Below are 72089 nucleotides of genomic sequence, written 5' to 3'. Positions count from 1 at the left end.
TATTAATTATCAAATTAGCAGAGGAAGAAAACTGAATTAATGCTATGTATCTTATATTCATTCTAGCTAAAATCGTGTATATGGATTTATTTTTTCTAGAAACATGCAATGTGAGGTTATGCGTTCCGTTTACGAGTTGTAAGAACGGTAATTGTGTGTGCCAAGGAAATTATCATGGATTCGGTTTCTGGAAGTGTGAACGTAAGTATAACTCTAAATCATTTAAATTCAAATACTCAGCACTTCAACGATAAGCATTGATACAGATCGTTTTCAATTTGTTGAAAGGTATTTGTAACGGCCAGAAGTGTGCTAATCATGCTAAATGTATTGATTTCCAATGTATATGTGAGGCTGGACATTTCGGGGATGGTTACAACTCCTGCAAACGTAAGTACGGCAAATAACATTCAAGGAATAAAGTATGATCTTTAGCTGACGATCAAAGTAGTATGTGATATTTTACTTTTTACCGATTTTCTACTATGAACAAGAAAGAATGAAATATCTACAGTACATATTCAAAATGTTTATAATTGCAGGGTATCGAGATAACGTAAATACTGAAATATATATATAAATAACTACAGTTGAAAACAAGGCTATACATCTATCTTTTGAAATTATTTAGTATTAACGGTGTATTCCTTTCCTTAAAAGAGATTACCTAAAAATAGATATTATTTGAGGTTTTTTTTATTCAATTTGCGTATATATACATTTATATTTATTCTCCAGTATTCTGTGGTGTAGGTGTTTGTAGTGAACACGCTCAGTGTTCAAACGGAACATGTGTCTGTCACACCGGTTATCATGGAAACGGCTACCTCAAGTGTGAACGTGAGTAGTGACGATTTAGTGTAATAACAAAGAGAAATAACTAATATATTTAAATATCGAGCTTACCATATATAAACATGTAAAAATATGAACACACACATCGGATGCAACTTAACAATTGGGTAATAGATAAAGTGTACACAACAAATAAATTGCATTGATCCACACAGCTGTAAGGTCATCTTACATGAGTACACGGGCCATGGCCATTTTTGTGTTATTATTAGTCTACATCAGTTTTAATCAGTATCTCTCACAAAGGAACACACCTTCATTTATCGGTTTTGTTTCGATTATATTTGGTAAATTTTCGACATTTTTAATCTTTAATTGTACAAATTTCCTGCTTGCTGCTGTTGCTAGTGCTGCTGCTGCTGCTGCTGCCGCTGCTGCTAATGATGATGGCGGCACTGGGTATCTGCGGAGGCCGTGAGTGTGCTAAATATGCCGTCTGTGAAACGTTCAAGTGTGTCTGCAGACCAGGCTACTTCGGGGACGGATATACCTACTGCGATCGTAAGAAACAATTCATTGACAAACACAATTAATATACTTCGTTTCTTGTATTACAGGTATGATAGTTTGATAATTAATAATTTAAGGTTAATGTTGCCCTATATCTTTGATCATTTGTGTATTGATACAAAAGATACGTTGTTGCAATTTATGCATTCTAATGACGTAACGCTGTTTACAGCGTCCGCGGGTTATCCGCACCGGCTGGCATGTCGACTGCATTTTGTATTTATCAACACTCGTGTTCGTTGTCTTATGTTTAACTTGATATGATAAAAACAAATATCATCAATTAATGTTTAACCCGACATAGTTTAGCCGATATCGATCGAAATAATGTAAGTTTATTTCCGCACTGATTGTGTTTTTATTATTCTCTATGACGCCTGCCAATGCTTAAAGCATTAAAGTTTTACATGTGAACATAAATCGCCCGAGAGTAATCCGTTATCCAAAATCAACATGTATAAAACATTTACGAATGCTACCGTATTGAAGTATGGTTGTTGAATATTCAGATTTTGTGAAATAAAATAATGGGTCGAAAAATCGCCGTACTGGACATAACTGCCATATCTTTGCGCTGAACACAAGCTCTTACCAAGAACGCAAAAGATTATAATCACTTTTGTACAGTTCTCAAGTATGCTAAAATGAGGTATCCTATTAAATTTCTGAAAAAAATATCGGTAACAGGGTACACTAGGCATGATTTAACAGACTTAATGGTTATCCGTTGAATACAATTCTTCTACATAATCAACATTATAATTGCTGATCTGAATGTATGTTTCAATGTTTAAGAGTGAAAACGTACGTGGTAAACTTTCAACAAATTGAGAAATATTTTCCTCACACCACCGACAGAGATATCCAAGGTCATACCCCATGCTAGATTTTTCTATCTCGTCCGATCTGTCTAGTTCCTTTACGTGACATTTCGCGGAATTTTGACACTACGATGTATTCATCCGCCGTTAACGGCTTGAAATTGACAATCTGCATTATAAATATTCTGTTATGTCGTTATAAAGGTGCAAAAAAAAATAAAAAAAAATACTTATAACTGAACCAGATCGGGTTTTCTCAGTCTCGGGCTAAGATTCTGGAACATCCCAATATCGGCTTACGCCTCGGTTTGGATTATGTTACAGAATTTTAACCCTTGACTGATAACCCGTTATTCCTCAATTGCAGGTAATATATTTTATTAGTGTGTTGTGTGGGAAAGTTTTATCAGTTTATCTGAATTTCAACACATGATGGGAGTGGCAATAAATGATTGTATTAATTAAAAACAACAATGATATTCAATTTCATTATGAAGAAATGTTATATAGAACACTTAATACTTTTGCAGATTCTTTTCGGTAAAGGTAAAACTAAAGTTTCACCCAGGTCTCAAAACATGTGTATGTAGTGCTTAAGGCTGTTAAGTATTGATAAACATTGCCATTTTATTTTGGTAGAAATATCCTCGTTAAAAGGTCAAACTTCATTTCCAAATTGTAAACTATTTTTGTGTGTTTATGTACTAAATTCTTTAGAAATGATTTAAGAATAAATTAATCACTATTTTTTAATGAGTTCCACTACAATACATTGTCCTTTCAAAACATCAATACAATGCCTTTTAAAATAGTTTTGTTTTTAAATTCGTTGAAACTATGATGCATTGACGACAAAAAATCCTACTTTAAAGATTAATTTTTAATAAGACTCTAGGTAAATATTGGAGAACACTCCTGGTGCGCCACAAAATTTAACCGGAGTACTAACGTAGTGCACTGAAGGTCCGGATGAAGCAGTGTACTTAGAGTGGATAACCATTAAACAACAAAAATCTTTACAACGAACTGAAGATAAGGAGCATTTTTATATTCCTTATCCGGGAACTATAAGCTCATCAACCTATTCTAAAATTAGGAATAGTATGGTACCTAAGGGTGGATCATTTTAGATTATTTTTAAAACTGTAACCCAGCCTCACAGCAACTTATAAGGTTTCGGTTATAACTTAATACCTAGGTGTTTGCCTTTTACACCTGCTCGCCCGTGGAAATACCTATAATCTGTGAAATTTTCACACATTGTACAGAAGTACTTGGATGCAGGTTATGTTCAATAATTTTGATAAAAACAACAAATCACCAAAAACAACACGATTACAATATAGATATTTATTTATATAATAAACATCTGATTTTTCAAACACTTGAGTAGTGAAAATTTATTATAATGAAATAATTGAATTGCAATTGTGTGAAATCACTAATTGTCATTCTTGTTTTTTAATTTCGCTAATTTCGTTGGTGATCTTCATCCATGAATTAATTGGTCCAGGTAAAAAACATACAACTTTGACACAGGCAGTACTTTGTTTGAATGGGATATTGTTAGCTGTGAATTCATTTACCCTCAAAATGATTTTTGTCGGGAAACCATGACATTTGGACCCCACGAAAATATCTTATTTCACAGAAAATTTCTTAACTTCATGTCTTACAGTATTTTAGTAAAAATTCATCGTTGGAAATACACTACATAAAACATAATATCCCAACAAACAAGTATACCTTAGATTCTTCACGTAATTGCATCAAGTATCAAAATTAACTGTAGGTTGTTATTTTGAGTACAATTAAATAATAATTGTTACTTTTAAACATGGATGTCTTTTTCAATAACAACTTTTTTGTTTCGAGTTTTGATTTTTCTTTTTTTACATTTACCTATCAATTTCATTTTGTTTATTAAATTTAACAGACTGCTCAACGGTGTACATTCATTAAATCATAATATTTGTCCAATATACCAAATACATATTTAACACGATACTGAATACTAATCTACGGTTAAAGGGGCTGCATACTGTTACCACACGGACTGACGGACGGACTGACGTAATACACCCGAGTTTACACATACAATGGAGTGTACTACAACGTTTTGTCGTCTACACTACCTTGTGCGCTACGTGTGTACTGTAAAGTGCACTAGACACCAATATTTGCTCCCTTTATTTCTGGACCTGGTATAGCAGAGAATCACACGGAGGTAGGGAATACCTAATTATTAAATACTGTGTAGTGTCCATGTATTCCTCTTTTAACGAATGTTGTTAAAATAAGTTTAATAACTTCAAGTTATTTATTTAGTTAATACGAAAAATGAGGAATTAAATAACAAATGACTCAAACATAATCTTAATAATTATTATATGTTAATAGAAGAAAGATAGTATTATTCTTACACAGTCTTCAAAATAAGGCTTCACCCGTCGTTTTAACCTTCCCATTATATTTTGTACAGGGACTCTGTAGGTATCAGGACTAACAACAAAACCGAAAACCAACAAAGGGCACTAGTATGGCAGACAACTTGAACTAGTTGAGAGAACAATAAAACGTAATACAACAATAATTGAACGAATTATGTAAACTCACATACCGATTTCTCTTAGTTTACATACAAAATAAGCCCAAAGGGCTTGGGTTGTTTGTGCTTTTCGCCCTATTCAAACCTAGGACATTTGATAAAGTGCCGGGTTGAGGAAAACCGGAGTGCCCAGAGAAAAACCACCGACCTGCGAACAGTACCTGGCGACTGCCATATAAGCATGAAGAAAAACATTACGAGGAAAACAACCATGTAACATATAGTTTGAATGGTAAATAATGATTTGATTTGACGGTATACTCTTTTAACCCTTCTTACAAATAAGGCTAACGATATTGAAATGTTCAAAAACCAATCAGTAATACATCCCGTATATCTATTTGTCAGTCTTTGAACAATTCAAAACGGACTTTAAAGAGTCTCTGTATGCTTTCCCACCAAAACAACAAGCAAAGAAATTGGCAAGGTAGCTTATCGAGGCAAAGAAATTCGATACGGCCGACAAGGTATGAAATAGATATGTACGTGTGTCTATATAAGAAACACCGGTATAGTTAAGACAGGAAATCACAGCCAGAATGGTATTAGGAATTTCTGACAAGAGGACAAACGCAGTTATAATTAATGTCACAGTGTTGACTTTATCGATCGGGTTTCTTTGATGTTGTGATAATTCAGACAAACGTGCCTGTAAGGCTTTTTGTTTTATTATCACAATACGAAGGCGGATACAGACAAACAACAATATCGATGTTGGAAGTAACTGAGCTCCAACTTTCTGCAGAATCACCCCTACACCAGCGGTAATACCATCATGCGATCCTATGGAAAATCTTGGAAGCAGACTTGTTGTCAAACTCACAGATATATCAGTTTTCAATGGTACCACAATAGATGGGATATTTAATAAATACTGAATCGTAGAAATATACACAGCAAATAAAACGATACCTGTAGAAATCACCAAAGCAATTGGGCGTGCAATAGAATGTTTATGTTGTGACTGTGATGCTAAGAATGGGTATGAAACCACAAATAACCTCTGAACAGCTAATCCAGCAACAAGCCAAAGAAACATTCCGTGCATTATTGGAACAAATACATATATCACCATCATGATCAGGATACAGACTGTGTACGGAACGAATGAAACATAATTCCCTAAGATAATATAGTAGACAACTGCTGGCAGGAACGCTATAGATCCTAAAATTTCAACAAAGGTTAAAGCGTACATTATAAATTTAGTAGGCCGTATGATATCAGTTTTGATGATGGACAAAACAAAAAGTATATTCATAATTACAACAGATATTGTTAAGAATGGATGCAGATATCTGGTGTAAAACCATTCGATTTCATGTTGTAAAAGTTTTGTCATGTTAAAAACGTTTTCCTGTAGATAAACGTGGCCACTACATACGTCAAACCTTGAAGCGGTAGTCTTTTTACATGTGTTTTCCATCGTGAACCAAAATAATTCCGAAGACGTCATTTTGTGAGCATGAGTCAAGTCTGTATAGTTAGCAAAGAAATAGAAGCAAAGTAGGTGCTCTTTGGTTAGGAAATGATCACCAAGCGCTACATGGTGATAGCATAACCCAAATGGCAACGCAAATGATTTCATACAGTCGGCTTTTGAGCTCTGTATTGTAGCTTTGTGCTCCACAATGCAATATCGAGACAGAAACAAACTTGCCAGTAGAACTTGGCAAACAAATTGTTTATCGTCTTTGAACTCTTCCGGGACTTCTTCCATAAGATAGGTACATGTATTGGGTTGGTTGATAGAGTTTTCTTCGTAAAGTTCACAAAACTTACTGGAGTTCTCTAAACACTCGCTGTAAATCCCTAGAAAGGTATTGTTTGGTGTTGTATTGTTGTATATATTCATCCTGCAAAAACAACAAAGGAAGAGCAGCAATCAGTTGTAGCAAACGATCTCTTCGTCCTTAACAAGCGATGTCCAACTGTTGTTTTATCGTCCTTTGAGTTCAGATCTCTCAGACTGGATACTGTGGTACTATATTACAGGTTTTACCCTCTGTTGTTGAGGTAGACCAGATCCTTTCGTCAAAAATGCCCTTCGGATTCCGATACCGATACCTCTCTTATATATACTTGTACAATACGTAACACTGTACGATATCGAATTGTGATAATCATTGTCTAAACACGACATTAAGTTTGGTGTAAGTTACTAATCAGTAAAACACAGTTGTATCAAGTTCATAAGCTTACACGAACATGTTATTTATTACAGGTTATCATATGACTGTTTACCAAGGGCTGATGTTGATGGATGGTTGCTATATTAGAGGTTTTATAAATGTTTTATCATATGACTATTTTCTTATTATTGTACATGACATCAATGTATTTACATAATTATGTATACCATTGTAAATTAAAGGTGTCGATACAAATATTTACAGTTAAAATTTGAGGGCTGATATGGGAAGAGGTTTGCTACGACCTGGGATGTTAAAATTGGTTAAACATATGACTATTTCCCGAGGGCTGATATGGATGAAACGTTAATACGATCTGATGTATTATAATCGTTTCTCAAATTCCCATATCCCGTGGGTTGACATGGATGGATGGCTGATACGACCTGATGTATTACAACTGGTATATCATATGACTTTATCCCATGGGCTGATATGGATGGAGCGCTCTTACGACCTGGATGTTATAATTGTTTAACATATGACTATATCCTGAGGGCTGATGTTGGTAGAGGTTTGATACGACCTGAGGTATTATAATCGGTTAGTCAAATGACCATAGCCCGTTGGCTAATATGTATGGATGGTTGATAAAACCTGATGTATTACAACTGGTTTATCATATGACTTTATCCTGAGGGCTGATATGGGTAGAGGTACGATACGACCTGAGCTATCATAATTGGTTTATCAAATGTCTCTTTACCCAATACTGTTATGGAAGAAGGAGGCACGGAAGTCCAGTGGTAGGACGCCGGGCTCGTGACCGAAGGGTTGCGGTTTCACGCCACGGCACGGCAATGTGTTGTATCTTTGAGCAAGATACTTTACTCCGCTTGGTCCAGTTTACTAGAGTTGTTGAATGGTAGCTGTTAGCGCCGAAATTGCAGCTCCAGCTGTATGCTCCACAGGGAGTTGAGAAATGTATTGGCTGATTGCAAAGGCCCTATAACCACGGATAATAATTTGTGAACCGCTTTGAGACGTCCTACGAACTAGATTGTGATAAAGAGGTATATAAGAACCTCCAGTTATTATCATTACTATGCGACTTGAGGTATATCTACGTAGTATTAAGGTTCTTTGTATTCTTACACTTGCAAAACTTCTGTTTGTTTACGTTTGTCACAGGCGATCTTTGACCATTATGCTTAGAAGTCATTTGGAAAAAATAGTTTTTAGTTGACTTTTGAAACGGAGAAATATATAAGGTAGTAGTATATTGATGATAAATAGTTTATCATACAGTATTTTCAGTGTTTATCTTTCGACTAATTTTCTCATCGCTCGCATGTAGATAAAATATCGAGACCAACTGCGGTGGCCTCTCGATTTTATCCACGTGCTCGCGATGCGAAAATTGTTCTCACGACAAACCCTGAAAATACGGTGTGATAATCTATAATGGTTTATCATATGTCTCTTTCCCAATGGCTTATATGGAAGGAGGGTTGATGCGACCGGAGGTTTTATAACTGGTTTATATTATGACAATGTCCTGAGGGCTGATATGGGTGAAGGATTTATCCCACCCAAGATATCATTTCTGGATTATCATATGACTGTTTCCCGTGGGCTGATATGGTTGGAGGGTTGATTACACCTGATATGTCATAACTAGTGTATCATTTGACAATTCCCTGAGGGCTGATGTGGTTGGAGGGTTGATACGACCTGTTGTATTATAACTAGTGTATCATTTGACAATTGCCCGATGGCTGATGTGGTTGGAGGGTTGATACGAACGTGGTATTATAACTAATGTATCATTTGACATTTCCCCGAGGGATTGGGGATCTGCTTTTGTGAAAACTTCAAAATAGTTTTGATGAATCACTTTTGAAATGTCCAACCTTATTTTAACAGAAGGCTAATTGTCATTAAAAAATCGGTCATTAACTAGAGATTTAAAAGATTGCCGGAAATCCTCCCAGTGTTGCGAATAGCAAATACGAAGAGCAGTTCGCGAAACGACTTCCGGAATGAAGAGACGCCACTTGGTGTTATACCAAAAAGCATTGCAATACTGTACATGAAGAAACGAAGAGAGGGAAGAGTATGGACATATCAAAGGACGAGAAGTTTGTGGTGAGGACCCCACCATGTGACAAGAACAAGGTAAGGCAAGAGATGCGAAAAAGTCGGACAGTTTTACAGCAATTTGAATATCAATAATGTAAATATGTTAAAAACGTATCAGGGTGTCCAACAATTGACAAAAATCTACGAAGTTCTAAACCGAAGGAGCAGAATTTTAAACCAAAGAATCACGAACCAACGTTAAAATGCGTTCAAACGAACATGCGGATAGCTTACAACTCGTTAAATAGATTGAAACGAAAATCAACCTGACAGCGTTGCTGTCTGTGACGTGTTCCTAAGAACTCTAGATTTGAGATTAACGTTTCTGTGTTCTCATTGGAAAAATATGACATACTTTTTAGTAGCTTGACAATGACAGGAAATAGACGAATATTTGGAGTAACTTGACAATGAAAGTAAATAGAGGAATAATTTGAGTAAATTGACAATGAAAGGAAATAGAGGAATAATTTGAGTAATTTATCAATGAAAGGAAATAGAGGAGTGTTTTGAGTAACTTGACAATAAGATGAAATATAGGAATATTTTGAGTCATTTGACAATGAAAGCAAATAGAGGAATATTTTTAGTAACTTGACAATGAAAGAAAATAAAGGAACAATTTGAGTAACTTGAGTTCTTAAGGAAAGGAAATAGAGGAATATAAATATATTTAACGGACAACCTGAATACTTTGTAGATCAACGTGTTGACAGATTTTCGATGAATTTGTTTAGCTAAAGATCATACCGAAGTATGGAGTTTAGCTTTTATGTGAATGCATAAAAAGGTGACAGAAAGACGAGGTCAAGGGTCAATAAGAGCAAACTACAATGACCATTGTTTTACTGTATGACGAAAACTTTGTGTGTTGCATACTGATTCTTACCGTGTTTGCGATGTTACAACACATTTTATTAGTTTAATAGCTATGGTTTATTGGATGATAGACCGTGGGCATGCATGTATAATTTTCCAACAGACCAACGCTCTCATCAACGATACGGTCTATGCAAGGAGCATAAGGGAGCGTAACCTCTGGAGTATCACGGATGCGTTCCTTTCTAATCTCCGAGTGTGTCATGTCATATGCCAAACATAAGTAAATAGACATGCACATGGATTAAGACTTAATAATAAAGAAAGAAAATAAATGAAACAATGTATGTACTTAGCTAATTCGCAAAGTGGCGTCACGTGACGAGTGGAATTCGGTCCTGAGGTCGATTCTCTATGTCTTATTTATTTAAGATCTTCCTTAGAGTGCTTTTTGCAGAGGACACTCACATATCCGGAGAAAACCGACGTGGTCGGGCATGTGGTGACCAGAATACATTATAATTATTACATTATACAGAATCCAACCCCGTTCGTCACGGCACACTTCGACCACCCCAAAAGAATTGTCTTAATGGGTAATTTATGCAAGTTACATTTTGAAATGAAGTAAATACACTTCCAAGAATTCAACTTCTTGTCTGGTAGTCCAAAATATATTTAAACCGGTATTGTAACACATACCAGGTTGTCTAAATTAAAAAGGCTTTCAAGCCTTATTAACCCCTTACCTCATTTACTGTTTCCCCGCCTCAATTCTCTTGCACACATATATTTCTTTTGTAAGTATTTATTGACTTTCTTGTTTTAACTCTATGTATTGGCATGTGAAGGGATCATTAAAATGATCTGGTCCATTCACTAAAATTGACAATTACCAGCCATATATATATATATATCATATGTTGGTCTCTACCGTCAACAATTTGTCAAGAAACCCGAACAGCCATATATGGTGAACAGGAGCTATTTATTTTTATCGTCACAATGACAACTACGGTGACCCTTAAGGCCTATTGAGGGTCCTTTATATAAGTTAGTGAGATTACTGGTTGTTCGACGGTTGACAGTGATATAAACGATCAATGATATGTTTGACGACAAGCCATGCACTGTTAACGCTTTTAGAAATGATTCGTGTGTTTAATGAATATTTATTAAAGATTTATGAAAAGCTATTCATACAAATCAAACGAAAAACATATCAGTATATTCATATTTGATAATTCCCGTGTTGTCTTCGCTAAACCTGAATGATTGTTTTATTTTGTTAGACTTATTGTAGTAGCTAATCCCCCACCCCACCCCCTTCACAGGTGTAGTTTTGTTGACAACGATCTGCTGTCGCCCCTAAGGGGACTACGCCACGTGCAGAATGTTACTCATTAATTTGTGACGCCATGAAAGTGAAAAGCAATATGCATACACCAAATACGTGCTTTTGTATACAAACATGCCGCACTACTGACGGTATGTTTTTGACTGAAATAAGGGCATTGTAAGACCCATCAATGTAAACAGATGAAGTATGGTTATCATCATATACTCTTGTTCGGTTTAAAACCATCTAAGTTTCGTCGACTTGACGAAGAGAGAAACACCTCTTTGAATTCCGAAAATTGTACAGGTCAATTATTGGGACCGTTCTGGCTTCAGTGTTGACTGGGGAACAAGCCTTACACATATGTGACGAACACCTTTCGCCCGATGAAATTAAATATAGGTAAAAAGAACACAACATTGACTTGACATTAAGAATGTAACGTATCTGTCAACGACAAGGGAAATATATCTTATAGGAAAAACAATAGATAAATATCAAGCCAAAATATAATACAGGCTTTAGTTTTCTTCATCCACATATATTATCTTCAGCTTAAACATCTGGTGGCTGCACACTTTGAGCGCGAATCATATTGTTGAACTGTGAATACGGATTCTGTAATAACATTTGCGGATTGCCAGTTTCTATCACCTGTCCAGCCTCCATAACTAGTATGACGTCACAATGTAAGACGGTGTTGAGCCTGTGTGCGATCGTAAGGACAGTACAGTCGGAGAAGCTGTCCCGGATCGTCTCCTGGATCAAGGCGTCTGTGGACGTGTCGATGGAAGCTGTGGCCTCGTCTAGGAGGAGGATCTGAAGTGCATTACAAGAATTTATAACAAATACATAGAAATCGTTGTAAAACAAAGAAGTTACATTATTTTCCATTCTCACCACTTTCCTGTGCAAGTCAAATTCATGCTTCATTTTCTTTATCAACAGAAAGGCAAATACAGGTTGTGGACCTTTTCAGGGATTTAAAAAAAAATGTAGCTTATTCCAGGAATGTTGCAAAAACGTATCAGCATAGCAAATACTATGACTGATAGCGAAGTGGATAATCTTTTTGATTTATATTTGAAAAGCTCGAGATCAAAGCATCATGGGGGAGCTATCTCTTTCAAGTTAATGTATTTCCTGTATTTATAAATCTTCCTCCTTAAAGTAACCTGGCAAGCAACCCTTATTCAGAAAAATGACAAGCAATTTGGAAATACAGTACAAAGACTTGTCATACTTTGCATTAAGATTGATTACAGAAACGACTAATCAGAAATCTCTGATGGGCTCCATATATATTTTTTTTATGTACTTACCCAAATAGTTTTAATAGACAAATTGATGTGGTTTTTTTTTATATCTCATATAACATGATCTATGTATTAACATTTGTCATGTATCTGATTATTTACAGAATAGCATTCCTTATATTCCGCTAATACTTTGATTAGGTAATTTGTAAATTCGTTCCTTTTTGCAAGTTTTGGGTTTCCTTCAATGTATTCCTACCTTATTTTGACGTAAGATTGCACGTGCCAAACATATTAGTTGTCGTTCACCCACAGAGAAATTTTCTCCATTTTCCACAATGTATAAGGCAAGAGTCTGTTCAAGGAGTTTCATCTAAATGAATAATCAACATATTAACTTACAAATTTCACAAAGGAAAAAAAAAATCTCAACAATAAAGCAATGATTGTTCTTGCTGTAGATAGTATTTTATTCCACTGTTATACATGCACGTTGTTATTCCTTTGTTAAACATGTCAACTTTTGATAAAATAGGATTTGTGCTCAAGCCGAATTTCTTGTTTTCACTATAAGTTTACAAACAAACCTCCTTTTGTCAGTGATTTGAAAAAGACTTGAAGGAACTGAAAGCCCAAAAACTGTTTTCAATGTTTACCTGTGACATTTTGAGTGTTTTACATGATTTAAGCGAGTAACAAAAAAGTGGGTTTGAGCACAGAATCCATGCTTGAGCATGAGAAGAGTATCATGAATACGGGCCCTAAAAGATAAAGCAATGAGTTTTTTTTTGCTGTAGATTACAAAGTGTTGAAGTCAACAATATTTTACTTCACTGTTAAACATGCACGTTGTTATTCCATTGTTTAACATGTTAGGTTTGTTCTCTCTCTATAAAATAGGACTACTACTTCGTTGGGAATATTTACGTTATTCAGACCCCTACAAATGTGCCATATGATCCTTTTATCTAACTAATAATAAACAATAGTTATATGCTCGTCTCTCTATCCATATATAGCGATTAAATTACTTTAGGACTAGTATGTAAAATCTTTAGGACTAATATGTAAAAACTTTAGGACTAGTATGTAAAAAGGTTTAATAGGTTAAAAGATCAAAAACTAAACTAAAATCCCTGTCAACACACCTTTTCTTTCATATGGACCTGTTCAAGTGCGGTCCAGATGTCTGCGTCCGTGTACTTCTCAAAGGGATCCAGATTATACCTGTTGAGAGATAAGATAAAGTTTTACTCAAAACGTTTATTAATTAACCACGAACGCGAAACAATTCTGTCTTCATACATAAGGTTTAACAATGAATGCTGGGAATGACTGATGAAAAATACTTCTATGCGCGCCAATGTACTACATGAAACAAATACTGGACCGATTTAGAAAAGAATGTTTACAAACATTTTTATTTTACAAAACTCACCTAAGTGTACCAGCAAAAAGGACAGGGTCTTGTGGAATCGACGACAACATTGAACGCAAAAGTTTACGCGATACAGTTCCAATTTCTACGTCATCAATAACCACTTGCCCTCCTGATATATCCGTCAATCTGAAGAGCGCCGCGGCCAAGGAGGATTTACCTATATACATAAACAAACATAGCGAGAGACGTTTATTAGACTTTTCCCAATATTGAGTTGAAAACTTGTAGTTATTAGGCACTTACAAGGCCAATTTGTAATGTATTTTTTTTGTACTTATTATATCAAACACAAATTTATAGTGATACCGACCAATTGTGTTTTGTTGCGTAGAACTGGTTTCAATTCAGAAACGCAAACTGTATTGCTCAGCCTTTATATATTACACACTTATTCTTGCCTTTTTTCTTTAATATTAACACAAATGAATGATGAAAGCAATGGTTTAAATAGAAAGAATGTAGTGTAATAATCAAGAGAAAATAAATAAATGAATAAAATGTTTTGGTTTGAATGCTATTTCTGAAGGCTGTTAATGAGATTTCAAGTATATTTGCAAACAATTTGCTGAAATACAAAACAAATAAGTAAAAAAAAAAAATTAAATTGAATAACAAATACACATTTCATGGCAGAAACAAATTTCTTTCCGAATACTATTTTGTCTAACTCAACGTAAAAAATGTTATTTTTTCATAGATCTGATAATAAAGGGGCGGGTATGTGTCATTTTAGAAATCAATTTTTACAATTTTGTTGATGTGCTGAGGTAAGTAAATTTGAAGGCCTGTAATATCTAAAACAAATTCTCAAAATTTACAGACGTGATGAACAAGTATGAAATTGTGTTTTCAGCAAACAAACAAAACAAAACAAAGCCAAAAACAAACAATTGAAACTAAAACTTTTCCTACCCGCTCCCGTGCGGCCGACAATGCCGACCTTCTGTTTGGGAAGAATATCGAAACTGATGTTCTGCAGCACCAGATCCATGTCACTTCGGTATTTCATCATCACATTGGAGAATGTTATCCTTCCTTGGCTTGGCCAGTTTTCGTCTACTTTCGAACTCCCAGTTTCCCTCTCGATGTCGAGGATCTAAACAGATATGTCACAACATCAAACATAAAGGGAAACTATTGTAATTGTTTTAAGTTTTAATCGAGGTTAAGAGCCAGATAACCCTGATATATCGAAAAGGATCAGGGATCCCAGTTCAAATAACATGCTTCAATTTCACATGCAGGGACATCTGATCGGCCGAATGCTGTGTTTTCCTTGTTGTACTTTTGGGTTGTACATTAGATAGCATTGTTATTTTACCGTAGAGGCTCCACCCATCACTAAAATCACCGGAGGATCATCATTTTATACCAATTTAAACCAAACGAAATACATAAACGTTTCTCTCCAACAAAAGAGCATTTTGAACGCATAAAAGCCCTGTGTTCACCTCCCCCTTTTCATTGACCTGTTGTGGTTACATGCACGTGTTTGTTCTTTGGACTGATCAGAACATTGGCGCCCCTCTCTGTTATACGGTTCCATGCTGCCAACTGCTCGATGTTGATAGGAATTGTCATTCTACGCCTTTTCATTTTACAAAATTGCATTATGTTTTAGCAAGGAGTGTTAAGGGCAGCGAAGGAAAAATCTAGTGTGGGGACATTGTTTGCCGTCAGAAAGTCACCACGGTCCTCCCAACAGGCAACTGTGCGTTGCTCTGCAAGAACATCGGTCAATTGCCCCGTAAAAGTTAAATGTCATTGAATTAAAACACTAGGAGAACCTTACAAGCATGTGCTACCCCTCAGCAAACTCTCACAAAATCCCCCTCGAAAGCGGATATTCTTTATTTTTCGAGCTTGTGAAAGCGCTCATGGACATATTTTGACACAACCTCAGACGACTGCTTGATAAAGCAGAAACTTGGACTCATCCACAAAAAAAGCTCTTTTCCAATGTCCAATTTTGAAGCGATTTACCGAATGTGAAGTTGTGGGCACACATGGCTATTCAGCTCTTTATTATAATGCTTGGTTGAAAGCACAACACAACTATTTTGTCGATTCCATTTTATGTTTCTGTATAAATATCTGTTGGTGTATTAAAAATTACCAATTAGATATTGGTTGTGATGTATCCCTATATTGAATATCGTCATAATGGACATTTAGTTCAACACCTATAGGATGGGAAAGATAACCAAATTAAAGGCGAATATTGGTTTTTGAAATCATTTAGCTCAATGAAGACTACAATCTCATTTACATTCTTTTAAACAATATGGCTTCAAACTATAGCTAATTCCATTTTGCATCAAGTAAATATAGTTTAACGTGATTCACTTATTTGCGTAGGTCATATTGATGAACTTATCTGTAAATATGTATATGTACCATGATATCTGTGAATAACATGTGAAATTAAATTAAATCAAAAGAAAAGAAAAGAGACGAGGAGCAAAGTAAAATAACAGAGTCGTGCTGCATACTTCATACTCATGAATACGTTCAATACATGTAAATCTGGATTCCACCTCATTCAACATCCGGGCGAAGAACTGGATAACAGATGTCATCTGAAATCAGTAAATAAAGATATAAATATTGACCAAAATGGTAATATAGATACAAGTAATAGCCAAAAATATCGGAAGTATTCAAATGCAATACTGTAGTTTTACGAGAATCCGGTAGGGAAATATAAATAACTGCAGATCATGGTGAGTGAGAGGGAACTTTACATTGAGTGAAATGCATGGTGAGTGACAGAAATAATTATCACGATTGACATAATGAGTGAGTGGGAAACTTATATTAATTGACATGGTGAGTGAGTGAGAAACCGACACTGAGGAACCTGGTGAGTGAGTGAGAAACTTATATTGATTGACATGGTGAGTGAGCGAGAAACTAACACTGAGGAACATGTTGAGTGAGTGAAAAAACTTATAATGATTGACATGGTGAATGAGTGAGAAACTTATATTGATTGACATGGTGAGTAAGTAAGAAACTTACATTGATGGACATGGTGAGTAACAGTTAAACTTACTTTGATGGACATGGTGAGTGAGAGAGAAACTTGCATTGATGGACATGGTGAGTGAGTGAGAAACTTATATTGATTGACATGCTGAGTGAGTGAGAAACTTATATTGATTGACATGGTGATTGAGGGAGAAATTAACACTGAGTGACATGGTGAGTGAGGGAGAAATTAACACTGGGGAACATGGTGAGTGAGTAAGAAACTTATATTGATTGACATGGTGAGTGAGTGATAATCTTACATTGATAGCCATGGTGAGTGAATGAGAAACTTACATTGATGGACATGGTGAGTGAGGGAGAAATTAACACTGATGAACATGGTGAGTGAATGAGAAACTTATATTGATGGACATGGTGAGTGACAGTGAAACTTACATTAAGGGACATGGTGAGTGAGCGAAAAACGTACACTGAGGACATGGTTAGTGAAGGAGAAACTTACACTGAAGGACATAGCGAGTAACAGTTGAACTTACACTGAGGGACATGAAAGGTGACAGTGTAACTTATATTGATGGACATCGTGAGTGACAGTGTAACTTATATTGATGGACATGGTGAGTGAGTGATAAACTTATAATGAGGGAAACTGTAAGTGAGGGAGAAACTGATATTGAAGGTCATGGTGAGTAACAGTTAAACTTATATCGAGTGACATGGTGAGTGAGAGAGAACTTTAAATTGACGGATATTGTGAGTGACAGTGTAACTTACACTAAGGAACATGGTGAGTGAGTGAGAAATGTATATTGATGGATATGGTGAGTAACAGTTGAACTTACACTGAGGGACATGGAAAGTGACAGTGTTACTTACATCGATTGACATGGTAAGTGACAGATAAACTTACATAGATGTACATTGTGAGTGAGGGAGAAACTTATATCGAGTGACATGGTGAGTGAGAGAGAACTTTAAATTGATGGACATGGTGAGTGACAGTGTAACTTATATTGATGTATATGGTGGGTGAGGAAGAAACTTACACTGAGGAACCTGATGAGTGAGTGAGATATTTATATTGATTGACAAGGTGATTAACAGTTGATCTTACACTGAGGGACATGGTGAGTGACAGTGTAACTTATATTGATGGATATGGTGAATGAGGGAAAAACGTACAATGAGGGGGACTAGTGAATGAGGGAGAAACTTACACTGAGGGACATTGTAAGTGAGTGAGAACCTTACACTGAGGGACATGGTGAGTGAGGTAGAAACATACATTGAGGGACATATAAGGTGACAGTGTTACTTATATTGATGGACATTGTGAATGAGGGAAAAACGTACACTGAGGGACAGGGTGAGTGAGAGAGGACTTTACATTGAGGGACATGGCGAGTAAGAGAGAACCTTACTTTGAAGAACATAGTGAGCGAGAGAGAAACTTATATTGATTGACATGGTGAGTGAGTGGGAAACTTATATTGATTGGCATGGTGAATGAGGGAGAAACTTATATTGAATGACATGGTGAGTGAGGGAGAAACTTACATTTATTGACATAGTGAGTGAATGAGAAACCTATCTTGATTGATATGGTGGGTGAGAGAGAAACTTACATTCATTGACATGGTGAGTGAGGGAGAAACTTATGTTGATGGACATGGTGAGTGAGGGGAAACGTACACTGAGGGATATGGTGAGTGAGAGAGAAACTTACATTGATGGACATGGTGAGTGAGTGAGAACTTTAAATTGATGGACATGGTGAGTGACAGTGTAACTTATATTGATGGACATGGTGAGTGACAGTGTAACTTATATTGATGTATATGGTGGGTGAGGAAGAAACTTACACTGAGGAACCTGATGAGTGAGTGAGATATTTATATTGATTGACAAGGTGATTAACAGTTGATCTTACTCTGAGGGACATGGTGAGTGACAGTGTAACTTATATTGATGGATATGGTGAATGAGTGAAAAACGTACAATGAGGGGGACTAGTGAATGAGGGAGAAACTTACACTGAGGGACATTGCAAGTGAGTGAGAAACTTACACTGAGGGACATGGTGAGTGAGTGAGAACCTTACACTGAGGGACATGGTGAGTGAGTGGGAAACTTATATTATGTAGCATGGTAAGTGAGGGAGAAACTTATATTGATTGTCATGGTGAGTGAGTGAGAAATCTATATTGATTGACATGATGAGTGAGTGAGAAACTTACATTGATTGACATGGTGAGTGAGTGAGAAACTTATGTTGATGGACATGGTGAATGAGGGAAAACGTACACTGAGGGACATGGTGAGTGATAGAGAACCTTACACTGAGGGACATGGTGAGTGAGGTAGAAACATACATTGAGGGACATATAAGGTGACAGTGTTACTTATATTGATGGACATTGTGAATGAGGGAAAAACGTACACTGAGGGACAGGGTGAGTGAGAGAGGACTTTACATTGAGGGACATGGTGAGTAAGAGAGAACCTTACTTTGAGGAACATAGTGAGCGAGAGAGAAACTTATATTGATTGACATGGCGAGTGATTGGGAAACTTATATTGATTTACATGGTGAGTGAGTGAGGACTGATAGTGATTGACATGGGGAGTGAGTGAGAAACTGATATTGATTGACATGGTGAGTGAGGTAGAAACTTACATTGTGGGACATAGAAGGTGAGAGTGTTACTTATATTGATGGACATTGTGATTGATGGAAACATGTACACGAGGGACAAGGTGAGTGAGAGAGGACTTTACATTGATGGACATGGTGAGTGACAGTGTAACTTATATTGATGTATATGGTGGGTGAGGAAGAAACTTACACTGAGGAACCTGATGAGTGAGTGAGAAGTTTATATTCGCTATCATGGTGGTTGAGTGAGAAACTTATATTGATTGACATGGTGAGTGAATGAGAAACTTATATTGATTGGCATGGTAAGTGAGTGAGAAACTTATATTGATTGACATGGTGAGTGAGTGAGACACCTATGTTGATTGACATGGTGAGTGAGTGATAAACTTATAATGATTGACATGGTGAGTGAGAGAGAAACTTACATTAATGGACATGGTGAGTGAGTGATAAACTTATAATGATTGACATGGTGAGTGGGTGAGAAATTTATATTGATCGACATGGTAAGTGAGTGAGAAACTTATATTGATTGACATGGTGAGTGAGTGAGAAACTTATATTGATTGACATGGTGAGTGAATGAGAAACTTATATTGATTGGCATGGTAAGTGAGGGAGAAACTTATATTGATTGACATGGTGAGTGAATGAGAAACTTATATTGATTGGCATTGTAAGAGAGTGAGAAACTTATATTGATTGACATGGTGAGTGAGTGAGAAATTTATATTGATTGACATGGTGAGTTAGTGAGAAACTTATATTGATTGACATGGTGAGTGAGTGAGACACTTACACTGATTGACATGGTGAGTAACAGTTAAACTTATATTGATTGACACAGTGAGTGAATGAAAATTTGTTGATGAATGACATGCTGAGTGATAGAGAAACTTACATTGATTGACACAGTAAGTGAATGAGAAACTTTTAGTGATTGACATGGTGAGTGAGTGAGAAGTTTTTATTGAATGACATGGTGAGTGAGGAGGAAACTTACATTGATTGCCATGGTGAGTGAGGGAGAAACTTACATTGATTGACACAGTGAGTGAATGAGAAACTTATATTGATTGACATGGTGAGTGAGTGAGAAGCTTATGTTGATGGACATGGTGATTGAGGGGAAACGTACACTGAGGGACATGGTGTGTGAAAGAGAAACTTACATTTATGGACATGGTGAGTGAGTGAGACACTTACACTGATGGACATGGTGAGTAACATTTAAACTTATATTAATTGACATGGTGAGTGACGGAGAAACTAACACTGAGGAACATGGTGAGTGAGTGAGAAACTGATATTGATTGACACAGTGAGTGAGTGAGAATTTGTTAATGAATGACATGCTGAGTGGGTGAGAAACTTACACTGATGGACATGGTGAGACACATTTAAACTTATATTAATTGACATGGTGAGTGACGGAGAAACTAACACTGAGGAACATAGTGAGTGAGTGAGTGAGAAACCTATATTGATTGACACAGTGAGTGAATGAGAATTTGTTAATGAATGACATGCTGAGTGATTGAGAAACTTATGTTGATTGACATGGTAAATAAGGGAGAAACTTACATTGATGGACATGGTGGATGAGAGAGAACTTTACATTGATGGACATGGTGAGTATCAGTTAAACTTACATTGAGGAATGGAAGGTGACAGTATTACTTATCTTGATGACATAGTGAATGACAGTGTAACTGACACATAGTGACATGGTAAGTAAGGGAGAAACTTACATTGATGGACATGGTGAGTGAGGAAGAAACTAACAATGAGGGACATGGTGAGTGAGAGAGAAACTTACATTGAGGGACATGGTGTGTGAGAGAGAAACTTACACTGAGGGACATGATGAGTAACACTTAAACTTACACTGAGGGACATGGTGAGTGAGGGAGAAACTTATATTGAAGGACATGATGAGTGACAGTTAAACTTATATTGAGGGACATGGCAAGTAAGAGAGAAACTTGTATTGATGGACATGGTGGATGAGAGAGAACTTTACATTGAGGGACATGGTGAGTGAGTGAAAAACTTACACCGAGGGACATAATGAGTGAGTGAGCAATTTATATTGATTGACATGGTGAGTGACGGAAAACTTATATTGATTGTCATGGTGAGTGAGTGAGCAATTTTTATTGATTGAAATGGTGAATGAGTGAGAAACTTACATTGATTGACATGGTGAGTGACAGAGAACCTTACATTGAGGGACATGGTGAGTGAGTGAGAAACTTACACCGAGGGACATAATGAGTGAGTGAGCAATTTATATTGATTGACATGGTGAGTGACGGAAAACTTATATTGATTGTCATGGTGAGTGAGTGAGCAATTTATATTGATTGACATGGTGAATGAGTGAGAAACTTACATTGATGGACATGGTGGGTGAGAAAGAAACTTACATTGAGTGACATGGTGAGTGAGAGAGAAATTTGTAATGATGGACATGTTGAGTGAGAGAAAAACTTACACTGAGGGACATGATGAGTAACATTTTAACTTACACTGAGGGACATTATGAGGGAGTGAGAAACTTTTATTGATTGACATGGCAAGTGAGAGAGAAACTTACACTGAGGGACATGGTGAGTGAGTGAGATACTTACATTGAGGGACATGGTGTGTGAGAGAGAAACTTATACTGAGGGACATGGTGAGTGACATTTAAACTTATATTGAGGGACATGGCAAGTGAGAGAGAAACTTACACTGAGGGACATGGGGAGTGAGTGAGAAACTTATACTGAGGGACATGGTGAGTGACATTTAAACTTATATAGAGGGACATGGCAAGTGAGAGAGAAATTAACATTGATGGACATGGTGAGTAACAGTTAAACTTACATTGTCAGACATGGAAGGTGACAGTGTTACTTATCTTGAGGACATAGTGAATGACAGTGTAACTGAAACAGAGGGACATGGTAAGTAAGGGAGAAACTTACATTGATGGACATGGTGAGTGAGTGAGAAACTTACATTGATTGACATGGTGAGTGAGTGAGAAACTTACGCTGAGGGACATTAATAGTGAGAGAGAAACTTATATTATTTAACATGGTAAGTGAGGGAGAAACTAAATCTGAGGAATATGGTGAGTGAGTTAGAAACTTACATTGATTGACATGGTGAGTGAGAGAGAAACTTACATTGAGGGACATGGTGTGTGAGAGAGAAACTTACACTGAGGGACATGGTGAGTGACAGTTAAACTTACATTGAGGGACATGGCAAGTGAGAGAGAAACTTATATTGATGGACATGGTGGATGAGAGAGAACTTTACATTGATGGACATGGTGGATGAGAGAGAACTTTACATTGATCGATATGGTGAGTAACAGTTAAACTTACAATGTGAGACATGGAAGGTGACAGTGTTACTTATCTTGAGGACATAGTGAATGACAGTGTAACTGACACAGGGGGACATGGTAAGTAAGGGAGAAACTTACATTGATGGACATGGTGAGTGAGTAAGAAACTTACATTGATTGACATGGTGAGTGAGTGAGAAACTTACACTGAGGGACATTAATAGTGAAAGAGAAACTTATATTATTTAACATGGTTAGTGAGGGAGAAACTAAATCTGAGGAATATGGTGAGTGAGTTAGAAACTTACATTGATGGACATGGTGGGCTGAGAGAGAAACTTACATTGAGGGACATAATGAGTGAGTGAGGAACTTATACTGATTGACATGGTGAGTGATCGAGAAACTAACACTGGGGAACATGGTGAGTGAGTGAGAAACTTATATTTGTTGACATGGTGATTGACGGAAAACTTATATTGAATGTCATGGTGAGTGAGAGAGAAACTTATATTGAATGTCATGGTGAGTGAGAGAAAAACTTACACTGAGGGACATGATGAGTAACATTTTAACTTACACTGAGGGAAATGATGAGTAACACTTAAACTTACACTGAGGGACATTATGAGGGAGTGAGAAACTTTTATTGATTGACATGGTGAGTGAGGAAGAAACTAACAATGAGGGACATGGTGAGTGAGTGAGATACTTATATTGATTGACATGGTAAGTGAGAGAGAAATTTATACTGAGGGACATGGTGAGTGAGGGATAAACTTACACTGAGGGACATGGTGAGTGAGAGAGAAACTTACACTGAGGACATGGTGAGTGAGGGAGAAACTTATATTGAAGGACATGATGAGTAACAGTTAAACTTATATTGAAGGACATGGCAAGTGAGAGAGAAATTAACATTGATGGACATGGTGGATGAGAGAGAACTTTACATTGATGGACATGGTGGATGAGAGAGTGAGAAACTTACACTGAGGGACATGGTGAGTGAGGGAGAAACTTATATTGAAGGAAATGATAAGTAACAGTTAAACTTACATTGAGGGACATGGCGAGTGAGAGAGAAATTAACATTGATGGACATGGTGGATGAGAGAGAACTTTACATTGATGGACATGGTGGATGAGAGAGAACTTTACATTGATGGACATGGTGGATGAGAGAGTGAGAAACTTACACTGAGGGACATGGTGAGTGAGGGAGAAACTTATATTGAAGGACATGATAAGTAACAGTTAAACTTACATTGAGGGACATGGCAAGTGAGAGAGAAATTAACATTGATGGACATGGTGGATGAGAGAGAACTTTACATTAATGGACATGGTGAGTAACAGTTAAACTTACATTGAGAGACATGGAAGGTGACAGTGTTACTTATCTTGTGGACATAGTGAATGACAGTGTAACTGACACAGAGGGATATGGTAAGTAAGGGAAAAACTTACATTGATGGACATGGTTGATGAGAGAGAACTTTACATTGATGGACATGGTGAGTGAGTGAGAAACTTACATTGATTGACATGGTGAGTGACAGTGAAACTTACATTGAGGGACATGGTGAGTGAGGGAGAAACTTATATTGAGGGACATGGTGAGTGAGCGAGATCCTTACATTGAGGGACATGGTGAGTAACAGTGAAACTTACATTGAGGGACATGGTGAGGGACAGTGAAACTTACATTGAGGGACATGGTGAGTGACAGTGAAACTTAGATTGAGGGACATGGTGAGTGACAGTGAAACTTACCTTGAGGGACATGGTGAGTGAGTGAGATCCTTACCTTGAGGGACATGGTGAGTGACAGTGAAACTTACCTTGAGGAACATGGTGAGTGAGTGAGATCCTTACATTGAGGGACGTTGTGAGTGACAGTGAAACTTACATTGAGGGACATGGTGAGTGACAGTGAAACTTACATAAAGGGACATGGTGAGTGAGTGAGAAACTTACATTGAGGGACAGGGTGAATGACAGAGAAACTTACACTGAGGGACATGGTGAGTGAGGGAGAAACTTACATTGAGGGACATGGTGAGTGACAGAGAAACTTACATAAAGGGACATGGTGAGTGAGGGAGAAACTTACATTGAGGGACAGGGTGAATGACAGAGAGACTTACACTGGGGGACATGGAGAGTGAGGGAGAAACTTATATTGAGGGACATGGTGAGTGAGTGAGATCCTTACATTTAGGGCCATGGTTAGTGACAGTGAAACTTACATTGAGGGACATGGTGAGTGAGGGAGAAACTTATATTAAGGGATATGGTGAATGAGTGAGATCCTTACATTGAGGGACATGGTGAGTGACAGTGAAACTTACATTGAGGGACATGGTGAGTGACAGAGAAACTTACACTGAGGGACATGGTGAGTGAGGGAGAAACTTATATTGAGGGACATGGTGAGTGAGTGAGATCCTTACATTGAGGGACATGGTTAGTGACAGTGAAACTTACATTGAGGGACATGGTGAGTGACAGAGAAACTTACACTGAGGGACATGGTGAGTGAGGGAGAAACTTATATTGAGGGACATGGTGAGTGAGTGAGATCCTTACATTGAGGGACATGGTTAGTGACAGTGAAACTTACATTGAGGGACATGGTGAGTGACAGAGAAACTTACACTGAGGGACATGGTGAGTGAGGGAGAAACTTATATTGAGGGACATGGTGAGTGAGTGAGATCCTTACATTGAGGGACATGGTTAGTGACAGTGAAACTTACATTGAGGGACATGGTGAGTGACAGAGAAACTTACACTGAGGGACATGGTGAGTGAGGGAGAAACTTATATTGAGGGACATGGTGAGTGAGTGAGATCCTTACATTGAGGGACATGGTTAGTGACAGTGAAACTTACATTGAGGGACATGGTGAGTGACAGAGAAACTTACACTGAGGGACATGGTGAGTGAGGGAGAAACTTATATTGAGGGACATGGTGAGTGAGTGAGATCCTTACATTGAGGGACATGGTGAGTGACAGTGAAACTTACATTGAGGGACATGGTGAGTGACAGAGAAACTTACACTGAGGGACATGGTGAGTGAGGGAGAAACTTATATTGAGGGACATGGTGAGTGAGTGAGATCCTTACATTGAGGGACATGGTGAGTGACAGTGAAACTTACATTGAGGGACATGGTGAGTGACAGAGAAACTTACACTGAGGGACATGGTGAGTGAGGGAGAAACTTATATTGAGGGACATGGTGAGTGAGTGAGATCCTTACATTGAGGGACATGGTGAGTGACAGTGAAACTTACATTGAGGGACATGGTGAGTGACAGAGAAACTTACACTGAGGGACATGGTGAGTGAGGGAGAAACTTATATTGAGGGACATGGTGAGTGAGTGAGATCCTTACATTGAGGGACATGGTGAGTGACAGTGAAACTTACATTGAGGGACATGGTGAGTGACAGAGAAACTTACACTGAGGGACATGGTGAGTGAGGGAGAAACTTATATTGAGGGACATGGTGAGTGAGTGAGATCCTTACATTGAGGGACATGGTGAGTGACAGTGAAACTTACATTGAGGGACATGGTGAGTGACAGAGAAACTTACACTGAGGGACATGGTGAGTGAGGGAGAAACTTATATTGAGGGACATGGTGAGTGAGTGAGATCCTTACATTGAGGGACATGGTGAGTGACAGTGAAACTTACATTGAGGGACATGGTGAGTGACAGAGAAACTTACACTGAGGGACATGGTGAGTGAGGGAGAAACTTATATTGAGGGACATGGTGAGTGAGTGAGATCCTTACATTGAGGGACATGGTGAGTGACAGTGAAACTTACATTGAGGGACATGGTGAGTGACAGAGAAACTTACACTGAGGGACATGGTGAGTGAGGGAGAAACTTATATTGAGGGACATGGTGAGTGAGTGAGATCCTTACATTGAGGGACATGGTGAGTGACAGTGAAACTTACATTGAGGGACATGGTGAGTGACAGAGAAACTTACACTGAGGGACATGGTGAGTGAGGGAGAAACTTATATTGAGGGACATGGTGAGTGAGTGAGATCCTTACATTGAGGGACATGGTGAGTGACAGTGAAACTTACATTGAGGGACATGGTGAGTGAGTGAGAAACTTACATTGAGGGACATGGTGAGTGAGTGAGAAACTTACATTGAGGGACATGGTGAGTGAGTGAGAAACTTACATTGAGGGACATGGTGAGTGAGTGAGAAACTTACATTGAGGGACATGGTGAGTGAGTGAGAAACTTACATTGAGGGACATGGTGAGTGAGTGAGAAACTTACATTGAGGGACATGGTGAGTGAGTGAGAAACTTACATTGAGGGACATGGTGAGTGAGTGAGAAACTTACATTGAGGGACATGGTGAGTGAGTGAGAAACTTACATTGAGGGACATGGTGAGTGAGTGAGAAACTTACATTGAGGGACATGGTGAGTGAGTGAGAAACTTACATTGAGGGACATGGTGAGTGAGTGAGAAACTTACATTGAGGGACATGGTGAGTGAGTGAGAAACTTACATTGAGGGACATGGTGAGTGAGTGAGAAACTTACATTGAGGGACATGGTGAGTGAGTGAGAAACTTACATTGAGGGACATGGTGAGTGAGTGAGAAACTTACATTGAGGGACATGGTGAGTGAGTGAGAAACTTACATTGAGGGACATGGTGAGTGAGTGAGAAACTTACATTAAGGGACATGGTGAGTGAGTGAGAAACTTACATTGAGGGACATGGTGAGTGACGGTGAAACTTACATTAAGGGACATGGTGAGTGAGTGAGAACCTTACATTGAGGGACATGGTGAGTGAGTGAGAACCTTACATTGAGGGACATGGTGAGTGAGTGAGAAACTTACATTGAGGGACATGGTGAGTGAGTGAGAACCTTACATTGAGGGACATGGTGAGTGAGTGAGAAACTTACATTGAGGGACATGGTGAGTGAGTGAGAAACTTACATTGAGGGACATGGTGATTGAGAGAGAAACTTACATTGAGGGACATGGTGAGTGAGAGAGAAACTTACATTGAGGGACATGGTGATTGAGAGAGAAACTTAGATTGAGGGACATGGTGAGTGAGAGAGATCCTTACATTGAGGGACATGGTGAGTGAGTGAGATCATTACATTGAGGGACATGGTGAGTGACAGTGAAACCTACATTGAGGGACATGGTCAGTGACAGTGAATCTTACATTAAGGGACATGTTGAATGAGTGAGAAACTTACATTGAGGGACATGGTGAGTGACAGAGAAACTTACATTGAGGGACATGGTGAGTGAGGGAGAAACTTATATTGAGGGACATGGTGAGTGAGTGAGATCCTTACATTGAGGGACAAGGTTAGTGACAGTGACACTTTCATTAAGGGACATGGTGAGTGAGTGAGAAACTTACATTGAGGGACATGGTCAGTGACAGAGAAACTTACACTGAGGGACATGGTGAGTGAGGGAGAAACTTATATTGAGGGAAATGGTGAGTGAGTGAGATCCTTACATTGAGGGACATGGTGAGTGACAGTGAATCTTACATTGAGGGACATGGTGAGGGAGAGAGAAACTTACATTGAGGGACATGGTGAGTGAGAGAGATCCTTACATTGAGGGACATGGTGTGTGACAGTGAAACTTACATTAAGGGATATGGTGAGTGACCGAGAACCTTTCATTGAGGGACATGGTGAGGGAGAACCTTACATTGAGGAACATGGTGAGTGAGTGAAAAACTTACATTGATGGACATGGTGAGTGAGGGAGAAACTCATATTGAGGGACATGGTGAGTGAGTGAGATCCTTACATTGATGGACATGGTGAGTGACAGTGAAACTTACATTGAGGGACATGGTGAGTGAGTGAGAAACCTATATTAAGGGACATGGTGAGTGAGTTAGATCCTTACATTGAGGGACATGGTGAGTGACAGAGAAACTTACACTGAGGGACATGGTGAGTGAGTGAGAAACCTATATTAAGGGACATGGTGAGTGAGTGAGATCCTTACATTGAGGGACATGGTGAGTGAGTGAGATCCTTACCTTGAGGGACATGGTGAGTGACAGTGAAACTTACATTAAGGGACATGGTGAGTGAGTGAGAAACTTACATTTAGGGACATGGTGAGTGACAGAGAAACTTACACTGAGGGACATGGTGAGTGAGTGAGAAACCTATATTAAGGGACATGGTGAGTGAGTTAGATCCTTACATTGAGGGACATGGTGAGTGACAGTGAACCTTACATTAAGGGACATGGTGAGTGAGTGAGAGACTTACATTGAGGGACATGGTGAGTGACAGAGAAACTTACACTGAGGGACATGGTGAGTGAGTGAGATCCTTACATTCAGGGACATGGTTAGTGACAGTGAAACTTACATTAAGGGACATGGTGAGTGAGAAACTTACATAGAGGGACATGGTGGGTGACAGAGAAACTTACACTGAGGGACATTAATAGCGAGAGAGAAACTTATATTATTTAACATGGTAAGTGAGGGAGAAAACAAATCTGAGGAATATGGTGAGAAAATTAGGAATTTATATTGATTGACATGGTGAGTGAGGTAGAAACTTACATTGATGGACATGGTGGGTGAGAGAGAATCACATGGTGAGTGAGTGAGAAACTTACATTGAGGGACATGTGAGTGACAGAGAAACTTACACTGAGGGACATTAATAGTGAGAGAGAAACTTATATTATTTAACATGGTAAGTGAGGGAGAAACCAAATCTGAGGAATATGGTGAGTAAATTAGGAATTTATATTGATTGACATGGTGAGTGAGGTAGAAACTTACATTGATGGACATGGTGGGTGAGAGAGAATCACATGGTGAGTGAGTGAGAAACTTACATTGAGGGACACGGTGAGTGAGAGAGAAACGTACACTGAGGGACATGGTGAGTGAGCGAGAAACTTACATTGATGGACATGGTGAGTGAGGGAGAAACTTCTATTTAGGGACATGGTGAGTGAGTGAGAAACTTACATTTAGGGACATGGTGAGTGACAGAGAAACTTACACTGAGGGACATGGTGAGTGAGGGAGAAACCTATATTAAGGGACATGGTGAGTGAGTTAGATCCTTACATTGAGGGACATGGTGAGTGAGTTGAGAAACTTACATTGAGGGACATGGTGATTGAGAGAGAAACTTAGGACATGGTGAGTGAGTGAGATCCTTACATTGAGGGACATGGTTAGTGACAGTGAAACTTACATTAAGGGACATGTTGAATGAGTGAGAAACTTACTTTGAGGGACATTGTGAGTGACAGTGAAACTTACATTAAGGGACATGTTGAATGAGTGAGAAACTTACTTTGAGGGACATGGTTAGTGACAGTGAAACTTACATTAAGGGACATGTTGAGGGAGTGAGAAACTTATATTGAGGGACATGGTGAGTGAGTAAGAACCTTACATTGAGGGACATGGTGAGTGAGTGAGAAACCTATATTAAGCGACATGGTGAGTGAGTGAGATCCTTACATTGAGGGACATGGTTAGTGACAGTGACACTTACATTAAGGGACATGGTGAGTGAGTGAGAGACTTACATTGAGGGACATGGTGAGTGACAGAGAAACTTACACTGAGGGACATTAATAGTGAGAGAGAAACTTATATTATTTAACATGGTAAGTGAGGGAGAAACCAAATCTGAGGAATATGGTGAGTAAATTAGGAATTTATATTGATTGACATGGTGAGTGAGGTAGAAACTTACATTGATGGACATGGTGGGTGAGAGAGAATCTTACATTGAGGAACATAATGAGTGAGTGAGCAATTTATATTGATTGACATGGTGAGTGATCGAGAAACTAACACTGGGGAACATGGTGAGTGAGTGAGAAACTTATATTCGTTGACATGGTGATAGACGGAAAACTTATATTGATTGTCATGGAGAGTGAGTGAGCAATTTATATTGATTGACATGTTGGGTGAGTGAGAAACTTACTTTGATGGACATGGTGGGTGAGAGAGAAACTTACATTGAGTGACATGGGAGTGAGAGAGACATTTGTAATGATGGACATGTTGAGTGAGAGAAAAAACTTACACTGAGGAACATGATGAGTAACACTTAAACTTACACTGAGGGACATTATGAGAGGTGAGAAACTTTTATTGATTGACATGGTGAGTGAGGAAGAAACTAACAATGAGGGACATGGTGAGTGAGTGAGATACTTATATTGATTGACATGGTGAGTGTCAGTGTAACTTACATTGATGGACATGGTGAGTGAGTGAGAAACTAATATTGAGGGACATGGTGAGTGAGGGATAAACTTACACTGAGGGACATGGTGAGTGAGAGAGAAACTTACACTGAGGGACATGGTGAGTGAGTGAGATCCTTACATTGAGGGACATGGTGAGTGACAGTGAAACTTACATTGAGGGACATGGTGAGTGACAGTGAAACTTACATTGAGGGACATGGTGAGTGAGTGAGATCCTTACATTGAGGGACATGGTGAGGGAGTGAGAAACTTACATTGAGGGACATGGTGATTGAGAGAGAAACTTACATTGAGGGACATGGTGAGTGAGAGAGATCCTCACAGTGAGGGACATGGTGAGTGACAGTGAAACTTACATTAAGGGACATGGTGAGTGAGTGAGAAACTTACATTAAGGGACATGGTGAGTGAGTGAGAAACTTACATTGAGGGACATGTTGAGTTAGAGAAAAACTTACACTGAGGGACATGGTGAGTGAGTGAGAAACTTACATTGAGGGACATGTTGAGTTAGAGAAAAACTTACATTGAGGGACATGGTGAGTGAGAGAGAAACTTACATTGAGGGACATGGTGAGTGAGAGAGAAACTTACATTAAGGGACATGGTGAGTGAGTGAGAAACTTACATTGAGGGACATGGTGAGTGAGAGAGAAACTTACACTGAGGGGCATGGTGAGTGAGAGAGAAACTTACACTGAGGGACATGGTGAGCGAGGGAGAAACTTATATTGAAGGACATGATGAGTGAGGAAGAAACTTACATTGATGGACATGGTGAGTGAGGGAGAAACTTATATTGAGGGACATGGTGAGTGAGAGAGAAACTTACATTAAGGGACATGGTGAGTGAGTGAGAAACTTACATTGAGGGACATGGGGAGTGAGAGAGAAACTTACACTGAGGGGCATGGTGAGCGAGGGAGAAACTTATATTGAGGGACATGGTGAGTGAGAGAGAAACTTACATTAAGGGACATGGTGAGTGAGGGAGAAACTTATCTTGAAGGACATGATGAGTGACAGTTAAACTTATATTGAGGGACATGGCAAGTGAGAACAAACTTATATTGAGGGACATGGTGAGTGAGAGAGAAACTTACACTGAGGGGCATGGAGGGAGAAACTTATATTGAAGGACATGATGAGTGACAGTTAAACTTACATTGATGGACACGGTGTGTGACAGTGAAACTTACATTGAGGGACATGGTGAGTGACAGAGCGGCCAAAGCAGGAGATATGGTTCCCTTAGTAAAGAGTACAATGATAGTTATAACTATTGTCAGTACAGATCCGCCGAAGTCCAATCTGAGGCCCATCCACTTGATGCAAGATTCAAAAAGAAAGAGTCCCATTGAAGTCTTGTCCGAGTATTCTTGGGATCTTAAATGAAGAAAAATCTAATTATTTATTAATATTGTGTTTATCTTATTTTATATATATATTTTATTATTGCATAAGAATATTATAATATCAAACTATGTATCATATTTCAATCTCATATACTTTGATGTTAAATTTGTTTCGATGATAAGGGGAAATTGATTGAAGTCTCAAAACGGTATTAGATGAGGTTGCCGTTCTCTTCAAGTGATAGAACGTTTTAAGCAGATTTCGTGCCGGAACTTACCCATTCACGAAGTTGTTTTCTTGCGAGTAGGAAACAATGGTACTAAGTCCATTACATGATGTGGTCACATGACTAATAAGTGGGGACCTTACGACATTCTCAAGTCGTTTGATATTTAGGACTGACACGGCTGCCATGGTTTTAATAATATAACAGTAGAATCCAACGGGAACAACTGCGATAAGGAGGAAGGGGAAATTGTAGGATGCGCTGACAATAGATGCTATTATCAGGACCGTGACCTGGAGTAGATTATCAATCAGATTAGGGAGGAACACATCAACTGCAATAGAAAAGAAAAGGGTCAATATTAGGTTTGATACTTGTCCCTATTACACTTCACTATGCTATCTAATTATTCTCTTTTATATGGGGGCCGCGGTGGCCATGTGGCTACGGCATCTGGCATCTGGGTCGTCGGGTGGCGCAGTGGATAACACACTTGCCTTTCACCAAGTTGCCGGGGTTCGATTATCCGATCGGACGTGAAAAAGGTATGCCCGACCACGTGAGTTTTCTCAAGGTACTCTGGTTTTCCACCACAGTAAGTCCAAGGCGCACTAACTTCTGGGCCAACAAGAGTGACTAGCATAAATTGTAAAAAAACATTTTAAAAAAAAGGTTTATATAAGGCATGTGATATTCTGCTACCAGTAGCCCTGCATCTGTGGGTCGCGGGTTCGAGGCCACGTGAAGGTTGGTGGTTTTCCTCCGGGAACTCCGAATTTTCTCCACCACCCCAACCTTACATGTCCTTAAATAAACATAGCTAAATCGTCATCTGGTTTCTTAGGAAACGCGCATCATGGAATATGTTTGAACGGAACTGTGCTGCGTACTCTCATAAATATTTAAAAGATGCATTTCGGACCTTATATTTACATTGTATTAAATCCACTTTTATTATTTTAAATTAAAAATAATAGTCTTTTTTTCACGTTAAAAAGCAAAACATCGTTATGAAAACAATATTGATTGAACAGCCTTTTTCGCGGGAAAGATGATGCGTTGTCAACTGTGACGAAATACACAGTTGAGCAATAAACAAATAGTTTCACTTTGAATATCTTTTAATAATTTAATTCATAATACCAGCATATTTAATAAGCATTGATTATCTTAAAAATTGACAATAGATCTTAATTTAAAACGAAATACACTGAAAAATATTTTAGTTGCAAAACATCAGAAATGTATTCCGTGTTCGCGGAGATAGCTGACCGTTAAACGCTTGTGCAGCGGTACGCTCATCAGGCCACGAAGCGGTTGGACTTTTAATGAGATAGAAAGTGCATTCGGGAAATGTGGAGTTTCCTACGAAACCAGATGACGATTTAAAAGATGTTGTTGTGTGAATTCTTGTGTCGATCGACTGTGTTAACAAAACAAGCTCATCGTTTGAGCATTTGGCGTGTATTACTGTCAATGAGGGAACTGGCCGACGAGCCGGGACGATTTCACCTGCTTCGCCAATAGCAACGGACGCCAGTGTATAGGACAGTGAATTATTCTGTTCTGTTGAAAAGGTACATGTTGTACTGTTAATATTACTACACACTTGCCTTCATTGAATCATGCAAACATTTTATGTTGGTACTGTTATCTTGAAGCACTGCACCACAAATGTAAATGGTAGGACGTAAAACACAAACAAACCAAACCACAAATAAATGGTAGGACGTAAAACACAAACAAACCAAACCACAAATAAATGGTCAAACAAAGGGATTTTATTGAAATGAATATATAATATTCTTACGTCTTGTTGTGGTGATTACGATTCAGACTTTGTAACAAAGACTAGCTTGTATATGATTAAGAGTTTCGGAGCAACTATTTTTAACCAGATATTTGGAAGTAAGCCTCGGGACTTCGTAACCAAGATTTAACAGACTATTTGATAACAAAAGATTTACCAGAACAAGTTATAAGAATAACAAGCACGGAGACAAAAACCTACCCAGGTAATAACGACCTTCATTTTAAATAAAATAAATAGAATATTGACTTGTATTATTATTATTTTATAAAAAAAAAAATCCAGCAAGAGAATAGATTAAGCAAAGTGGCAAAACCAAAATTCGAACTCAAAATTAACAAAACAATGGTGAAATATGAACAAAGGGACGATTAACACAGATACTCTCGAAAAGTACAAGGAGAACAAGACCAGGCGTTCATGACAGGTAAGCGTCTTCTGCTTTTTCGACAGCACCCCCATGTAAATTTAAGTCGAATCCAATGAAATCATATTTCATTTTTCTGTTGACGTCCTTTGTAAACTTAAGGACTTTATTTGAAGGATTATTGCTATAGTCTCATTAACAAAATTGAATGTAAGAAAACACGATTTTGTATATATATCTATGGATAATGGAAGATTTTATATATAGTGAATAACTTCATTTAAGCTATGACCGTCTCTTTCCTACCTGCTTCCTGACATATATTTCAAGTAAAATTAGTACCTGCGTCCAGGAATTAACCTATCAATTCAAATATCAAACTCGCTTCAAATCTGATAGATACACTTACCATCCTCTACATCTCGCGAGAATCTGATAAATACACTTACCATCCTCGACATCTCGCGAGAATCTGATAAATACACTTACCATCCTCTAAATCTCGCGCTTACCATCCTCTACATCTCGCGAGAAGCTGATAAATACACTTACAATCCTCTACATCTCGCGCTTACCATCTCCTACATCTCCCGAGAATCTGATAAATACACTTACCATCCTCTACATCTCGCGAGAATCGATTAAGGAGTCGGCCCGGTGGATTTGCGTCAAAGAACTGCATAGGAGCACTCATCACTCTCCCTACGGCATTGTTGTGTAGGGTTACTGTAGCCTTTATCAACACCTGCGTTATATATCGAATGATAAATAAATGAAATGGTTTCATTTTGTTTATAATCGTACATCGCATAAGTTTACCGTTTAGGGTTTAGAATAATTAAGTTGCTTTCGTAGTTTAAGCACGATGTAAGCTTATTTAGAAAGTATCCGTTAGATGATTTGCTTTATCATTATTACTAAGGTTTCTGCAAACATTTGTCGATTTGATGTCAAAATCATTATTTACGAATTGTGGTATATTCAATTGAGGCCACTCGTGTATATCGAAACGGGAATTCAACTGTGCAGAAATTGAATGACACTTTGTTTCTAAAAAACAGAAATATTTCTCGCAATATTGAAATATTTCTGAATTCAGTGAAATTGTTACATATAAATAATATGCCTTTACATGTCGTTTTCTGAATAAGCGATATCGTGCAACGGTGCAAAATTATTTTTTTTGTATTTTGTAATATACATGTATTTGTCCTCCTTGAAACGAAATGTTATTTTGCGGATTTTTCATCTCATCCCAATAAATGCTATTTCATCAGGCATGTATGCTATATCTGATCATGGTTGGTCATCTTTACTCAGGTACGCCTTTTAATGGGCATACAGTTGCTACATATAGCATAGTTAATTCAAAATATTGATTTACATAGGTTGTGTATTCGAAAGTACTGTATACAAAGTGATCAAATTAAACGAATATTGCTAACACTTGTGCCGTCATCAGCCAACAGGACAAGACAAATTGTGTTTTGAATTATACAGTTTTCATACTCTTTAAATTTGATTATGAGAAGATCTCCTCATATCCATTTATAAGAAGGAATTACTTACTGCGCCTGATATTACTCCTTTCAGTACAGCCAGTCCCGCTATCACTAGAGTTGTAAACATATAAACAATCAAATACCAATCCGTTTCCTCTAGTTCCTCTTCCAACTCCGAGGAGGACGTCGTATTTGTTGCCTGTACTGTTGACATGGTGGTACTCTCATTAATTGACCATATCATGTTTGTAGCGTTGGAGTCAGAAAGGAGTGCTATCTGATCTGTGGTAGTCTGCAAATACAGAGTGACTAGTGCAACAATAACTATCGATAAAATCTGCAAACTAACCAATAAACACCAAATTTTGTACATTTGAATGATATTGTTAAATATGGTGATTGTGTTTGTTGTAGAGGCGCTGTAGGCAATAATGGCGTTGTTTGTGATGGTGTTTAGTGTAGGGGTGCTGTAGGCAATAATGGCGTTGTTGGTGATGGTGTATGTTGTAGGGCCCTGTAGGCAATAATGGCGTTGGTGATGATGGTGTTTGTTGTAGGGGCGCTGAAGGCAATAATGGTGTTGGTGGTGATGGTGCTTGTTGTAGGGGCGCTGTAGGCAATAATGACATTGGTGGTGATGGTGAACGTTGCATAGGTGTAGTAGGAAGTGGTGATGTTGATGATGATGATGTTGGCGGTAGGGCTGGTGTTGGTAAAGATGGTAGTAGTTGTAGGGTCCACGTACGTAGTGGTTGTGTTGTTAGTGCGGGTGTTGATTGTAGGGACGTTATTGGTAGTGGTAATGTTAGTGGTGATGGTGTAGGTTGTAGGGACGGTGTAGGTAGTGGTGGTGTTGGTGGTGATGTGTAGGTTGTAGGGACAGTGTAGGCAGTGGTGGTGTTGTTAGTGATGTGTAGGTTGTAGGGACAGTGTAGGTAGTGGTGACGTTGTTGGTGATGGTGATTGCGTTGTTTGTAGGCCTGTGTAGATATGTTTTTGTGTTGATGGTGATGGTCCTGCTAGTGTTTATTGTAGAGACAGTATAGGTAATGATGATGTTGGCGGTGATGGTGTAGGTTGTAGGGACAGTATAGGTAGTGGTGGTGTTGTTAGTGATGTGTAGGTTGTAGGGACAGTGTAGGTAGTGGTGGTGTTGTTAGTGATGTGTAGGTTGTAGGGACAGTGTAGGTAGTGGTGGTGTTGTTAGTGATGTGTAGGTTGTAGGGACAGTGTAGGTAGTGGTGGTGTTGTTAGTGATGTGTAGGTTGTAGGGACAGTGTAGGTAGTGGTGGTGTTGTTAGTGATGTGTAGGTTGTAGGGACAGTGTAGGTAGTGGTGGTGTTGTTAGTGATGTGTAGGTTGTAGGGACAGTGTAGGTAGTGGTGGTGTTGTTAGTGATGTGTAGGTTGTAGGGACAGTGTAGGTAGTGGTGGTGTTGTTAGTGATGTGTAGGTTGTAGGGACAGTGTAGGTAGTGGTGGTGTTGTTAGTGATGTGTAGGTTGTAGGGACAGTGTAGGTAGTGGTGGTGTTGTTAGTGATGTGTAGGTTGTAGGGACAGTGTAGGTAGTGGTGGTGTTGTTAGTGATGTGTAGGTTGTAGGGACAGTGTAGGTAGTGGTGGTGTTGTTAGTGATGTGTAGGTTGTAGGGACAGTGTAGGTAGTGGTGGTGTTGTTAGTGATGTGTAGGTTGTAGGGACAGTGTAGGTAGTGGTGGTGTTGTTAGTGATGTGTAGGTTGTAGGGACAGTGTAGGTAGTGGTGGTGTTGTTAGTGATGTGTAGGTTGTAGGGACAGTGTAGGTAGTGGTGGTGTTGTTAGTGATGTGTAGGTTGTAGGGACAGTGTAGGTAGTGGTGGTGTTGTTAGTGATGTGTAGGTTGTAGGGACAGTGTAGGTAGTGGTGGTGTTGTTAGTGATGTGTAGGTTGTAGGGACAGTGTAGGTAGTGGTGGTGTTGTTAGTGATGTGTAGGTTGTAGGGACAGTGTAGGTAGTGGTGGTGTTGTTAGTGATGTGTAGGTTGTAGGGACAGTGTAGGTAGTGGTGGTGTTGTTAGTGATGTGTAGGTTGTAGGGACAGTGTAGGTAGTGGTGGTGTTGTTAGTGATGTGTAGGTTGTAGGGACAGTGTAGGTAGTGGTGGTGTTGTTAGTGATGTGTAGGTTGTAGGGACAGTGTAGGTAGTGGTGGTGTTGTTAGTGATGTGTAGGTTGTAGGGACAGTGTAGGTAGTGGTGGTGTTGTTAGTGATGTGTAGGTTGTAGGGACAGTGTAGGTAGTGGTGGTGTTGTTAGTGATGTGTAGGTTGTAGGGACAGTGTAGGTAGTGGTGGTGTTGTTAGTGATGTGTAGGTTGTAGGGACAGTGTAGGTAGTGGTGGTGTTGTTAGTGATGTGTAGGTTGTAGGGACAGTGTAGGTAGTGGTGGTGTTGTTAGTGATGTGTAGGTTGTAGGGACAGTGTAGGTAGTGGTGGTGTTGTTAGTGATGTGTAGGTTGTAGGGACAGTGTAGGTAGTGGTGGTGTTGTTAGTGATGTGTAGGTTGTAGGGACAGTGTAGGTAGTGGTGGTGTTGTTAGTGATGTGTAGGTTGTAGGGACAGTGTAGGTAGTGGTGGTGTTGTTAGTGATGTGTAGGTTGTAGGGACAGTGTAGGTAGTGGTGGTGTTGTTAGTGATGTGTAGGTTGTAGGGACAGTGTAGGTAGTGGTGGTGTTGTTAGTGATGTGTAGGTTGTAGGGACAGTGTAGGTAGTGGTGGTGTTGTTAGTGATGTGTAGGTTGTAGGGACAGTGTAGGTAGTGGTGGTGTTGTTAGTGATGTGTAGGTTGTAGGGACAGTGTAGGTAGTGGTGGTGTTGTTAGTGATGTGTAGGTTGTAGGGACAGTGTAGGTAGTGGTGGTGTTGTTAGTGATGTGTAGGTTGTAGGGACAGTGTAGGTAGTGGTGGTGTTGTTAGTGATGTGTAGGTTGTAGGGACAGTGTAGGTAGTGGTGGTGTTGTTAGTGATGTGTAGGTTGTAGGGACAGTGTAGGTAGTGGTGGTGTTGTTAGTGATGTGTAGGTTGTAGGGACAGTGTAGGTAGTGGTGGTGTTGTTAGTGATGTGTAGGTTGTAGGGACAGTGTAGGTAGTGGTGGTGTTGTTAGTGATGTGTAGGTTGTAGGGACAGTGTAGGTAGTGGTGGTGTTGTTAGTGATGTGTAGGTTGTAGGGACAGTGTAGGTAGTGGTGGTGTTGTTAGTGATGTGTAGGTTGTAGGGACAGTGTAGGTAGTGGTGGTGTTGTTAGTGATGTGTAGGTTGTAGGGACAGTGTAGGTAGTGGTGGTGTTGTTAGTGATGTGTAGGTTGTAGGGACAGTGTAGGTAGTGGTGGTGTTGTTAGTGATGTGTAGGTTGTAGGGACAGTGTAGGTAGTGGTGGTGTTGTTAGTGATGTGTAGGTTGTAGGGACAGTGTAGGTAGTGGTGGTGTTGTTAGTGATGTGTAGGTTGTAGGGACAGTGTAGGTAGTGGTGGTGTTGTTAGTGATGTGTAGGTTGTAGGGACAGTGTAGGTAGTGGTGGTGTTGTTAGTGATGTGTAGGTTGTAGGGACAGTGTAAGTAGTGGTGATGTTGTTAGTGATGTATAGGTTGTAGGGACAGTGTAGGTAGTGGTGGTGTTGTTAGTGGTGATGGTGTAGGTTGTAGGGACGGTGTAGGTAATGGTGGTGTTGGTGGTGGTGTGTAGGTTATAGGTACAGTGTAGGTAGTGGTGGTGTTGGTGGTGATGTGTAGGTTGTAGGGACAGTGTAGGTAGTGGTGACGTTGTTGGTGATGGTGATTGCGTTGTTTGTAGGCCTGTGTAGATATGTTTTTGTGTTGATGGGGATGGTCCTGCTAGTGTTTATTGTAGGGACAGTATAGATTATGATGATGTTGGCGGTGATGGTGTAGGTTGTAGGGACAGTGGAGGTAGTGGTGGTGTTGTTAGTGATGGGTAGGTTGTAGGGACAGTGTAGGTAGTATATGTTTTTGTGTTGATGGTGATGGTCCTGCTAGTGTTTATTGTAGGGACAGTATAGATAATGATGATGTTGGCGGTGATGGTGTAGGTTGTAGGGACAGTAGAGGTAGTGGTGGTGTTGTTAGTGATGTGTAGGTTGTAGGGACAGTGTAGGCAGTGGTGGTGTTGTTAGTGATGGTGTAGGTTGTAGGGACAGTAGAGGTAGTGGTGGTGTTGTTAGTGATGTGTAGGCTGTAGGGACAGTGTAGGTAGTGGTGGTGTTGTTAGTGATGGGTAGGTTGTAGGGACAGTGTAGGTAGTGGTGACGTTGTTGGTGATGGGGATTGCGTTGTTTGTAGGCCTGTGTAGATATGTTTTTGTGTTGATGGTGATGGTCCTGCTAGTGTTTATTGTAGGGACAGTATAGATTATGATGATGTTGGCGGTGATGGTGTAGGTTGTAGGGACAGTGATGTGTAGGTTGTAGGGACAGTGTAGGTAGTGCTGGTGTTGTTAGTGATGTGTAGGTTGTAGGGACAGTGTAGGTAGTGGGGGTGTTGTTAGTGTTGTGTAGGTTGTAGGGACAGTGTAGGTAGTGGTGGGATTGTTAGTGATGTGTAGGTTGTAGGGACAGTGTAGGTAGTGGTGGTATTGTTAGTGATGTGTAGGTTGTAGGGACAGTGTAGGTCGTGGTGACGTTGTTGGTGATGGTGATTGCGTTGTTTGTAGGCCAGTGTAGATATACTGTTGTGTTGATGGTGATGGTCCTGCTAGTGTTTATTGTAGGGACAGTATAGGTAATGATGATGTTGGCGGTGATGGTGTAGACTGTCGGGGAGGTATTGGAAGTGGTGGTGTTGGTTGTGATGGTGTATGTTGTAAGGACGGTGTAGGTAATGGTGCTATTGGTTGTGATGGTGTAGGTTGTAAGGATGATGTGGGTAGTGGTGACGTTGGTGTTGTTATTGTTGTTTGTAGGGACGTTGTAGGTAGTGATGGTGTTGGTCGTGATGGTGTAGGTTGTAGGGATGGTGTGAGTATGGTGACGTTGGTGTTGTTATTGTTGTTTGTAGGGACGTTGTAGGTAGTGATGGTGTTGGTCGTGATGGGGTAGGTTGTAGGGATGGTGTGGGTAGTGGTGACGTTGGTGTTGTTTTTGTTGTTTGTAGGGAGGGTTTGGGTAGTGGTGACGTTGGAGGTGATTTTGTTGTTAGTATGGGCGGTGCAGGTAAATGTTGTTATTGGCAATGGCAACGATTGTTGAGGCTGCAGCAGTAGTATAGTAATGCATGTCGTTGTAGTATAAATGTAGAAGACAGTTCTACAGTAGAATATATTCAACCATTGAAAGCGAGGAATCGAAAAGACCGGACATGGATATTGATATAATAACCATATTGATCGATTAAATGTAGCTTCTATGTTTTCATCTATTTATCAGATTCAATATTTTAGCCTACCCTCTGCTGAATCCAAAGTCCAAGCCACCATTCACTGAATGAAACCGAAGAAATGGCACACACATACAGCAGGACCACAATAGCTACCACTACCTTGCCTCCGGCTGCTCGAACATAGCTTCTGTATGCACCTACACTTAAGCTGCCAGATTGTGATGTCTCTCTGTCGGTCAGAATACCTGGAAAGGCCGTACCATTCAAAAACTGATGCTTAAAGATATTACCATATTTATTATAAAATAAGTATTGCTTAGATCGATGGCTTTGTGGGAAAGGTGGCCAGAAAAAAACAGTCGTTTAAACTCCAAATCGAAAAAACTATGGCAAAACTTTAGCAAAGAAAAGATTGACATGTAGACCTTTGAGGAGTACAATGAGAAGAAGACTAGGAGTTCAAGTTGGGTAAATGTCTTCTGCTTCATCGATGACACCCGCCATGTAAATCTAAATAGAATCCAAGTAACGTCAGGTCCTCGCATCTAGAACTCAGGTCGTGACAACAAAATCACAAGGCATTCTCATGAGCACAATAAAAGCACATCGACTCTTACATCTTACAAAGATATAGCATTTCCCTGTGACATCCTGATGCCGACCATATTACGTGTTCAAAGTCTTGATCAAACTGCATCTTTGCAAATACTGTGTTATACGTGTGTCTGTCAGCAGTCGACATCTATCAAGAAAGTAATGATTTTCGGACCAAGCTCTTCAGTACCAAATCAACTGCGACATGTTAACACTATAGGTAGGGGAAGCAGTGATATCACTATCAAAGAAGGGAAAGTTCACGATTGGAAAATCAAAATCGTCCCGCATACTTAGCCTACAGCTTGCTGGTAGGCCATCTTTGTGGTTCATATCTTAAATAACTTACAATACATACCTGAAGAACATAATTAGTCTGAAGTATACTATTTGTAAATGTCCTAGTTATGGTTATTGAGACTTAAGACTTACACACTTCATAACATAATACCATAACATCACAGTGTAAATTGTTAACTTGACCTCGATACCAACCATCCCATAATACTGAGGAACCATGAGACTGAGATACAGTAAGATTGTAAAACTAATGGAAAGATATTACGAACCGCACCATATATATCATAGGATTGTTTGTCAATTGATAGACAAGTGCTTTGTCACCCATGATGGAAATCAAGGTATATATACAACTATTTTTATCATGGCAGCAACATAATGAAGCCTTTAAAATGACATTGAATTTCGTTACTGTTCAGGACCAATAGGTACATAGTGTAATTTATATATCGTGTTATCAACCCCATTTAACATAACACTGATTACAAATACCCGAATGAAATATTGAATTGTAAAGGTGTACGATAAGCTTTTTTCTATTATAAAGCCTGTCGATCTTGGATCATTGTTGGATACGGCAGTGCATCGATTAAACAAGGCAAAAGGAGAACGGAAAACATTGATAGTTATTCATAAGGTAATATTGGATATCAAACTGTAGGAAGGAAGAAAGGGAGGAAAGAAGGAATGATAAGACAGTACACAATTCAAAAAACCTTTTTCATAGTTGTGGTCATAGTCAACCGTTCCTGAAGAATCATTCTGCTGTTGTATTTTGGATATATCAATAGATTCCTCCTGGTCTATATTATTGTCGGCGAAAATTTTACCTTCTGTAATATAAGGATCTTAGTATCAATATTCTACATATCATATATTACTTCATCTATATCTATACAGGCAGCGCCGTTTACATAACAGCTAGTTTATAGTATACGATTGTCATATATTCTTAAAACTTGAAGTTTGTATAACAAAGATGTGATTTACAGAATTCGTAAAGCGCTCTATCAATTCATAGACGAGATATCTAAAGCCCCCCTTTTTAAACTAAATTTCTTAAATATATGTATGATATCACATATTTAACAAAATACATAGAAAAACATTACTTTATAAACTATCTTCAGTTTGGGAGTATCTTGTTTATATCGAAGCATCTCTATATTCACATGTTCAGAGAGATGTTCAAGGCTAATTGGCCAAAACAATGATTTCAGTAAGCAACGGTAACTTTTGTTGAAGCTGTTAACAAAGCCACAGCATGAATGTTTTTATTGTAACAAACTCCAGCAAAAGATATTTAAGATATAAGTGACGAACTGTATTTTGCACTCACTCGAGGCCACCTAACTTAACTTTGAGTCATCATAGCCACTGTAAGAGGGCGCATCTATAGAGAAAGTTATGACATTAAGAGAAAGACACTATTGCAGAGAATCAGTTACACATTATACACCCTAGAAGCAAGAGGCTGTTTGGCTTTCACTGAGGAATTCACGTAAACGATTTTAAACAAGAAAACATTACCTTCAGCATGTGTCTCGTCTAGGTTGTAGTTGAATTGTTCCATCAGCTTTTTGTAATGTCCCTCCTTGGCCAACAACCATTCGTGTGATCCATGTTCGGTTATTTCACCATCATCCATTACGTAAATTTCGTCACAATGTTTTAAATACTGAACAATATAATTATGAATAATTTTAACCAGCCAATCGTCTATGTAAGATTTAAACAACTCTAAGTTGCGGTAAATATGTAAATAACGCTATTATACTTTTGAAATATTACCATAATCTACTCTTTTAACAATATATTTTGTAACAGTATTTTGTTGATTACTAACGTTTGAATTTGTCGTGTCCCATTGTGCTACGTTAGCCAAACAAATATCCTGGTAATATTTTTGAAGAGCTGCGTGTCCAAACGTCGTTATATTTGTTCATCACATTTTTGTTTTGTAAATAAGTCCTGCGAAATACATTTTGCAGGTCATTTTTATTGCGATTTGAGAAAAAAAACAACATTTATTTATATTTTCCTTAGAATGCGGGAATTGAAGGAAAACTGGGAAAACTAGTTTGTCTTGTTTAACATTCAGCCAAAAAATGTTTCGTGGGAAAAGTGACATGAACTAAAAGCAAAGTGTTCATTATTATAGACAGTATAGACAGTATTTACTATACATTGTGATTTTGTCATTTGTCCGATATTAAAAAAAAAGTCTGATGTTTTGCATCATCCTATTTGACCATCATTTTTACCTGCAATTGGTGAGTTACTAAAACAACAGTTTTATCCCTTAAAACGTTATCAATGCATTTGTGGAACAGGTGCTGCCCAACATGGACATCAACAGCAGACAGCGGGTCGTCAAGGAGATATATGTCGCGTTTACTGTAGACGGCACGTGCCAGGCTCACGCGCTGTTTCTGACCACCACTAAGATTAGTGCCTTTATCACCAATCTGAAATGAGAGTTTTCTAGGAATATTGATGTTTTCAGTGTTTGTCATGATACCGTGATTAAATTAAAGAAGACATCACTTAGATCATTAGATATAAGACATCAGGACGTATATAACATATGTTACAGATGTATGATGTCCTCCTTGGTTTGTTGTCTCCCCTATTTCTGTCGTTTTTTTTGTATCCAGTTCTAGTTCTGATAATCGCTTGTGTGTTGCTCCCGTTGGAAGGTATACATTTTTTGCTTTTGCCATCTCCTTATGCTGGTTTGTTGAGTTAAGATTTGATTTACATTTTTTTAAACTAAACTGTTACTATAGGTGCAAAAGCAAGTAGTAAGAAATTATTATTATTGATCAGTATAGTTAAAAGCTGAAAGAAAACGCTATATAAAGTGTTCAGGGTCCTTCAGATTCCAGGAAACTAACACAACCCTTAAAACTCTTTTCTTGAAATTTATTTCACGTCTTTTTCTTTCATATTCTTGGCTTCAATAGCCGTCAAATGGCTTATTGTTTGAAAGTTTCTTGGATTTCTTTCAAAAGCTTTACTTGTTTTGCAACAACCAGCCCGGTGGGGCTGGATAGTTTGGCAAGTTCTTACTCTGCTGTGATGCTACTTGCGAAGGGCTTTTAATGGTTTTGTTTTATATAGATATTGTTTACCTCTGGGCAAAACCGGCGTCTTTATTTATGTTGCATGGATGTAATAAGAAAGAAACATTAATAAGAAAGTGTTACCTCAGTCATGTCGCCATTGGCCAATATGCGGAGATCTGGATCCAAGCTACATGCGGTTAAAACCTTTGTGTACCTGTGTGGATATTAATTAACTAATCAATTACCTTAAGATTAAAACAATAACGATCTTTTATATTTTATTGTAGTTAACCAGGGTTTTATTGTTACGTGCAGACAGACTGATGCTTTTAAATATACTTCATGCCGAAACGTGAACGATTTAGCAAAAACAAAATAACCCACTGAAAATGTATATCTTTAAAAACAAATTGGTATGTATTTGTTATGGATCACATGTGTGTTAAATCCAGGAAACGAAATGTAGTATTGGTGATATCGTTGAATAATCGCTTTGTTCATGTAAAAAGCCAAATTAATTAATTAAATGTCAGAGATGCAGATGAACAGAGTTTCATTTGTTCCAATAAGATAGGATTGGGTCCCCCAACACGGATTTATTTACCAATCTGGATTATAGGGATTTCCAAAAAGGACATTTTCCCTCAACGTCCCGTTAAATACCCAGGCCTGTTGTGCTGCGTAGGCTACGGAACCGTCAACAGCCAGACGTCCAGTTAGCAGTGGCATCTGACGTAAAACAAGAGGTATTGTAAAGAGTCTAATTCATATTAAGAACTGCTGAAATATCGAATTAAAAAGACTCATGAACATGCCTGTTGAAATCGTGATGTAATATTATATTTCTGATAAACTAAGTTTCAACCACGATACATTGTCCATTTTATTTTGTTCATGCAGTTCTTAAGATAAAGGATGTACTGCTTTAAAAAAATCAAATCAAAATTCTAATATTTATTCGACTTGGACTTAAATATAAATGTAAAATTGTTCTGATAACATGTTACATCGATTTTGATGATTTTCTAGATACGTAGCAATGCAATAATTACATTCTTATCCACCGAACTAATAACACTATAATGACCTACCCTTCCGATCAGTGCTTGTACCAAGGACGATTTGCCACAGCCGACAGCTCCACATATTCCAATATGCTTCCCCTATACACAGAACAGTGAAACTAAACGGTAGTTGCTTTGTACATTACATCTGTGATATATTTAAGGGTTATTTCTCTTTTTCAACGTACAGAGTGTTGTTTATAACTCAGAAATGACCTAAGTGTCACGATGTATTGTATGAGGTATAAATTATTGTAGATGTGCTATCATTATATTTACCATTGTAGCGCTTCGTTGAATTTGCCTGTGTCCAGTTGGCATATATATTGCTTATCAATGCCAACTGAAAGCAGTTCAATGCTTAAGTGAAGTGCATCATGCCCCTTGTAGACGATATACATATACAATAAACAATGAAGTAGTCTATGGTTGAAATTGAAAGGATAATTAAATTACTTAATGACAAAATCTTCGTTGTGGTGTGTTTGTAATAATTTTCCGCATACTATTGCCATGTCTTCACGGAACTGCGCCACTGTTTTTGCTGAGTTTTTCCATATAATACTATATCTAAAGAATGTCTTATCATGACAAAAAATATAGAGTTTGCTACGAAATAGTGTGATTAAAATGGCTTTGTTTTAAATAAAGTTAAGAGGGGTTACATCATTTTTTGTATACTTCGTAACTGCTTTATATTTAGCATAAAAATGACATTAACTAGTGCTGTTGAAGGGTTGAATAAAACTATGAAAGTTTAAGATTTTAAGACATTATTTTCCCATATCTTACGCTACTTACCCTTGTGACTGTAAGATTGATGTTCCGCAGTACTAGCGATGATGACTCGCAGTTTGATTCTAAAAAATAATATAAAAAGAATTATCAGACATTGAATCACCAAACATATGTTATTGCGCACAATCGTCCTCAATTAAAACATTTTAAATAAGTATGACAAGGAAAGTGTCTAAGAAGAAGGAGCAAAAAAAAAGCGACTGAACTTAAAAGTCACTAAAAAACAGTAAAAACAACAAAACACGAGGTAAGGAAGCACCCATTAAAGACTTAGTTTGTTGATATAGAAAGACATACAAAGTAAACACTTTACTTCGACATATTTCCATTTCTCCAATTTACACAGAGAATGAAAAACCATGTCTGAAATGTTCCAAAACATAAAACGTAGTTGAATATTTGCTTTGTAAATCATGGTTTATTTTTTTTTTTCAAAAATTCATAGAAAAACAGGAAAAAACATAAGAGCATATTCTTGATATATCACGTTTTCCAATATTTCTTTTTGTTTTGTATTCGTTCAGATCTCTTGATAGCTTTTGAAATTTTGAATACGTAGACTCCATGATTTAATAATGTAGTCTAGAAATACGAGCGACTTCCCTAGTGATATGTTGATTGTTACCGACATGCCATTGTTGATATAACCGGAAGCGTCAACATGGTAGCCACAAATGGTACAGGAGACGATTACCGTTACTGAGCTCCTGTTTTTGTGTCCGTTTTTCATTGTTGTTTTTTTGTCGGGGTTCCTGATTCTTTTATTTCTAGTTTTACTACCGTATCAGCTTTTAGTTCATATTGCCACTGCTGGATGACTAAGATCTATTTTCATTTTCAATTTTGCTTTTTAATATTAGTCATTTATGAAAATCGTTTACTGGGATAAGTTTGTATCAGCATATATTCTCATACCTTCGGATTCCTCAGACGTAAGATTGTCGTCTGGATTGTTGTTGTTATCGCCACCCCACTTAAACACCGTATCATGGAGCTCAATAGCATTATCAGAATTGACGACATCTCGTCCTGGTGGCTTGAATTCTTCTTCCAACATGAATCGCTGAGATGAAGAAAAAAAAATATTGTACATATATCAAGGGCATATGTACTTTGCTAATATACAAAACCCAACTTTAAACTGATCAAAAACTATCCCTACCCATTATTTATAATCATTTGACTAAACGTTTACGTTGTTGGGGAAACAGCATACACTTATTCTGCAATAAATAATTTTTTTTTAGGATATTTTCTTTTCATATTTCGTCAGTTTGAAAAACAAAACAATCTTGTTAGTTTTATCTTATGTTTCCCTTATTTTTCAAGACTTATTTATACCTTGAACCAGTTTCTTAATAATATGAGTATTAAAGGAACCCTCTAATGTACAATAGCAAATGTTTCACCACATAAACAAACAAATACAACACATATAACATTGAAAACCTTATGCCTATCATTGAATGTTTACAGGGTTCTTGTATCATACTGTAATCATAGGCAATGCATATCGACACGCACTCCGTCAATATAATGTGTGGGCAAAGGGCGATAATTACACAATATGGTACTGCAATCAGTCGTTTTCAGCATCCTACTCTCACACTATCAAGTTCTAATTGGTATGTTTTGTTATTACATACTTATTAGATTATTGATCCCTGACCCACTGCCCTCTGTTTGTTTTTTCGTACATGGAGTAAGCTCCCCTGCATTTGTTTTTAGATATCACAGTAGCATAGTTGGTCAAGCACTCCTCTATTGATCAGGTAGACTTGTCGGTTACAGCTATGGTATAATAATCTGAAGTCGTGGGTTCGAATCCTGGTCTAGCCGCAATGATTTTCTATACTTAGAAAATTGTTGTTGAACATGTTTCATAAATGTCCAGCAGGTACACTTTTCTTTTAGAAATGTTACTTATAAACTATACTCATGCCGGAAAAACGTTTCAATGCGCAGTTAAAGTTTTTGTTAGTTGGATCTTAAATATTTGTTTATATTGGATTTAACTATATAGAATCAGGACCGGTGATATTTACTCTTATTACATAATGTACCTGGTGTCCGGTTTAATGAAATATGGCTGTTACTATTACTTTTGTGTGAGTTGACAGTAAAAATGTCGTTAAAAAATAAAAACACTTCCGGTATATAGGATTATGGGAAGGGATTTATCTGGGATGCCCTACGTTTCGCTGTATACCTTTATTCTCTCGAAACTTATCAAGGTTTCTCCAAACATCCGAGCGGAATAAGGAACGAACGACACTACGATCCGCATGAAGGTGAGGGTTGCAACAATAGAAAAACCCTGCAATATAACTACGATATCATTATCAAATACAAACGATGATATAGCTTACTGCTATATCGCTACTACAATGTACATTGTTTTTCTGGATTGACATTTTCATAAAAGTTATTCAATATAATTATGGTTGATATAAATTGTTTATTTATTATTGCAAAGTACATTACTTTTCTATTGCTTTTATAATAATAAGACATACATTTTTTTTCATAAATAATAATGAAATTAATATGACATGTATTCTTATGTTATCATTTGTGCAATTTGGTTGATTTAATCAAGCTGGTATGCCACTGGCAAGCAGTATTTAGGCTATTGGTAGATTCCCCTCTCGGTGCATTTCCTTTTCAAAGAAAATATGAACATATAGGGATTGAAATAATATTACGTCATATACGACTCAAGATATTGAGCTTAGTGTAACAATAACTGACTTACCGTCGACGCTGTCAGTTCGTTTCCCGCATTGACGTACGTGGCTATGGTGGCTACCGTAGCTAGTGACGGGGTAATCGGGATGATGGCATTGGAAATCGCATTTAATATCGTCGATTGCAACAGTGGTTTAGTTTCAGTTTCCCTTATATCTGTAGAACATTATGAAATTCGTTAGATAGCAATTCATCTTAAATATCATATATTTCATAGTTATGATACTAAAAAGCATGGTCCTTTTGAAGCGTTTCTTTAATTTAAGCAACATGTTTTTAAAAGGTGGAATATCAATAAATCTAATGATGTTGGTAGAAGGAATATTTTACACCGAGGGTGTAATACATATATTGTTTAATGGAGTCTATTATAAATAGTAATTTGGCATATTGGTATTCTACACCCGCGTGATTAATATTCTAGTATTTGTTGTGACAATGATTTATTCTTTTTCCCCCATCTCTTGTCCAAAATGTGGTACAACACGACATAGGTAAATCAAATATTGCATAATTTTAAGATAATGTATACACAAAATACGACAATATTTGGAGTGTACGGTGTATCATAGGTATAATTCAAATTTAAATAGCCATGCCTAACTGCATGGCAAGCGCGTGCAAAAGTTCATCAAGCAGTCTCGCCTGCGGACGACAACATCGTTATAGACACTTAAACAACGTTTTGAGGGGGCTTTGATTATGACGTCATTATGTAATCGTCGTCCGAATGTGTCGTCATAATAGTGAAGGTCATTGAATACATCCATATGGGGTCCATAATAAATGTTCCATATTGGACGTGTGTATTTTATATACAAAGAGATGGGGAAAAAGAAATGTCTTTCCTGGTATTCCGTTTTACTAACAATAAATTGTAAATGACCAACTTACCCATAATAGAATTTTTAAAAGAGTCTTCCCACGCATACATTTTAATCAACTTCATGCTAGCGAGAACTTCGTTCATCTTTCTTATCTGTCCAGGGGGAATACAAGACATACATTGTATAGTTGTCTTGATAGACAGACGTTTCCCACAGGAAGAGTTATATAAAGTCGATATTTTTTGGTACCTGACCTGAGACAAGGTGGACATTAGAAACGACAATTCTTATTTAATCTATTACTCCATTGCTGATTTGACTACCCTGTCACCTTCATCAGGCAAATGACCAGTGAAAATGTGTACGAGTTGTCCACAAATCGATGTCGATTCGGCTTCGTTGTAAGCATATGTACAATTAGTTGTTATATTTGTACTGAAATGACGTAATCCAGCTACGCTTTGTTTACTTATTATTGTATAGATCATTAAACTTAAAAGTTTCTAACGCTCATCTGCACTTTTTCTGGTGTATTACGTTAAATAGTCTTGTGGCAGTACCTACCCTTATATCTGTCCATTCTAACGTCTTTCGTCTGAGGTATGAGATTATTTCAATAAGAAAAGCCTGAAGAAAAAATATAAAGGAATGGCAGAGCTTCATAGATATTGAATCATTGATAATACTGTTCAATTGATGGTGATAATCAATCATTATTGGTGGTCATTACATTGAGAATAAACGATTCTTAACGCCATTAATATCTGCCACGTCTGTGTTGTAAGTATTGTTTAATCATTGCAGCATAATATTTCATACTTATATACTATTGTTGAAGCTTTTGCATTGTGGATAGAAAAATGTAAAAACTATTTTTAATAAAGGATTTAAAATAGGATATTTCCATAATTGGAATGGAGCTTTGTTTCTTTATTATATGATATGCGAATAAAAATGTATGTAAAGTTAAGGTTACGTTACAAATTCTTCATGCAACATATACACTATTATGAGATGGTTATTCTAATCCCATTGCTTGATAGGATATCAACTGTGGCCTTACGCTTCCACAGATGTATTTAGATAATCCTAGAACAATTCCTCAATCAGTATGTTCTTGTCATACATCCCAATCCGATAGGGTGCAGTGGGACGAGTAGTGGCTTGTGATATAAATAGTATCAGTAATGCAAAGCTACGGGAGATTTTCAAGTCATAAGATACACCTATTATTCAACGTAATGTGATTTTCAAGACACTGATGGATTCTGTAGAAGACTACGCTTGACAATGAGTGAAACGACAGCATGCTGAGTGGGATCCTGCAGACAAAACATCTACATGTAATAGGTCATGTCGGTAAATAATATCAATTTTCCTGTTTGCATCTAAAATAAATAGTTTGATAACCATGGAGATTCTACTTATAGAATTAAAATTCGAAAGGAGAAAAACAAAACGATCACGCCTCTGTACATTCCTTCCAAAATATATATTCAAGTTAGGAAACGGACGTGCCTTCCTTTGTCACTGGTGTTTAGATAGAACCCTGTTCTCAGTTCTGTTGAATCAGGACTACAGTCATATTGTTGAACTGCTTCCTGCAGAAATTGAATTTCTGAAATGTGGACTTTAAATTATTAAAAAGAAAATAAATATTTTAATTAATTTTGAGCATCCCATTTCCCAAAACTTTCTATTTAAACTTATGTCTTGCTCGTTCGTTACAAAACCATACCTCTAACCGAACTGAAAAAAAATGCCTTAGTTGCCTTTCATTTCCATTATGGTGAACGGCGATTGTCATTTGAATCTTTTATTTTTGATGCCTCTATCGGACATTCCCTCCCCCTCCCCCTCCCCCACATCAGGAGCCCAACCCAAACGTTTTCATTGATAAGATACACGTTCAATTGCAAAGGGATTCTACCCGAGTATCAATTTAGTCGAACTGTCATTAAGGTCTTGTTCTTAAGAAGCAGTCTTTTAAGCTAAAACTGATACTGGATTGGCGGAAGAATGACTCCATCTTTTATTCGTCTCGGGTGAGCTTAAAACACCTAAAATATACATGTGCATTAAGAAAACAATCGGTTTCCTTACCTGTATTGCGAAGAGGACAATGAATGTTGCAAAAGTCACGAAGCACCACAGTCCTATGAGGTAGTAGATGTACACGGTCCCTATTATCAGGTAGATAGGCATTGCAAGAAGATACACGAACAGCAGAGTGTTCATAAACACTCTCAAGGCATCCGATCCAAATATTGTTATTATCTGAAACAATCATTTCTATAGGTTATTTAATTCAACAATAAACGTTAATTTGATTAATTATAATAATAAATACATCTATATCCCATTAGGCAGTCCTGCCATTTACTTTCCAAAGATGAAGACTTCAAAATATTGGTAAATACTTCCAAAGTGACTGATGTACTGAAAATAGTTACAAAATTGGGATGTTGTATTGATTCTTTACAAATTGTAAGATGTGTTGTTACATGTAATACATAATTCCAGAGTTTCCGAAATTCTCGATCATAAGCGCTTTCTACTGTCTTGCCTTTTTATTTTACTATGAACACAACTTATTTGGTAGGAAAAACATTTAACGTAAATGTATAAAAATGGTAGGGAATGGAAAGGGGTCATATGAGCGCGATAAATACAAAATAATTAGATCCCAAGTTTATCAGAAAGTTGCATGGTACATTTTGTAGCCCCAAAACGAATAAGAACAATTTTCTATACTACATGTACCAATCCTTTCTCAACACTGTAAACCACTTCCAGGACATAGGCATTGTCGTTTGTACGTTATTTAGAAATTGCACTTCATTTAGTGTTGCATGTCTACAATCTCTTTGTTCTGGTCTACCGTAGCTATCATTATGAAGGTATGTTGGATATGGGTAGTCTACCCTCGAGTGCATAATTCGGGTCAGAACCGAGGCTTTAAACGATGTTGTCCCCAATTTTACACCCTCGTGTAAAATATCCATTTCCTAAATGTCTACATTTGAAAGACTCTGTTAGTCATTCCGGAACACCGTGTGAAGTTTTTGTCACTGTACGAAGGGTCTTCATATATCTTCCGAAAGGGTTCGAATTACGTTTTTACCTCTGTACTTTTTTGTTTATTGTTAAATCTTTGTTTTGTAGCATACCTTACTCAGTTTGTGGATTCGTGCAACATTAATCGTTGAATGAAAAGTACAAACTTACTTCAGACGCAATCCTCCCATTCATACTCTTCAACTTCAGGAGTTTTTTGTATGTCATTCCCAGTATTGCAGATCGAAATCTTATTCCTGTATGTGACGGAAGTAAAACAAACACATATGCCATAACATTAACACTGGAGGGCAATTATCTCAAATAAAAGTCAAGAACTGAGGTGTTTTTCAACAATGCGAAACGTGTATTCAAGCATCAAACATGAACATGGTGTTATTGCATTTCTAAACAATGCCTTATATATTTAAATGGCTATATTTGTTGAGTGTAATTATTAGAAATTTCATTAACTGAAATAACTTCCAAAACCCATATATTTTATTATTATCATTATTGTGTAGTTATAATCACAAATAGAACTTAATTTTGGAAATGGTTCACTTAGTAAGTTTTGTTGGTCACATACTAAGGTGTTTACATTAGATGGAGATTTTAAGTGGCAAATGCATGATGTCCGCCTGCATATGGGTTCCTTGCACGTTTATATCACATTTACCACAGTAAGAAATCTGTTCTAGTTCATGGTTCCAAGACAATAAGATATCATTGAGAGAAATGTTACAGTTAATGACTTACCTGTTTGTGTTCCGTAAAAGAGGATAAATGTTTGTGAACAGCACCTTAAAAGTTGTCCCACAACAGTGAATATTACTAATCCAATGGCGTAAGTCACAGATGTTTCTGGTCCCTCTAAATATCGGGTTATGACAACGGTGATGTAACCCTGTAATGTCATCAAACATAACACAGATAAGTACCCGGGCTCAGTAACAAAAACACAATTTAAGAATGGTTAAAGACAGAGCTATGCGCGAAATGAAGTTGTTATTAATGTGCCGGCAAAAGTCATGAACTCCTTAGTTTCAGATGTTCGTCAAAACATTTTCGAGCTGGAGTAAACGTTTAACCATACGGTCCTAATGAGAAAGTTAGATTTAAGAGATAAATAAAACTACAAAAGAACTAAATGTGGTACTAACCGTACAGAGAAATGTAATAATGGCGTTAAAACAGAGGGCTATAAACACAATCAGTAGTCGAACCCATATGAATTTCAGCCACAGTCTGAGGATTGAGCATTTTTGTCGTCCGTAGGTCTGTAGTTCTTCCATCCACATAGGTTCTAATCTGACGAGAGAAAAATGTAATCTGGTAAAAATTGTGTCTCACCGGATTTCCTAGATAAGATATCTCATTTCTTTTTTTCTAATTTCAAAATTTCAGATTTTTTTTTATAAACATACTCAAATGTATCAGTTCATCTCTGATACTAATATTAAGGATAAATATAAACCGACAAAGAAACACGTTGATTGTTAACAATCAAACAAGAATCGAGGCAGATTTAGGACTAACAAGAAAGTTAAAACTTCTAAAGGAAATTTTTAAGAATTAAAAATTGAGAATATAATTGCTAAGTTATGTCTGTTTACTGCGTTAAATTCCCACTTAAACTAATGTTTTAGGATTTCACTTTTCCGAAACGAGAAAACATTGAAAGAGCTTGATTCAATTTTCAATTGAGATGTTTTTATTGTCTAGACTGGTTAAAAATATTTTACAAAAAAAGTAATACACAAATGCTTTTGGTGACCCCGCTTTAACAGATGTTTTCGCTAACTGATTTTTTTCATACTCATATGAGCACAATTTGTTCGAAAGATGGTTACCGAATAAAGAGTTTGGTGTATATTTACAATTTGATAATTTTACTGAATATTTATAGCAAAATAATATTTATCGGACCCAAAGGAATAGTAACAAAATAAGACAGGTGACGTCAAATAGTTGTAAATTACATTTTCAACTTGAATATGTACTTGTTATCATTCTGTAAGAATATCTGTACATTTGGATCAATGATAATAATAATAATAATAATAATAATAATATACAACATTTGATATAGCGCCTTATCTAGTTAACATAAGCCACTCTAAAGGGCTTTACATTACAGATATACAATTAATACAATAAATTAAGAATTCGCAAGAGCTGCCTTATCAGGAGTTAACTATTAGTCCTATAACACCTGGCTGGTATATACATATGTGTGTATGCCTGCGTGTGTGCTGAAAATGTAATTTGTTCTGTTTGTAGTGGGACCGTGCTTCCAACGGCATCATTAATAGTGCCACCTCACTTGAATGCTACAGGACAGATACCGCAACATCCACCCCAGACCAATGTATGCTCCTCCTTGGCAGGAGAAAAGACTTTCTCTGAATATTCATGCATACGACGACTTGGGGGATCGAACTCCGGCCGCCTGCGTTGAAGGCCAGAGTGTTAACTACTCTACCAACCCGCTCATCTATACTGTAGGATCAGAGTGATAGGAAAGGTTCTTATTACTGAGTGATACTCAATTCTTTTAATTAGTCTAGTCAATGTTAAGAAAAAGGGTAAATTAAAGTTTGTCCATATGATCTTAGTTAACTACCACCACCATCCACACCCCTACATACAAAAAATCTACATGTTATCTCTCTCCGACCTCCACCCCTTATACACTGAACATAAAATTAAAGCATTCTACAAACATAACACGTATTGCTCCTAAGTAATCTGTAAAGGAAATAGGCATGCTTATCTTACAAAAGATATATCAACAAAGGCCTGTTTTAGTACCGTTCCGTGTTGATGGCACATGATTCCAATTTCGAACATGTCCACACATCGTCTTCTCTGATTTCCTCTTCTCTGTTTTTGAAAAGCCTCAAAACTAGGGGAGTGACCCATCCGAATGTTATATAGGATAAAAACCCAACGTCATTAACAGGAATCGGTCCATTGCTGAAATATAGTGTCAAATAAGATAGCTACACCAGTTATTAAATTGAAATTATTACTACTAACAAATAAAAAGGGGGAAACCAAAAGAAAACGAATTACAATGTATATCTTTTCAGTCTTTCTTTACATAACAATATGTGATCGTTGATATCGATATGTCCTTGTAAATGTAGGTAACTGATAGTAAATTAAGTTATTTAACTTGTCTAACCTAACTTTAACCAACCAACGCTTCCCCTCAACAAGGATCCTTAGTTTAAATCCGACTGGTATTTGCACTTCTAACATGCTATATCTCATTTTACCAATAGCATTATTTGTGCCTTACAATAACATTGTAATAAAATCATATTTGAATAAAGTTGAAACATACGTTTTGTAAATATTTCGTGTTTTAAGAGAAAATTATACATTACACTTGAGTCCCATCCAATAGCTTTTGTTTCTCCGAACCATTATATAAAACCTTGTCTACACGCCTCCAGAAGCAGTCCATGACTGTTCTCCAAGGTACTTTGCTGAAACAATGGTGAAGTGTATTTATTGTATATGTGTTTAGCACTCAACTTTTTTAACATTTGTTTATTGTTAGTTCCATGTATAAAAGCACAAGATGTTGTAGATAGATCGCCCACTTTGTAGCATTTTAACAACTTGTTTAAAACTTATGCGTTTCCCGTTGTATTTTTTATGTAACTGATATCCAGGATTTAATTACTGGTCACAGTTTGCGTGTTTATATCAATCAAAGGGATTCGAACATTCTATTCGAATCCAATATGCATTAAAATACCTTCCAAAAGTCATAAACGGTAGTATTGGATAACATTATGCCAAACGTATACCTCTATTAAAGCACTACGATATGTCCACAATACATTTAGTCATGCACGACCACAATGTACTGGTAGTGTACCAGACTTTAGATCACGGTCTATATGATATATAAGGGGCTCTTAAAATGGGAGTACCCGGAGGAAACCTAGGTGGGTGGGCAAGTGATGTTCACAAGGAAAGGCGATCTCGCCCCCCTCCCCTCCCCCCTTCATCCCCACAAAATATATTTATCCATACTTCCGGTTAGAGAAAGATATTTGTATTTCTCTCTTACCCTAGGGAAAAAACAAAGGAGTTGCCCTGTCATAACAATTGTATGACGTCACGTCTATAATGCAATAACATGACGTCACAATAGCAAATCAAAGTAGATAACTCCGTTTTGCTGAAAACATTAAAATCAACGTTTGCTTTTCAACAAATGGAACAAATGATATAGTTCCCAACTATAGTTCGGAATTAACAGATCACGCTAACACCCAAACTCACATCGTCGATTGGGACAATGCCAAAATAGTTGAAAGGGAACAACATACAAAACGAGACAAATATAAAAAACAGTCAAAATCAGGAAACCTCAAAACATGAACAGAGACGAGGGTGACACCACCTGATTCATCTTTATTACCCGATACTGACCTAACAAGGGATGGTCTTTTGGGATTTTTTCAAATGTGATTTCTTTTATAAGAACAAGTGTCCATTATATAGACAGAGCTAGTAAAATAATTTGTTAAGTTATGGAAATCATCAATCATATACACATAAAATGTCAGATTTAATTCCCAGAATTGGTAGCAGAGTAAATGGCTTATTATATAAGCTTAGAAATTATCATTGTTCTCTACCTTCGTTTGTTGTGCATAATACATAAATCACACCAAAAAACACCTTTGGCGAGTTAGTTAATAACAAACATTGAACAAAATAAAAAGACATGATGTAGTTCAAGAAACACCAATGCTGTAGTGTGGGAATACAACCGGTAATAAAAGCATTTTGTGAAGTGTTACTAAGGTAATATAGGTTTTTTTCAAGCTACAGCAATTGAAAGGCTTATACAAATATGTAAAACATATTGATTTCTAAAACCATAAAAGTACGAATGAATATTAAATCATGTTTATGTAGCATATTACAATAGAAGATAGTTTACAAAGGAGGAAACCAAGATAAAACCTACTGCGACATATGTACATAATGACTATGTAGATTAGGGTTGAATGTAGTTAATATAACACTCAATAATCCCACTGTAGTCCTAGTATGACTGGGCCAGGTAGCTTAGTTGGCTAGAGTGTTAATAAATCGTGTTTAGAGTGGTGCAGAGTTCAAGTCTTGGTTTGATCCCTTTCATTTTACTTACCTGTTTCATTAAACTTTTACGGTCGTTTTTGTTTCGATTATTTTTTGTTTACGTAAGGCCACATCATCCTATTTTTAAGCAAATAAGTTTTGTGCTTTTCCTATCAAAAATATTCAATGCGCTCTCAAGATATAAATGATGCAGTTCATTTGTTTGGTATTTTTTGAAAAAAAAATATAGCAATTGTTTGTTTCTGTATGTAATATTGTTGAGAATTGTAGATGTAATTTATTGATTATTTATTTTTCTCCTGCCTAAAGGAATTAAAATTAAGAATTTCAAAAATCCCGATCATATCCATGGGAAATTATACAAAGTACTGATTTCATAAAAAATGATTTATTGCAGTCATCCGGAAATATTTCATCATAATATAGGCAACACTGTTTTTTTTTATTCCGCTTTTAATCTGAAAAAGTTGCCTAAATAACATATCTTAATCTTATTGTTGTTTGGTGACGCTGACATTAATAAGTCTTCTCATGTTGCGGCGCTATGTCGTCTGTGTGATTTTCTGAGAATCAGACCTGCGTTAAAAACGCTGAGAGTGTCAACACCGTTAGCTTTACGCTCACAGCTGTCTATTATTATACTGCACGTTAATTAACTCTCCAGATGAACACTTAGGTAAGACACAATAGTCAGCTGTGTGCCAGATATGTTTTTATTTATCAGAAACCACGGGTAATTTAATAATGTAATGGTACAGAATTAGATAAAAATTCTGCTTAATGAACACGTGTCTGACACACAGCCGCCTATTGTGTCGCACCTAAGTGTTCATGTGAAGATGCAGACTGGTCGAGTGGCTAACACTCCGGCCATAAACGCAGGCGGCCGGGATTTGATCCCTTAAGTCGTCGTACGCATTGGATATTCAGAGAAAGTGTTATATCCTGCCCACAAAACTCCAACAACCAAATAGGAATATAAAATGGTCTGAGGGGAGTGTTTCAGTATCTGTGCTGTAGCATTCAAGTGAGGTGGCACTATAAATGATGCTGTTGGAAACACGGTCCCACCTTGATAAAGCAGCTCATGCAAATTCCTCAAAATTGCATTGATTAATGTATTATTTAATGTATATGTTAATTGTATTGACTGTATAAATTGTATATCTAGCTAGATATGGCGCTATATCAAATGTTGTATATTTTGTTTAGGTATTTAATGAAACGGAAGTTTTCTGATGCAAAAGCAGATTAATTGTAACATAAGGATTGACCTTCATTTTGACTCCGTATACGGTAGTATGAACGCAGTTGGTAACGAACATATTCTATAGTGCGCGTTAGCTGCACTATGAACGCTTCTTTTTATTTGGCGCACAGTTACACCTAATATATAAAAGCCCTTTTAAGGACTGTGATAGTTATGTCTTTCGTATATTAGAATTGGAAAATTGTTAGAATCATCCTTGTAGCAAAAAAAGAAACATGAAAGAAATATCCTTTACCATAAAATATTTAAGGTTGCTATTTGTTAGTTTTATATTCAAATACCTACAGGGACCACAGAATCGAATGATTTTCCAAAGACGATAGTGTTAACGTTTACCACTGTCCTGGTTAAATGGGGTTATCCACACTAGTTCATCTGCCCTCATTTTGAAGAATGTCATCTCACACACCTGTAAAAAAGAAGTTTAAAATTTCTACCCATTTGAACTTTTTTATATGATGGCCGCCATTTTGTATTGAATTCGGCATCAAAAATTGACTAAAACTTACAACAAATTTCACACTTAATAAACTCCCCCAGACAAAAACAGACTTGAAATTTTTTAATTTGTTTTTATCCATTTCACATCTATATATATTGCTCAACCCACACATAAAACTTTTGAATCTTCTGCCACCTACATATCCAACCAGCAGGCCCCGAGGCATTCACCTTCCTATCAAATCTTCTGCCCAAAAGGGAAAAACCGACAAACTATTTTTGATTTGGTTCCATGGTCCCTATAGGATCCCACATACTTTACAAATTTACGTTTTAAAGAAAAAGTCAGGACAGTAGGGTATGATACTAAAATGGGAAGTGGCTGGCTCTAAGGGTTAGGATGGTAGGTCAAGTCTTCTACTGGTACTGAAGATGGAGATTTCTGCAAGAAAAGACATAAAAATTGAATTAATATCGAAATGTAAACTTAAATATCTTAATAAACATTATACTTAGACTTAATGTTTTGAGTTTTTATTAAAGTACATGTACTGTACTACTAGGAAATATGAACAAATAAGATATTGTCTGAAGATCAGGGGAGATAACTAAATTGTAAGACCTATACCCCCTTAATTTTGGACTTTATGTAAACAATTCAGGACACCAGCAATTATTTAGAGAAAAGAGCCAAAAAACAGACTCAAAAGAAAAGACTAATAACTGTACAAACAGTACAACACCACAATGATAGGATTACATAATGTTTACATAACACCAGCTAATATGAAAGACAGTGATAGGAGAGGGCTTGTCATGGTATAAGGGAGGTAATCGTGAAGTGTTACCAAGGTGTACATTGTGAGTGCAGGACCAAATCACTAGTGTGTGCAGGGAAGAGAAGAAATAACTTGCTAACATACAACTTATACGTACCAAATGATTTTAATGTCAGCGGTGGAGAGGCAACTGTGTTAGAAATTCTGATGGAGAAAGTTAAGGCCTGTCTCGGTGACTCCGTTTTGGAAATGACCCTGTGGAACCGGTCGACCCAAATGGTAGAATCTGTGAACAGACGACTGAAGCAGTCTCTCCAATCAAGTGTGACCTTTACTCATAACTTTCAGGGAGAGCTCATAGGGCGGTGTATCCTGTGAACCATGGACCGGGGACTGCCATTAAAAACAGTGTAGTGGGATTGGATATCCACTCAATGCTGGGAGCTCTGTGTCCAAGGACCTAGAAAAAGAACAAAAAATACATTATTGTGGTGTAAAATTCAGAGGAAAAATAAGAGATACAAAATATTCAAATTACATGACTGTAAAATTGATGAAGAAATTCATGTGAAAGACAGAATTATGATTGAGAAAAAGAAATGAAACATTAAAATATTAAGAACTTAAAAATGGTCTTTGTTAATTTTTAATATATGTCTTACAAGAAAGAAAGAAAGAAAGAAAGAAAGAACGACAGACAGAGAGAAAGAAAGAAAGGAAGATAAATAAATAAATAGATTATTAATAAAAAAATATATAGGTTCATATAAAGACAAAAGCTTGTTGTGGCAGAGATGACTGACCTCCAAAATCATGACGTCACAGTCCCTCCTCGAGATATACTCCTTCAGCAATCTATAATGTACCATCAGTCAAAGTTGGTGCACTCTCTTTGTTGTTCTGTGTCCATTTGGCCATCTAACCACAATACGCCCATATCCTCCCTGGTCCATGGCCCCCCTCCACACGCTACATGGGTGTATATTTTTATCATAGTATCCTCTTGCAGCTAGTGTTCCCTCTAAATTCTGCCAAAACACATCCATGATTAGATTCACAACCAGAAATATGCTGGTGGGTCCCATCATCTGGTGTCAAGGGACGCTGAATGGTGTAAAGCGTCATATCCCGTAAATAATATACAGCATTTGATATAGCGCCCTATCTAGATAACATAAGCCAAATTAAGTGGTCAAACTGGACTTTCAACATAAAAGGCAACTCTGCCGTAACATTGAGAACTGTATTAAGGTGGGTCACCTAATTCAAGAATGGTAAAACTGACATCAAAGAGGACATACGGCCAGACTGGCCAGTTGTTGCAGCATCAAAGAAGAACATTGCTGCTGTGAAAGCAATAATCAAGAACTATGTTCGTAGTATTGTTTCTGTTTAAAAAACAATACATGAAAACGCGTCCAATTAAAGGGTTGAATGACATCCAGTGTGATGCGGTGTAATTAGTATTTGGCATACTGTATCAATAAACAAATGTTACAGGAGCTATCTATTGTGTGTTTCTTATGTTACTCCGCCTTAATATATTTGATTTCAATATCTACCATAAAACTTGAACAAATAATTTATTTACTAACGGAATACCTCTTCCATGTATTGTATGCCTGTAGATTGACATGACAACGTCAGTAAAATGGACACTGGTGCTGTATATAATTGTAACGTTATCTATATAAGTAAAGTCCATGCATAGATAATAATACTTCCATGTGTACACATAATGGTGTGACGTCATCGATCTATGTGTTTGCCTCATGTTATGATATACAGTGATGGCCGCGCCATAGCCATGATGTTTCCGTGCGTTGTATGTGACCTGCGTAGCCATGCCATCCCCTTAGAGCCGACGTCTTAACGTCACATAATGCGTCAAGACCAAGCTTATAATAAATCAGCACTAGAATAGCATAGCAAGGTTACACCGTTTAATCGTTTCTGAAAGGAATATACCGTCAAAAACAAAATTTCAGTTATTGAATGTATGTGAAGTCTGCTATGTCAATTATGTTTTTCTGCTATCCCCCAATTCAAAGTCAATTCCAAATGTCCAGTTTGACCAATCAATTTGGCTTATGTTATCTAGATAGGGCGCTATATCAAGTAATGTATATATATTTTTTTATATTTTTAACTACTGTCCGTCTCAGATAACATACCACTGTACTTCAGATACTACCCAAACAACTATTCTCAACTCATTACTTCTAAGTTTTGAATTGCAATCCAACGCTACAATAGCTGTATATATTGTTCTTCACGTCCCCATACAACTATGGTCCAGCTGGACATGTAGTAACAGGCCACGCTTTCATCAACGTTCCTAAGCTTATATTTATTGAAAACCAGAGCTTATACGAGAGCTTTTCATGAAAGGTCCTAAGTTCCGACAGTTCCTAATATTAACTAAATTGCAAGTGTCACATAATGATGAATTTGGTGATAAATTATGACCATTTGAGTGCGAGGAATCATTTAGTTTTAAATGAAAGACCGATACATAAGGTCAATTTACGTCTCTAAATTAAAATCAAGCTTCTATGTTGTTTCAAGTGGTTTATTTCAAAGAATTATTGCAATGTTAAACCAAATATCCAACGATGATGCTGTTTCATATATTCCTGATCATAAGAACATCTTTACAAATTATCATTAGCAGGTTTTTTTCAATCATTCAAAGTCAAGTGCGGTGCATTCACCTTTTCTTTATAGTCAATACACTCATTAAAATTTATAAACACAACAAGAAAAGAAAATTCAATAAGAAAGTATTATCGAAATTGTAAAGTATATGTATATATACAAATAGAACATAGATTTGTAATCTGTAGGTATTTGAATATAACACTAACAAATAGCATCCTTAAATATAGTAAAGGATATTTTTTTCAGGTTTCTTTTTTTGTTACAAGGATGATTTTAACAATTTTCCAACTTCAATATATGAAAGACATAACTATCACAGGCTTTCAAATGGCTTTTACAGATAAGGTGTAACTGTGCGCCAAATAGTAGGAAGCGTTCATACTGCTACTAACGCGCACTATAGAACATATTCGTTGCCAACTGCGTTCATAATACCGTATACGGAGTCAAAATGAAGGTCAATCCTTATATTACAATTATTCTCATTTTGCATCAGAAAACTTCCGTATCATGCAACACCTACATAAATATACAACATTTGATACAGCGCCATATCTAGCTAGAATAAGCCTCTCCAAAGCGCTTTAGGGTACATAGATATACAATTTATACAGTCAATACAATTAACATATACATTAAATAATACATTAATCAATGCAATTTTGAGGAATCTGAATGAGCTGCCTTATCAAGCGCTACTAGTCCTATACCACCTGGCTAATACCTCTCTATGTATGAATGCCTGCGTGTGTGATGGAGATTTTTGTGTTCTGTTTTCTGTACCATTACATTATTAAATTACCCGTGGTTTCTGATAAATATAAAACGTATATGGCACACAGCTGACTATTGTGTCTTGCCTAAGTGTTCATCTGGAGAGTTACTGAACGTGCAGTATAATAATAGACAGCTGTGAGCGTAAAGCTAACGGTGTTGACACTCTCAGCGTTTTTAACGCAGGTCTGATTCTCAGAAAATCACACAGACGACATAGCGCCGCAACATGAGAAGTTTATTAATGTCAGAGTCACCTAATAACGGTAAGACTTAGATACGTAATCAAGGCAACATTTTTGGATTAAAGCGAAATACAAAAAAAACCGAGAAACGAATTTTTCGTTTTGCTATATAATCTAAAAAATACATCTACAATTTTCAATAAAATTCTATACAGAAGACAAACAATTGCTATTTTTTTTTTACAAAAGATACCAAACAAATCAACCGCATCATTTGTATCCTGAGAGTGAATTGAATAGATTTTATAGGAAAATCCCAAAATGTATTTGATCAAAAAGAGGATGGTGTGGTCTCACGTAAAATAAGATTAATTGAAGCAAAAATTGACCGTAAAAGTTTAATATAACAGGGGAGTAAAATGAAATGAAATCAAACCGAAACCCGAACTCTGCACCCCTCTAAAATAATTTGTTAGCTCTCCAGCCAACTGAGCTACCTGTCCCAATCGTGCTAGGACTACAGTGGGAATATTGGGTTTTATAAGTGCATTCTAGCCTAATTTACATAGTTATTATATCCATATGTCGCAGTAGGTTTTATCTTGGTTTCCTCTGTTGTAAACTATCTTCTATTGTAATATGCTACATATACATTATTTAATATTCATAAGTACTTTTATGGTTTTATAATCCATATGTTTTACATTGTATAAATCTTTCAATTGCTGTAGCTTGAACAACCTATGTTACCTTAGAAGCACGTCACAAAATTACCGTTTGTATTCCCACACTACAGCATTGGTGTTTCTTGAACTACATCATGTCTTTTTTGTCTTTTTCTCAGTGTTTGTTATTAACCCACTCGCCAAAAGGTGTTAATTGATGTGATTTATGTATAATACATAACTGCCGGAGTTGGAGAACAATCAGAATCTCTTAGCTTATATCATAAGCCATTAATTCTGCTACAAGTTTTGGGAATTAAATATGATATTTTATGTGTATAAGATTGATGACTTAACACATTATTGTAATACCTCTGTCTAAATATTGGGACACTTGTTCTGATAAAAGAAATCACATTTAAAAAGACCACAACAGACCATCCCTCCTTGTGTCAGTATCGGGTAATACAGACTCAGTTGGTGTCCCCTTCGTCTCTGTTCATGTTTTGAATTTTCCTGATATTTTTATATTTGTCTCGTTTTTGTTTTTTGTTACCTTTCAACCATTTTGGCATTGTTCCAATCGACGATGTGATTTTGGGTGTTAGCGTGATATGTTAATGCCGATTTATTGTACTGAGTTGTGAATGTTTTGCTCCTAAAGTTGGGAATTATATCATTTGTTCCACATCAAATACAAGCGGTAGTTTTATGAAAAGCAAACGTTGATCTTAAATTTTCTGCAAAACTGAGTTATCTACTTTGATCTGCTTTTGTGACGTCATAATGTTGCATTATAGACGTGACGTCATATAATTGTAATGACCGGGCAACACCTTTGTATTTTCCCTAGGGTAAGAGAAAAATGCCTTTTCCTGACCGGAAGTATGGATATATAAGTCTTACATTGAACTTTTTTTTGGGGGGGGGGGGGGGGGGAGATCGCCTTTCATCGTGAACATCACTTCCCCAACCACCTAGGTTTCCTCCAGGTACACCCACATTAAGAAACCCTGCGCGCTAAATTCAGTAACCTAACTACAGTTTATCTTTTTAACAGATTATTCAGTTATCATATAGACTGTGACCTAAAGCCTTGTTTACTACCAGTACATTGTGGTTGTGCATGACTAAATGTATTGTGGACATATCGTAGTGCTTTAATAGGAGAATTCGTTTAGCATAATTTCATCCCATGCTATCATTTATGACTTTTGGAAGGTATTATAACACATATTTGATTTGTACAGAAAATTCAAATCCCTTTGATTAATATAAACACCCAAGCTGTGACCAGTGATTAAATCATTGATATCAACGGGAAACGTATATGTTTGAAACGGGTTGTAAAACTGCTACAAAATGGGGCGATTTATCTACAACATTTGGTGCTTTAGTGTAAAACAATTGAGTACTAAACCCCTATACAGTGATTACACTTTACCATTGTTTCAGCAAAGTACTATGGTGAACAGTCATGGGTTGTTTCTGGAGGAGTGTAGACAAGGTTTTATATAAGAGTTCGGAGAAACAGAAACTATTGGATGGAAATCATAGGTAATGTATCATTTTCTCTTAAAATGCGAAATATTTACAAAACTTACGTTTCAACTTTATTCAAATATGATTTTATTACAATGTTTTTGCAAGGCAAAAATAATGTAATTGGAAATGAAGAAATATGCATTATAGGAAGAAAATAACAATGGAACACAGTAATTATTTTATGTATTTGTTCTTTGATATGTACATTTTACTACTTTTCATGATTATCGTAATGTGTTCTTGCGGTATTTCACAGAAGAAAACATTTTTAAAGTGAATATAAATATCACCAAAAGTACTGTTTTACTGGTATCAGTTATTCATTATTCATTTTTTGTGTAATAACGAATGGCTTTCTAAACTTACTCTCCAGGAATATACAGTTAGAAAGATACTCGTTATTTGAGTCTAAACTGGTTGAACAACTTAGCAAGAAGTAAACTAAAGCTTAACCGTTCAACCTTAGTCTGAAGCATGGTTTTAAATTAAATATCAGTTTAAATTATTTAGTACAGGGTCCCATACAACGGACTGAGGGACGAGGGTACCTAACCATTTGAAATGTTCATTTTCAGACTTTAATTAAGGTTAAAACAATCTGCAAAATTAAAAGTAAACGACCCCATCCTTAGCGTATCTTATCCTTGACCAGTAGACCTGTAATCCTCTAAGAAAAAAATCGGCTAATAGATCATTTTAGGACTTAGCGATAATTAATGACTGCCAAAAAAGACCTTTACCGTATATACAAAGTCTAGAATGCACATGAGTGCCTTGTTTGAATTCACTAGAATATATTTTATAATATCAATTATAAAGTAAAGATAAGTACAAATTCCATTCGTCGGATTTGTAACAGAGGATCGTTGTTGAGGGGAAGGATTGGCTGGTTGCGGTTAGGTTAGACAATTTAAATAACTAAATATAATATCAGTTACCTAGCTTTACAAGAAAATATCAACGATCACAAAAATTGTTATGTAAAGAAGTACTGAATAGATATAAATAGTTCATCGTTTTCTTCTTTGTTTTCCCTATTTTTTTTCTTATAATATTTTAGTAGTAATAGTTTCTATTTAATGACTGGTGTAGCTATTTCATTTGAAACACTATTTCAGCAATGGACCGATTCCTGTGAATGACGTTGGGTTTTTATCCTATATAACATTCGGATGGGTCACTCCCCTAGTTTTGAAGCTTTTCAAAGACAGAGAAGAGGAAATCAGAGAAGACGATGTGTGGACATGTTCGAAATTGGAATCATGTGCCATCAACACGGAACGGTACTAAAACCTAAAGCCTTTGTTGATATATCTTTGATTAGATAAGCATGCCTATTTCCTTTATAGATTATTTCACCAATTACCAGCTACAATTACTTAAGAGTAATACGTGTAATGATTGTAGATTGCTATATTTTAATGTTTAATGTAGGGGGGCGGGGGGGATGAAGGAGGGAGATGACATGTAGGTGTATGTATGTAGGGGTGTGGTGATGGTGGTGGTGGTTAACTAAGATCCTATGATAAAACTTTAATTTACCTTTTCCCTGGACATTTACTAGAGGAAGTGAAGGAGCTGAGTATAACTTAGTAATAAGAACCTTTCCTATCACTCTGATCCTACAGTATAGATGGGCGGATTGGTCGAGTGGTTAACACTCTGGCCCTCCACGCAGGCTGGCCCTCCACGCAGGCGGCTGGGGTTCGATACCTAACATCGTCGTACGTATAGATATTTAAAGAAAGTGCTTTATCCTGTGGATGAGAATTTCCTATGTTCAAAAACACCATAACTCCAGTCAAAAGTGGAATTTTAATACATGGTTCAAACTCTGTAATCTATTATGATAAAGCCACAAACAAAGTGTCAATTTGATATGGCAAGTGGTAGCGAAATAAAAAAAAAAAAAGTTAATTTGATAATTTCCTATGTGCGAAGGGCATAACTCAGCAAAAAAGAAATATTAACACGGGGTTTGAACTCAAACTGTAATCCATTATGACAAAGCCACATATTAGGTAACAAAGTGGTAGCAAAAAAAAGTCCGGGATAACATTAATGATGAGATTTCTTATGTGCAAAGGGCCATAACTCCAGCAACAAATGAAATATTGACACAGGGTTTTGACTCTAACTGTAATCCATTATGATAAAGCCACATACTAAGTGGCAAGCGGTTACGAACAAAGTAGGGCAAACAGTTAATTATGAGAACTAAAACAACTTCCTTAAAAACCAAAGCAGAGGGCAGGTGATTGGGACATAGCATTTTTTTGTTTGCCTTACACTGTTACAATGTTTTACCATTTATATATATATATATATATATGTTTGTCGAAATACAAGCTCCTGAGAGCTTATGTTAACTATGACATATATTCAACGTAACATAATGATTCTTGTATCTTGTATTTTGAGTAACATGCCACCATGCTTTTATCCGATAATTTTAAGATAAAAAAAAACCACACATAAGCTTTTAATCACGAATCTTTCCTCGAATGCGCCAATGTATAATCTTCGGCACAATGAAGGACACAAGGTAAGATATACTGTTTATGCCGACATGTACAAATGTATGTAAACTGTAAAACGAAAGTAGGTCTTCGCGATCGCAAATATTTAATGCTGATATTTTCGCAAAATGTCAGTTAGTACTTGATGTGATAGCAATAGATTAAACGAGTGTTACCTTGTGTTATATTCTAGCACATTAGTGTCTCAATACATACGGTATTAATCTGTTAATGTTCGATAGACGTCTGTTTATTATTACTGTCCTGATTATGTTGAGAGATATTTCCGGGTCACGTTCTCGTATCAAATGCGCTTCCGGTTACGTCATAAAAGGCAATTTTTCAATTCACAAAATCTTGATATATATTAATTAAAGATAGTTTAAAGAATAAACGAGTTAATAAAAACAATATCAATACATTGTGAATATTATTTTCTTGATTGTTTGCGAAGCAGACGACGTTTGATCATAATCTCGAAACTTGAACATTTTTTCAAAAATAATGAGTTTTAACATTTGAAAGAAATTAATGAAAGTGATACAAAAAAGAAATATAGTAAATAATTGAAAGTAAATTTATCAAAAACATCATCTTTAGAGAGTATGTTCTGGGCATGATCGTTTAGAAGCTTTGCAATACTTCAAACTCTTTCAAACGCGCATCAGCTCGAGATTAGGCCCTGTTTACAAAATGGCGACTGGAAGTAGCAAGGCGGATTAAATTGGAACTTCAAGTGTGAATATTTCGGCAAGTAAACATTGTTCACAAAGCCCATGTGGTCTGTTCATCTAATTTAGTCAATATGTACTCAGACCAGTCGTTGTTTAGTCGCTAGGGTCATTCACAAAAAAAAGTATTATTATATAAACTTATTTTAATTATTATTAATTCATATCCAAATGAATGAAAATGAAGTATCTAGTACATTTACAGATATTCGGACAGAGTGATAACAAGTACATATTCAAGTTGAAAATGTAATTTACAATCACTATTTGACGTCACCTGTCTTATTTTGTTTCTATTCCTTTGGGTCCCGTCAATACTATTTTATTATTAATATTAAGTTAAAGCATCAAAATGTTAATATACACTAAAAAGTTAATTCGATAACTATTTTTCGAACAAATCGTGCTCAAGTTAGTATAAACAAAAAACAGTTAGCCAAAACATCTATTAAAACAGGTCACCAAAAGCATTTGTGTATTACTTTTTGTATAATATTTTTGATCAGTTAAGACATTTGAAAATTGCTTTAAGGTCTTTTCATGCTTCCTCGTTTCGGAAAATTTAAAAACCTAAAACATGAGTTTTAGTATTAATTGAAAGCAATAAACGAACGTAGTTAGCAGTTATATTCTCAATTTTAAAGTCTTAAACATTTTCTTTCAGAGTTTTTACTTTCTTGTTCGTCCTAAATCTGCCTCGATTCTTGTCCGATTGTTAACAATCAACGTGTTTCTATGTGGGTTAATTTTCATCCTTATTATCATTTTAAGAGATGAACAGATACAAAAGAGTTTTCTGAATGTTTGAAAAATAGGAAAAGAAATGAGATATCTTATTCCAGAAATCCGGTTGAGACACAATTTCTACCAAATTATTTTCTTCTCTTGTCAGATTAGAACCTATGTGGATGGAGGAACTACAGACCTACGGACGACAAAAATGCTCAATCTTCAGACTGTGGCTGAAATTCATATGGGTTCGACTACTGATTGTGTTTATAGCCCTCTGTTTTAACGCCATTATTACATTTCTCTGTACGGTTAGTACCACAATTAATTATTTAATAGATTTAT

General features: G+C 37.0%; 1 protein-coding gene across 1 annotated transcript; it reads right to left on the bottom strand.

The window, feature by feature from the left end:
• Nucleotides 1-11781: 11781 nt before the first annotated feature.
• On the bottom strand, nt 11782-54606 carry LOC110464701 (multidrug resistance-associated protein 5-like). The gene is made up of 26 exons (XM_021520051.1): nt 54484-54606; nt 53359-53532; nt 51820-51882; nt 51323-51407; nt 50436-50584; nt 49890-49997; nt 48596-48743; nt 47684-47742; nt 46910-46981; nt 46423-46547; nt 45960-46032; nt 45015-45218; nt 44281-44428; nt 43467-43583; nt 41990-42101; nt 37009-37198; nt 36563-36787; nt 35609-35738; nt 32868-33150; nt 32434-32620; nt 16416-16502; nt 14836-15019; nt 13921-14080; nt 13631-13709; nt 12742-12855; nt 11782-12045 (listed from the first exon to the last, which is right to left on the bottom strand). The coding sequence occupies exons 1-26, from the start codon at nt 54604-54606 to the stop codon at nt 11782-11784; spliced, it is 3663 nt and encodes a 1220-aa protein (XP_021375726.1).
• Between the last annotated feature and the right edge of the window lie 17483 nt (nt 54607-72089).

This window comes from Mizuhopecten yessoensis, unplaced genomic scaffold (assembly GCF_002113885.1).
Source record: "Mizuhopecten yessoensis strain PY_sf001 unplaced genomic scaffold, ASM211388v2 scaffold11023, whole genome shotgun sequence".
In the NCBI taxonomy this organism is placed as follows: Eukaryota; Metazoa; Mollusca; class Bivalvia; order Pectinida; family Pectinidae; genus Mizuhopecten; species Mizuhopecten yessoensis.
Note: the sequence above shows the minus strand (reverse complement) of the source record. Positions and strands in the feature narration are given on the sequence as shown.

Bases quoted from the DNA above. Each gene is read 5' to 3' on its own strand.
- LOC110464701 (XM_021520051.1), bottom strand. From the start codon at position 54,606: ATGGCATATGTGTTTGTTTTACTTCCGTCACATACAGGAATAAGATTT. The intron at 35,739-36,562 runs GTAAGTAATTCC...TATATAACGCAG, and splicing joins AAGGAGTAATATCAGGCGCA to GTGTTGATAAAGGCTACAGT. The intron at 32,621-32,867 runs GTAAGTTCCGGC...TCTTCATTTAAG, and splicing joins GAAAACAACTTCGTGAATGG to ATCCCAAGAATACTCGGACA.